The sequence below is a fragment of the Garra rufa genome, chromosome 19 (assembly GCF_049309525.1).
Source record: "Garra rufa chromosome 19, GarRuf1.0, whole genome shotgun sequence".
In the NCBI taxonomy this organism is placed as follows: Eukaryota; Metazoa; Chordata; class Actinopteri; order Cypriniformes; family Cyprinidae; genus Garra; species Garra rufa.
The window spans coordinates 19,983,588-20,050,929 of record NC_133379.1 but is presented as its reverse complement, the minus strand read 5'-3'; the positions used below and the strand labels follow the sequence as shown (position 1 = coordinate 20,050,929).

The 67,342-nt window shown below is 36.1% G+C and overlaps 3 protein-coding genes across 4 annotated transcripts; 2 read left to right on the top strand and 1 right to left on the bottom strand.

Annotated features, from left to right (window-relative positions):
* The first annotated feature begins 13,312 nt into the window (after positions 1-13,312).
* On the top strand, positions 13,313-18,699 carry kcnk4b (potassium channel, subfamily K, member 4b). The gene is made up of 6 exons (XM_073824096.1): positions 13,313-13,559; positions 15,696-15,810; positions 15,959-16,119; positions 16,257-16,443; positions 17,601-17,743; positions 18,076-18,699. The coding sequence occupies exons 1-6, from the start codon at positions 13,371-13,373 to the stop codon at positions 18,697-18,699; spliced, it is 1,419 nt and encodes a 472-aa protein (XP_073680197.1). The 5' UTR covers positions 13,313-13,370.
* Positions 18,700-20,842: 2,143 nt separating this feature from the next.
* LOC141292147 (hatching enzyme 1.2-like) lies at positions 20,843-27,440 on the bottom strand. The gene is made up of 9 exons (XM_073824097.1): positions 27,372-27,440; positions 27,272-27,290; positions 26,914-26,976; positions 26,226-26,366; positions 25,116-25,233; positions 22,968-23,146; positions 21,264-21,345; positions 21,059-21,186; positions 20,843-20,978 (listed from the first exon to the last, which is right to left on the bottom strand). Exons 1-9 carry the CDS (start codon positions 27,438-27,440, stop codon positions 20,971-20,973), a joined length of 807 nt encoding a protein of 268 aa, XP_073680198.1. The 3' UTR covers positions 20,843-20,970.
* An 11,628-nt stretch (positions 27,441-39,068) lies between these two features.
* esrra (estrogen-related receptor alpha) lies at positions 39,069-60,794 on the top strand. 2 transcript variants are annotated; one of them, XM_073824171.1, is made up of 7 exons: positions 39,069-39,074; positions 47,877-48,266; positions 50,383-50,499; positions 50,619-50,732; positions 50,847-51,014; positions 54,140-54,409; positions 57,867-60,794. In XM_073824171.1, the coding sequence occupies exons 2-7, from the start codon at positions 47,882-47,884 to the stop codon at positions 58,118-58,120; spliced, it is 1,308 nt and encodes a 435-aa protein (XP_073680272.1). In that variant the 5' UTR covers positions 39,069-39,074; positions 47,877-47,881; the 3' UTR covers positions 58,121-60,794. The 2 variants fall into 2 exon arrangements, with proteins under 2 accessions (XP_073680272.1, XP_073680271.1); XM_073824170.1 differs by lacking the exon at positions 39,069-39,074 and adding an exon at positions 40,202-40,337.
* The last annotated feature ends 6,548 nt before the right edge of the window (positions 60,795-67,342 follow it).

The window sequence follows — 67,342 nt, the reverse complement described above, 5'->3', positions numbered from 1 at the left end:
AGAGCCTTGGGTTCCACCTTGGCCCTCCGGATCCTCGGTGTCGCCCATGACCATCGGCTTTCCATCTCCGCCTCGGGCTCTATCACCACCTGCTCCGCCTCCGTCGGTCGGCCCCCTGGAGTCGTCAGCCTTCCATCCACCATGGCTCCTCCCTCCATCGGCTCCACCGTGGCATTCCATCATGGCTGTGTTCTGGGTCCCACCTGGCTCCTCCTGCTCCAGCCCCTTCCTGTCACCTCCTTGGCTCCTCCCGCCGTCATCACCTCCATGGAAGCCCCCTCTTAAGACTTTGATCAGTTTCCTGTTTGTCGGCGCAAGGACGCGCCTTCCGGGAGGGGAAGGTAATGTCACACCCCTGGACTTTCATGTTGGTTTCTCCCACCATTTCCCCCCGCAGATCTGTGTGTTTTGGTTTCTCCCTCATTGTTTTCACCTGGATGTGTTAATCAGTCTGTGTATTTACAGTGTGTGTGTTTTCCCCTCAATGCTTGTTGGTCTTTAATGTTACTTCCCCGTGCTCCTGTGTTTCCTGTTGTTCTCCTGGATTTTTATTAAACTGTTCATTATTCTACGTCGTTGTTCGTCTGTTCCTGTCTGAATCGTGACAGCCATGTTAGCTATTGCATTAATTTTAGTTATTAATTTAATAAAAACTGAATTTAACCTATAAACTTATTGTAAAATGTTACCAAATAATTTTAGCAGAGTTTATGCATTTGTCCCATCAACAGCATTTCTGAGCTAAACATAAACCTTCCTCTCAAACGTCATCATCCCAACTGGAATAACTCAGGGAAAATAATGATCCAAAGGGAAAGACTGTAAAAATGACTACATGTAAAAATACTACAGCAAAAACCTATTACGTGCTTAAAGATAAGTTCACCTATACTGAAAACAGTGAAAAACTGTATTAGACATTACAAGGTAATTTTACGGTAGTATACTGTTTTGGAAGTGAAAAAGAAAGTACAATTTACAGTGAATGACATTTCACATTTGATGTTTTTGCCTTAAATTTCACATTAGAGTTGTATGTTACATCTAATGTTGTTAAATGAATGTTTATTGCATTATTTCAGTTTCATGTATATTACCATGATGGTGTTTAGTGATTGTGTGAATGGCACTGTGCACCTTCTATATATGTTCATATTTAAAAGCCGTCTGTGATGGGCTTTGGTTCATCATGTGACTTTCTCATCACTACCTGCTTTTGGTGGTTATCAGTATTACAAAGGTACAAAACAGATTACTTCCATAGGTTAGTATATTAAAATTTGATCAGCTATCAGAAATAACGGAATTTAAATGTAAATTTAAGATAAATCCGTGAAACTTTTTACGGTAAAATTCAGGCAACCACAGCTGCCAGTTTTTTACCGTAAATTTCACGGATTTGTTTTTACAGTCCAATTATCTGATCAAGCTCAGAATGTCTGCATCGACCCCACCCTTTTCCTTTTTTTTGCTTCATTTCCTCTCTCTCTTTCACCATCCTTTACTGTAGTAGCCCTTCCCTGCTCCACTGATCCCACCCTCTCCCACATACACACACAAACACACTCACAAAGCCCACAAACATGCTGGCAGTCTCGCGTTCACTCACTCTCTCAGCTCTGCCTCTGTCTGATTGAGTACCATTTCATTCTTGGGCACTCAGCAACAGTCTCTGACCATCCCTCTCTCGCACACACACACACACACATATACACACTCACTCACACACCCTCTGGAAGGAATCCTGCAGTTTGCGGCTGCAGCGCTCTGGATATGCCGGACCTTCTGCTCTGAGGTGGGAGATTAGATTGGTTTGAGAGCTTGTGTGTAAGAATCTGTATTCTTGATTCCTGGTTAATTCTGTAATTCTAATGCTAGTGTGAGCAAATGTTGGTCCTGCATGGAAGTTCATTACATCCTGTGATGTGTTTGGAAGTTTCAGACTAAGTGATTTACTAATGCTGGGTGTATTGTTGAGTTACTGTGCATGGGAATTCAGATTTTAAGTTATACGTTTAGCATGCTGACTCTACCTACAAGTAAAAGAAGCTGTGAATAATACTTGTTATACACTACAAATGCACTTGAAGTTGGACATTCAAGCTGTGAAATATTCTTAGATTTATGTGGCCTGGCATTCGATGTGTATTTTGGGGAGATTGGCTTTGGCTTGATTAATTAGATCTAATTCCCTGAATGTCTTTGTATTTGCTGGTTCACCAAACCACTTTTTATAGTGAGCTTGCAACTATGCAGTCAGCAGATCCTCCAGCGCTCCGAATCAAACTCTAAACCCAATAACTGCCACAGACATTTCAGTCTCCTGGCATCTGAAGCGTCTCAGATCTCACACACACTCACACGCACAGGAGGAGTTAGTCATACACTCGTAAATATACAAATAGTGTCCTCGATATAACTCATGGCGTATATCATTACAAATATCTCTTGATACTATAAAATAAAGATATGAGAGCTGCATTTAATTTGGTCGCACAGCATGTGATGTTGTCACAAGGACTATAAGGAATGTGTTTTCTCTGGCAGTGGTTAGCAAAACTATCTTATATGACAATACTGTTTTGTAATTTCTGTCCTCCAAATTAAAATTGAAATCTCAGTATCAACAGATTTGAATTAACTGAACAGTTTAAGTGTATTTTTCATAAATCCCAGGTTGGAAAAGACTGTTTTTAAATGTTATAAATATATAGAATTTACTAATAATTAACAATTCATATTTAATGTCTGAATTTTTTATTATAATTTGATAATATATATATATATATATATATATATATATATATATATATATATATATATTTTTTTTTTTTTTTTTTTTTTTTTAAGAACAATTATGTGATTTTTAATATAAGTGATTTATATGCAATGCGTTTTTATAAATGCACTGAACTTAATTGATCATTTTAATTCAAAAACATTTATTGTTTTATTATCTAAAAGAATTACATAAAAACAAATAAAAAACATTTTTTAACATAAGTGATTTATATGCAGTGTGTGTGTTTATATAAATTCATAAGTTATTTTATGTTAGTTTGATGTAATTTTTTAGTTTTATTCCTTTAATTGTAATATATATATATTTATATATATATATATATATATATACTTATTTATTATTTATTTATATTTATATTTATATTACAATGAAAGGAATAAAACTAAAAGATTTACATCAAAACAAATTAAAAAAATTATCTGAACATAAAGCAATTATGAAACACACATTAAATTTATAACTATTTTTTTTTTTTTACAATTTAACAGCAATTTATTAAATTTTAACAAAAATTACATTTTTTTTATTCAAGATAATACACAAGCATCTCAAGGCACAATTGTCAATCAAATTATTACAGAACAAAGAAAATGGGGGAAAGAATTAAATAAATAAAACATGCACAAATAAGTGGGTATATTAAATGCTCACATTCCTATGAACATATGATCACAATAATATAAACATACAAATAATCATCTAAACAAACAGGGGAAAAAAAGACGAGGACCAACAGACAAAGAAAGAAAGAAAGAAAAAAAACATTTTATCCAAAACCTGCATTCTCAAAGTATTCCAGAAATGGGCTCCAAGATTTTATAAAAAGATCTGGTTTCATTCGAACTCCAAATTTAATCTGTTCAAGTTTAAGGGCAAAAAGTAGGTCAAAGACCCATTGACGATAAGATGGAGGAGATGGTTGCTTCCAATTAATTAATATAAGACGCCTAGCCAACAGTGGGCAAAATGCAATATTATCCTTTTCTAAAGCTGTCAGTTTCACATTTTCCAGAAGAACCCCAAATAGAGCAGTCAAAGGATTGGGGTCTATTGCCGTATTAAAAATTTCAGAAAAACACTTGAAAATTCTTCCCCAAAACCTCAACTTAGAGCAAGCCCAAAAAGAATGAAACAGAGAGGCTGGCTCCACAACACAACGTGGACAAGTGGGGTCTAGATCAGGAAATATCCTGTTAAGTTGTACCCTAGACCAGTGAATACGATGCACCACCTTAAATTGAATAAGCCTACGTCTAGAGCTAACTGAAGAAGAATGTGTCCTTTTTAAGACAGCATCCCAGATTTCATTTTCTAAGATGGTATTTAAATCCTCCTCCCAAAGAGATTTTAAAGACATGCTCGATGGGGTTTGTTTGTTATTTATTAAACTACAAATCTTTGATATGGCACCTCTAATACATCTATGCTGATATAAAATATTCTCCAACATACCACTAGGAGGAGCCGAGGGGAAATCCGAAAAGTGTTTGCGAGCAAAGCTCCGAGCTTGAAAATACCTAAATAAATGTGAATTAGGCAGACCACATTTTTCTTTAAGTTGGTCAAATGAAGCAAAGGTATTATCTATAAATAGCTGGTCAATTGTAACTAAACCTTGCAATTTCCAAATACTGAAGGCCTTATCAAGAAGAGAAGGTGGAAAAGAAAAATTACTCGCAATGGGTGCAGCTGAAGAAAGACCCTTAAGTTGTAGAGCGGGACTGAGTCCAAATCCTCAGAGAATGTTTAACAACTGGATTCTTAATCAAGATACTATGAGTGGAGGGGATAGAAGAACAGAGCAAAGATGTTAGTGTAACTGGGGAACAACATTTAGCCTCTATGCACCCAAAGAGGTTCGCACAATTGCAAATCATGTTGCACCCAGTATAATAAGTTTCTAAAGTTGGCTGCCCAGTAGTAAGTTTGAAAGTGAGGCAAAGCCAAACCTCCCAGCTCCTTTGGCTTAACCAAATGCTTTAGACCTATTCGTCTAGGCTTATTATTCCAGATAAAAGAAGAGATTATTTTTTCCAAACCTGAAACAAACGACTTGGGAATAAATATGTGCAAGCACTGAAATAAATATAAAAATTTGGGAAGAATGTTCATTTTAACTGCATTTACCTTTCCTATTAGTGAGAGAGGAAGAGGTTTCCATGACACAAACAGAGACTTTGTAACTTCTAATAAAGGGCTGAGATTGGCTTTAAACAAGTCAGCATGTCTACGTGTTACTTGGACACCCAAATACCGAAACTGGTTCTTAACAACTCTAAACTGGAAATTTGAATATGAGATACTTGACGCAGCTGAATTCACTGGAAATAGTTCACTTTTAGAAAAATTCAATTTATAACCCGAAAAAATACTAAATGAGTCCAGTATTAAAAGTGCTCGAGGAATTGACATAGGGGGTTGGGTATAAATAAAATAAGATCGTCAGCATATAATGAAACCTTCTGTTCTAGACCATCCCGAAAAATTCCCTGCACCTCTGGATCAGTACGTTTGTGCAATTGCCAGGGGTTCAATAGCAATAGCAAATAAGAGCGGGGAAAGGGGACACCTCTGCCTTGTGCCCCGACACAGTAAAAAAGGATCTGAAATAATATTATTTGAGCGTACAGATGCTTTGGGAGTGGCATAAAGGAGCTTTATCCAAGAGATAAATTTTAAACCAAATCCAAACCTCTCCAAGACCTTTATGAGATAGTCCCACTCAATGCGGTCAAATGCTTTTTCAGCATCTAGAGAGACCACAACTTCGGGATTGTTGGAGTGAGCTGAATACATAACATTAAAAAGACGCCTAATATTAAAGAAAGAATGCCTGTCTCGAACAAAACCAGTTTGATCAGGTGAGATTACTTTGTGCAATGTTTTTTCAAGCCGAACAGATAGTATTTTAGCCAGTATCTTGTAGTCACAATTTAAAAGTGAAATGGGACGATAAGAACTACAATCAAGGGGGGGGGGGGTATCTTTCTTAAGAATTAGTGAGATAATAGCTTGATAAAAGGTTGGGGGTAACTCTGAATTTTGAAGACTCTCTAAAAAAACTGAAAGCAACGCTGGACATAGTAATTTAGAAAATGCTTTATAAAAAGTCAGACGGGAAACCGTCAGGGCCTGGGGCCTTGCCTATTTCGTCGATTTTAATATCCTCATCCAAAAAATCACACAGAGCCTTCTCTAAGTGGAAAAATCCAATTTATCTAAAAAAAATATTCATTAATGATGTATCTTGAGGAGATTCAGAGGCGTACAAATTTACATAATATTGTTTAAACTGGGAGTTTATTTCTTTATAATCAGTAGTAGTAATTCCTGAAGGTAAATTAAGTTGGGGTATCAAGCGTGACGTCTGTGTTTTACGAATAAGATGAGCTAACAATTTACCAGTTTTATCACCAAATTCATAGATCCTATGTTGAGGACGTAAAAACAAATTCTCAGCCTCTTCAGTGGATAGCAGATCATATTTTGTCTGCAAAATCTGCCGTTCTTTATAAAGATTAGGAGAGGGATTCAATGAGTTCTCGGTATCAATTGCTGCTATAGAACTAGATAGCTCTCCTAGCTGCTTCTTTCGCTCTTTATGAAATGATTAAACCACGCAGATAACATTTTAAAGTCTCCCAGATGGAGGAATAGGCCATACCCTGAGTGCTATTAATTTCAAGAAAAGAAGATATATTTAAGGAGATACTGTAAATTTAACAAATTCTTTATCCTTTAATAGACCAGTGTTAAAGGACCACTGATAATTCTTTGGAGGTGCTTTTGGAAAGTTAAGTCCCAAAACAACTGGTGCATGATCAGATATTACTATGCTTTCATATGAACAATCCTGAAGATAAGGAAGAAGTTTGTTATCTAGAAAAATATAATCTATTTGCGAGTAGGACTGGTGTACTTGAGAAAAAAAAAAGAAAATTTCTTTGTCAGAGGATTTCAAAAGCGAAATGCATCACTAATACCATAATTATGCAGGAAAGACCGAATAATCTTTGCCCATTTTGAAAGAGATACAACTTTTTGCAAGAATTAAGGGGATAGAAAACAAAGTTTCTATTACAATTACATCTACATTATATCTGCCCTTATAATCTGCAATAACTTTTGATATTTATAACAATTATTTGATCACCTTTAATATAAGTTATTTATATATAGATTGTATATATATTTATAACTGTATTTGATCATTTTTAGATATTATGTTACATATAGATATATATATAGATATAGATATAAATAAAAAATGTGATTTAAACAAAGCAATTATGAAAAACACACATATACAGTTTAATGAATGTTAGTTTAAATTTTTTTATTTGTTGTAATTGAAAAATATGTGTGTGTGTGTGTGTGTGTGTGTGTGTGTGTGTGTGTGTGTGTGTGTGTGTGTGTGTGTGTGTAAAAAGAACTGTAAAGGCCTATGTTCCCATACAGAAAATGAGCTGAAGTAAACCTTTAAAAACAATGTGTCAACTATACTGGTCTAATTTCTCACACAAGTTCTCCTTGACCAATAAAAACCTGATCAACTCTTTGTAATAATCAATAAATGCTAAGCTGTAATTTTATTCACAATACTATTCCTTCGCATAATTTATTCACATCTGACACGGCCTTCGCTGACTCTAAAGTGCTTCTTACTCTCACTTTCTGTAATTTGATTCACATTTTGTTGAGCTCATCTTCTGTATTGGCTAGAATCATATTCAGAGTCCTTCTGTACTCATGTCCCAAATTCACCTCTTTGTGCTGTTTATTAGGTTTTGTTTGTCTAACAGCTGGTAAATGTTTAATGTTGCTACTCGGGAGATGACAGAAGACAGATGAGTTTTGTTTCGTGACACGAGTGTTAAAGGTGCAACCTTCGTGACATGACGGGAGCCACCTGGCCCTCAGTGTGACTCCTGTCAGTACAACTGTCCACCAAAAGCCAAAAATACATTTGTTTAAAGTTCGGAAAGCATTCAGAGCAGCTTTGTACTTGGGTACAAGGGCTTTATGTGTTTTATGTCTTGACAGTGTGTTGTCAAAGTCTTTTAAATCATCAAAAGGACTTCTATACAAAAATAAACTTCTATAATTCATGGGTAGTTTATAAAATATTGAAAACAACAACACTACTGTTTAAAAGACTTAGGCCAGTTATTTATTTGTTTTAATAAATTAATACTTTTATTCTGCAAGATACTATTTATTTGTTAAGAAATGACAGTAAAGATATTTATAATGTTTATTAAGAATTCTGTTTTAAATAAATGCTTTTCTTTTGAACTTTCTATTAGGACAAAATAATGTGAACACTCATTATTATAGAGATTGCCTTTATTTATTTTCATTTTCTATACTCTAGTTTGTTTAAAGCTGCATTCTGTAACTTTTTTTTGTGTTAAAAAGGATCCAAAATCAATTATTTGTTAATTTGTCATTAACAAAATAGTTAATAGTTGGTCTTAAACAGTGCATGATGGTAATGAAACACGTGTAAGTGACTGCAATTAGATTATATTTCAGTTTTTTTCTACGTGCATTTGATTACAGATATGTGGGATTACACCGTAAACGATATGTATTTTCAAGAGAACTATTCTAAGGAACATTACATTGCTTTTTGAGGTTAAAAGAGCAATTTCTTTTGATGACATTTGAATAGTATGATAAGTAGAGAGTAGATTGTACAGAAATTCAAATCCACAGATAACATTAATACACACCAAATAGACGTATTCAGGAAATGTTGATGTTGTTTACATTGAGAACAAAGTATAATAGTAACAAAGTCCCATTAAGACGAGTCACTTCACTTGGCAGCCATCTTTGAAACGCCTCTCGGACAAGTGTAGCTCCTATCTCTTTAAAAGGGAAAACATCAAATTCTCCAAAACTGTTCACTAAGCTTCCGATTAAATTTTATATTTGAAAACACCAATGAAACCTGACATCTACAGTCTCATAATGCTTGTTTCTTATGTTCAAAAATCATTAAAAAAGGCTTGTTTTTGATGCTAGACCAGCCAATGCTTCTAACAGCAGATGCAGTGACGCAATGACTTCACTAATCAGCGATTAGCTCATTCATTTAGAAGTTGCACTTTCTCTCATTCATAAGTAATAGGAGTGCACAGTCTTCTGATATATAAAGTCTATGACACAAATTTGAATGGTTTGACATTATCTGGGCTTACTTAAATTGTAAAAATAGTGATTTATTGTGAAACTTTTTCAGTTGGTCAAAACAAAACTGGCAGACATTTTCCGGTCAAACGTCTTATTTTGGACATACTTCCAAGACGTAATATCTGTAATACCTAAGTAAAGTCTATGACACAAATTGGGGCAGCCGTGGCCTAATGGTTAGAGATTCGGACTTGTAACCCAAAGGTTGCAGGTTCGAGTCTCAGGTCCGGCAGGGATTGTAGGTGGGGGGAGTGAATGTACAGCACTCTCTCCACCCTCAATACCACGACTGAGGTGAGTCCCTTGAGCAAGGCACCGATCCCCCAACTGCTCCCCGGGCGCCGCAGCAATGGCTGCCCACTGCTCCGGGTGTGTGTGTTCACTACTGTGTGTGTGCACTTGGATGGGTTAAATGCAGAGCACAAATTCCTTGTATGGGTCACCATACTTGGCCTCACTCACCCCCTTTCCTTTCCTAAAGTGAAAATCCACAATGTTGCGTTGACTGAAAGCCAGTGTCGGGCATGTTACTTTAAAATAAAAAGAAATTGGTTATAGTTACTGGTTACTTCTCACAAATAACTGAGTTACATCATTATAAAAGTAACTAATAACCAGGGAAAGTCCAGGGAAAGTAACTTTTGAATTAAGTTTTAAAAAATGTTCAAATATGTCAAATAACTTGGATGCCCCCAATATTAAATATGGTAAATGAATAAAACACTGTACACTAATCTACACTATTTTAATGTTGCTGTGGGACAATGTGATAGGTGCCTTCCAGCGATTAAATATCACGTTACTGGTGACGCTTCAATCAAAAATCCCCTGCTGATTTTGTACGTGTGCCCACTGACAAAGAAACGATCCGTCTATAATTTCAATGGAAGGTTTATTTGAACAATGAGAGACCGAATAACAAAAAAAAAAAACGCATTTCAAAAAAGTTATAAATTGATTTGTTTTTTAATGAGTGAAATAAGTATTTGACCCCTTGGCAAAACATATCTTGGTACTTGGTGGCAAAACTCTTGTTGGCAATCACAGAGACCTAGATGTTTCTTGTAGTTGGCCACCAGGTTTGCAGACATCTCAGGAGGGATTTTGTCCCACTTTATCTTTGCAGATCCTCTCCAAGTTATTAAGGTTTCAAGGCTGACGTTTGGCAACTTGAACCTTCAGCTCCCTCTACAGATTTTCTATGAGAGTAAGGTCTGGAGACTGGCTAGGCCTCTCAAGACCTTAATGTGCTTCTTCTTAAGCCACTCCTTTGATGCCTAGGCCGTGTGTTTTGGGTCATTGTCATGCTGGAATACCCATTTTCAATGCCCTGGCTGAGGGAAGAAGGTTTTCACCCAAGATTTGATGGTACATGGCCTCGTCCATCATTCCTCCTCCTCCAAACACGGCGAGTTGAGTTGATGCCAAAGAGCTTGATTTGGGTCTCATCTGACCACAACACTTTCACACAGTTCTCCTCTGAATCATTCAGATGTTCATTGGCAAACTTCAGACGGGTCTGTACATATGCTTTCTTGAGCAGGGGGACCTTGTGGGTGCTGCAGGATTTCAGTCTTTGATGGCGTAGTGTGTTAACAATTTTTTTCTTTGTGACTATGGTCCCAGCTGTCTTGAGATCATTCACAAGATCCTCGCTTGTAGTTCTGGGCTGATTCCTCACCGTTCTCCTGATCATTGAAACTCTACGAGGTGAGATCTTGCAGGGAGCCCCAGACCGAGGGAGATTGACAGTTATTTTGTGTTTCTTCCATTTGCGAATAATCGCACCAACTGTTGTCACCTTCTCACTAAGATGCTTGGTGATGGTCTTGTAGCCCATTCTAGCCCTGTGTAGGTCTACAGTCCTGTCCCTGACATCCTTGGACAGCTCTTTGGTCTTGGCCATGGTAGAGAGTTTGGAATCTGATTGAATGATTGCTTCTGTGAAAAGGTATCTTTTATACAGGTAACAAACTGAGATTAGGAGCATTCCCTTTAAGATAGTGCTTCTAATCTCAGTTTGTTACCTGTATAAAAGACACCTAGGAGCCAGAAATCTTGCTAATTGATATTATACACTTATTTTACTCATTAAAATGCTAATTAATGTATAACTTTTTTGAAATGCATTTTTCTGTTTTTTTTTTTTTTTTTTTTTGTTATTCTGTCTCTCACTGTTAAAATAAACCTACCATTAAAATTATAGACTAATCATTTCTTTGTCAGTGGGACAACTTACAAAATCAGCAGGGGATCATATAATTTTTTCCCCTCACTGTATTTGCTATAAAATGGGTATAGGTTTAGGTTTAAGAGTAGGTTTAGGAGTCTAAAAATCTAAATCTTGTCGATAAGATGATAAAAATACATTGACACAAATATCTTATTGATAGAAAAGATGCGTAAAACACATAGTGATTTGTACGTTTTAAACATTGAAATACGTCTAAATTGTACGTTTGCACTCATAAAATTACTGGTTTGCGCCATTAACACCCCAAAAAATAATGTCTTAAATCAGGCAGTAATTTGTGTTGCTCCTGGTAGACTACGCTTGTCATTATGAAAATTATCTGGCTGCGTCTGTTTTCTTAAATGTGCGCATTGTTCGTTTTTTTCCCTTGCCCATTGGCGCTTTAATGGAATTGCGCTCCAATGCTAATTTGCCCTGTTTTGTAAATATGCCCTTAAGTGTTCAGCAGTCTTTAGTACAAGCTGTGAGTGAAATGTGCGAGTTGTCAGACTTCCAAAAAGGGCAAATCATTGGAGCCCATTTAGCATCAGCGTCTGTAACCTTAACAGCCCAATTGTTGGTGTTTTAAAAACAACAGCATGGCACGACTTTATCAGCGAAGATGAATTGTGGGCAAAAACCGAAGTGAATGACAGAGACCAGTGATCACTAAAAAGGATTGTGTCTGCTGCAACCAAGTGACAGCAAATCTCAAAATTCACCTTGAAAACCATCTTTCCTCAAAAACTGACCACAGAGATCTTTACAACGCCAACATCCATGAATGAGCAGCAACTGCTAAAACTTCACTCACAAACACAAATATGTGAAAAAATGGTGCCATGATCATTAAACCTAGACAGCTGGAGAAGATAACTTCAACATCTGCTCTGGTTAAATCAATCTCAAAAACATTTGGCAGATTTTCTGATAGACAACATTTAGTTAGAGATGTATGAATCTATTCTAAGAAGATTGGAATCTGTATTAAAGGATTAGCTCACTTCCAGTCTAAAAATTTCCTGATAATTTACTTACTCCCATGTCATCTGAGATGTTCATGTCTTTTTTTGTTCAATCATAAAGAAATTAATGTTTTTGATGAAAACATTCCAGGATTTTTCTCCATATAGTGGACTTCAATGGTGGCCAACGGGTGAAAGGTACAAATTGCAGTTTAAATGCAGCTTCAAAGGATACTACATGATACCAGCCAAAGAATAAGGGTCCTATCTAGCAAAACAACTGTTATTTTTCTAAAAAAAAAAAAAAATGCTTTTTAACCACATATGCTCATCTTGTACTAGCTCTGCACATTACATAGTCACATTGGAAAAGTTATGCGCTGTTAGTTCAAAGATTGGACATACATTTTACATATACATGTATATAAATTCTTTTCATTAGATGAGACCCTTTTTTCTCAGCTGGGATCGTGTAGACTTTTATGAATCTGCATTGAAACTGCAATTTGGACCTTCAACCCATTGGCCACCATTGAAGTCCACTATATGGAAAAAAAATCCTGAAATGTTTTCCTCAAAAACTTAATTTCTTTGCGACTAAAGACAGTGAGACATAAACATCTTGGAGCACATAGGGGTGAGTAAATGATCAGAAAAATTTTATTCTGGAAGTGAACTTCAACTTTAATAAAGAAACATTGGCTATATTTTCCAGGTGTTCACATTATTATGTCCAACCCCTATATATATTTATGTATGTATAAGTTGTTGGGATATTTTTGTACAGGTTTTCATTTGTATTTAAATCTAAACACTTGTCTCCCTCAGTGTCCTCTCAATCAGATCACAAAGACGAGGGGTTTCCATGTGAATACAAATCCAAAGACTCTAGCAACTGTCACAGACAGAGCTGGATAAGCCGGAAACGCGAGGAGGAAAAAGAGAGGTTTGTGGCTTAATGTTGAAATTCTGTAGTAGACACTGATATTTCAGCATTAATGGGTTAGACCTAAATCGTCTACCAAGTTGTTTTGTGGTCACACTTCAGCTTTCACAAGTGCTTGCAACTCTCTTTAATGGCTTTGGCTGGTTTTGCAGCCTCGTCCCCAAGAGGACCGACACCAGCCGTGGAAAGGACAAGAATCAGGCAGGCTCCAGCAGACGTTCAGCCATGCATGGTGCCACCCTTATATTGATCCTCATTGGGGTGCTCCTGTACTTGATGATGGGGGCTTTGGTGTTCAATGCCCTGGAGGCTCCAAATGAGGAAAGCCATCATGACGACCTACAAGTCACCCGTCAGGAGTTCTTGGGCAACTACACGTGTGTAGACCCTGAGCATCTGTCAAAGCTGATAGATGTAAGTATTGCTGCAAGTTATGATTATTTTTATAACTGATTAACCTGGTAAATCAATTAATAAGATTTTTAATAACCAAATTTTAATTTTGGATAGAGTTGAGGTCAGAAGTTTACACCCCCCTTTCAGAATCTGCAAAATGTTAATTATTTTAGCAAAATAAGAGGGATCATACAAAATGCATGTTATTGTTTATTTAGTACTGACCTGCGTAAGATATTTTACATAAAATATGTTTACATATAAAAATGAATAGTTTTTTGAATAGTAGAATTTATAAAAATGACCCAGTTCAAAAGTTTACATTTGTTTGTTTAGTGATAGTTTAGTCCCCTGTTTGTCCTGAACAGTTAAACTGCCTGCTGTTCTTCAGAAAAATCCTTCAGGTCCCACAAATTCTTTGGATTTCCAGCATTTTTGTGTATTTGAACCCTTTCCAACAATGACTGTATGATTTTGAGATTCATCTTTTCACACTGAGAACAACTTAGAGACTCATATCTATTACAGAAGGTTCAAACGGCAGAAAAAAAACTGATGTTTTAAGAGCAAGGGCAGTACTAAATGAAAAAAAAAATGATATTTAGGCAAATTAAGAAAAATTTACACATCTCCATTCATCTCCACCCTCCAGCCTCTTAATGCATGTTTTTTTCTTTCTGGAGCATCAGTGAATCTTTGAATCTTCTGTAATAGTTGCATATGAGCCTGTCAGTTGTCCTCAGTGTGAAAAGTTGAATCTCAAAATTATACAGTCATTGTTGGAAAGGGTTCAAATACACAGAAATGCTTGAAAACCAAAGAATTTTTGGGACCTGAAGGATTTTTCTTAAATACAGCAGGCAGTTTAACTGTTCAGGACAAATAAGGGACTCATGAACAACTATCACTAAACAAACAGCTGTGGATCATTTAGGGAAACACAGTTTTAAGAATCAAAGGAATGTAAACTTTAAAAAAAAAAAAAAATCAACTATTATTTTCTCTTGTGGACTATATGTAAACATCTTTCATGTGAAATATCTTATTCAAGTCAGTACTAAATAAACAACATAACATGCACTTTATAATATTCCTCTTATTTTGGTAAAATAGTTAACATTTTGCAGATTCTGAAAGGGGGATGTAAACTTTTGACCTTAACTATATATAGAAAAGAACATGTTATTCCGCATCTTGACCAGTGGTACAAATTCTGCAAGGTCTATTAAAACCAATACAGATGTTATGAATGCATGTATGCTATAGATTGCATGCACAGAAATTTTAAAATATAATTTAAAATAGAAACATTACATTCTAAACAGCTGTATGTTCACAGCAGGTTGCCAGTTGGTTAAAACACAGCGTGAACTGGAGCCATGGAACCCAGCAAATGAACTGGGTCAGAGATCGCAGATTCTACCCTACCCTAAAAAGCATCAACATTCATTTTTAAATCTCTATGACCATTGGCATATTAAAATGTGGATAAATCAACTCATCAACTAACAGTGCAAGACTTGTTGCCTTCCACTGTCAATTTCCCCTTTGCCAGGAGTTTGACTGACAGGCGATCTGACCAATCATAACGGAATATCTGCAATTTTGTCTAACAAACAAACCAGACAGGACAGTAGATTAACCTCAGTGGACTTGAACTTGAAAATGTTCTGTATTGATGTCTTTCCGCAGTTTAAAAGATAGGCCTACATCATGCTATAACTAGCAAAAAGAAAGAAATGATCGTTCAAATGCCACTTGAACTCAGGCGCTACATTGATCTGTCACGACACTTTAAAGAGCCACAAAATGGTATTTATTGTTTGAATTTCTTTTAAATTACAAAATTTGAAAGCTAAGACTGTCTTGTCTGACGGCGCATTGTCAGATTCCTCTTTACTCCGCAATGCATTTTTGACTGCATGAGAACATGATGTGTGGTGTTAGAACACCATGGCTTGTCGGATGTAGCAACAGTTCCTAAGAAGGATGGGTCTTTGTTGTGTGTCCTCAATCTGGCAACCCAGATGAGCATCGAGTCTGAAAAGGAGGGGCAGGAGAAACTACCCTCTTCAATATTTTGAACCCTAACTCTCAACCTCTGTTTAATACAGTATCTCATCTTTCTCCCTATACTCCATTGTCTCTATACAGAAGGTGGCAGAGGCTATCAGTGTTGGAGTTGACCCCAACAGTAATTCCACATTCAGCACCAGTTGGGACCTGGCCAGCGCTTTCTTCTTCTGTGGCACCATTGTCACCACCATCGGTATGGGACTGCCATGTCACTGGCTGAACACACCTGCATGTTAAAGCCAGAGCCTGGCCTGGCCTCTGCATTCTGGGGATCATTGGCACTGTGAGATGTCTAAAAATATCTGCCATCAGATCACAGCAAGTGTTTGTCTGTGGTCCAGGTTATGGAAACATCTCTCCAAAGACAGAGTGGGGTCAGTTCTTCTGTATCTGCTTTACACTGGTGGGCATCCCCTTGTTTGGATTTCTGCTGGGTGCCGCAGGAGACCATCTGGGGACGTCACTGAGGAACGCCATTGCTAAAGTTGAAGCTCTTTTATGGGTAAATGGTGATGATGACAAACATAACCTCACAAGACAATCACTGTCTTATACATCAAGGGGCTGTAAACTTTTGTCGCAATGATTTTAAGCTTCTCTTAACATTTTTCTTCAATCTTCTTTATCTTCTTCATTCAGAAGTGGAAGGTGAGCCCAACCATCGTGCGTGTCATCACCGCTCTGCTGTCCATCCTGCTGGGCTGCGTGCTCTTCATCTTTTTGCCAATTTTAGTCTTCCAAAGGGTTGAAAATTGGAGTTTGCTGGAATCCGCCTACTTTGTGGTCATCACGCTCACTACAGTGGGCTTTGGAGACTATGTTGCAGGTACCACTGGGTGAAATCCACCCTTATTTAGTTTAGTCTTCGAATGTTTAGTCTGTTACTCCATAACGACTTGCAATGCTAAACACCTTATCGCTATTTTCCAAGAAACCCACAAATGAAAAATCTGTCATTGCTCATTAACCCTCATGTTGTTCTGACCTATGCAAAACACAAAATAAGATATTTTTTGAAGATTTTGAATGTTTTAGCTTTCTTCTCTGAGGAGGCAAGGGAGGCAGTGCCTCCTTTAAAATATTGAATGAGATAACAAATTGTAGTAGAAAACAATGGCAGTATTACAAAATTTACCATTAAAAATCACACATTTTTCTAAAGAAACATTATCCAGCAGCGACATCAGTAGGTCCCCTGATCCAATTGACTTTTAACAGACCCCCTAAAGCATGCAGTGAGTTTGGTGGGGGGTAATTGAGAAAGAATAGGCAAAAGTCACGTGAGAGGCAATGCAATATGATTGGATATGATTATTTTTGGCTGTGATTGGTTCATAAGCTATGCGATTGGTTCATTTGTGCGATTTCCGCATTCGTGAATCAGTCTGAATAAACAATATTATGGCGTTAATGGGAAGACTAATTTAAAAAAGCAAGTAAACAACTCAAACACTTAGATATAACCACGTTGTTACATCAAAATGAGACTTAAATGGCCTGAAAACATTATCTGGGGGAGTTTTTTTAGTGAGTGATCAGCTTGATGATATTTAGAGGAAATCTCCATGTCTGTGACCAGTATTTACTGTGCTTTGGTGACTGATGATCCAAAAAATTCAAAAACAGTTAAAATTGTTGTTTTAATTGTTATGGCCTCGAGTTATTATTTTGGAATAAATGTAAAATGCTTAAAACACTAAACTGATTCAATTCATACAGTACTTGGTTTAATAAACAGAATACTGATTAATTTTATTTTATTTTTCTCATAGTGTAAATAATGTTTGTTCAACCAAGAAAATGTGACTAGGACATGAATTTACATTTGATTTAAAAACAATTATTGGCACATATTTCGCTACGTTTTCGCCATGAGATTATGTAGCCATAGAATAACTAGGCAAAGTCAAACAGGTTTGGAATCACATGAGGGTGAATAATTGATGACAGAAATTTCGTTTTCATTTTCTTATTGTCCATCAGGTGATGGCGGTGATGCAGGTCATGATCATTGGTACAAGCCTCTGGTGTGGTTCTGGGTTTTGTTTGGATTGGCCTACTTTGTGTCCATTCTCTCCATGATTGGGAACTGGATCCTGGTTGTTTTGAGAAAAACCCGAGCTGAGGTAGGCCAATGCTTAAATCATGATGACTAATTAATTTTTCATAATCAAATGTCTTGTGGAGTTTATGAATAAGGTCAGTGCCTGGTCAGACTCCCTGGTCAAACTCAACACTGCAACTCAAATGGAATTTTTCAACTTCTCTCTCAATTCCCGCTCCTTCTATCTTCATAATAACCTTCCTTCCATTTTCCCTCATACCTGTAATTCATCTCCACAACTCCTATTAACCTAAAATCTGTATCAAATGTCAATCATTCTGTTCCTGGTGACATACAAATCTCTCCATAACTCTCAAGCCTTTCCATTTCTCCTGCCCTACTTTCTGCTCTCAGATGGAGGAGTTGAGAGCACACGCTACAGACTGGACTCAAAACATCCAGAACATGTCTGTGGACTTCCGCATTGCAGGAAAATTCGATGATCCTTTCAAGCGCACCAGGCGAAAGCGCCGTCACAGGCGCCACAAACACGACGGCAGTCAGGGTAGAACCGGAGAGGAAGGAAAAGAGGAGAACGAGTCCGAATCTGACTCCTACACAGGTTCGTCGGACGAGTCAGAAAGCAGCTCCAAGTCCGAATCGGAGGTGACCCAAACAGAACAGGTCCCAGAGGGAGGGGGTGGCAACAAGGCCAAAGATTTAGAGAAAGAGGAAAAACTCCACGCCATGCCTAAAGATCCCATCCTCTCTCAGCCCCTGGATTACTTTGGGGAAAATCTCGCATACATCGACGAGTCTTCAGATGCGGTGAGTGGGAAGATTCACCTGGACCCCCTGCTGGATGTTCCAGAATCGAACCTAACTTCTACAGACAGGCCCAAAAGGAGACGTCAAAGGAGACACTTGAGAAGGGATCAACAGAAACCCAAGAGCCCTAAAACCAGTCCAAACGAACCAGAGAATAAAGCGCCAAATGGAGACATCAGGCAGAAAGATCCATCCACGCCAAAGCTGTGAGCGTCAAGATGTTAATGGGAAAATCAGCTTTGGAATGAAGTTTTGCAAATTAACTAGCTTTAGGATAACTGGAAAGGCACTTGGCGTTATTCTCAGATTTTACTGGGACGAAATAAGAAACTATCCATGTGCCTAAAATTCAGAAGGAGGCGATAGAAAAATCAGGTGTGGTTAAATCTTGGACCGCTCAGCATGAGTGAGAACTTTTATTGAGTAATCAGATAGCAGCCTCATATGCAGAAAGGCTCTTAGTGCCATCTACTGGAGATTCGCTGCACATGACTGGCTCTTTTGTTTATGGATGCACTGACCGCCAGTGAATGTTTTATTCGGTGTGCCTTTCGCTTCTTTCCTAACATCAGAATAATAAAGGAATGGCACCTTGATACTACTAATATTACTAATCCAACTCAACTGACTCTGACCACTCGAATTCAAAAAACTTCAATCTTTTTGTATTACTGACAAATAACAATATGCTATGGAAACCTGTTTTTGCTTCAAGTGAAAAAAATTTGTAATGTTTTTTTAAAGTCTCTTCTGCTCACCAAGCCTGCATTTATTTGATCCAAAGTACAGCAAAAACAGTAAAACTTTGAAATATTTTTTACATTTTAAATAACTTTTCTATATGAATATATTTTAAAATCGAACCTGAATTTTCAGCATCATTACTTCAGTCTTCAGTGTCACATAATCCTTCAGAAATAATTCTAATATGCTGATTTGCTGTTCAAGAAATATTTATTATTAGTATTATACATTTTTAAAACAGCTAAGTACATTTTTTCAGGATTCTTTGATGAATAGCAAGATCCAAAGATCAGCATTTATCTGAAATAAAAAGCTTTTGTAACATTGTACACTATACCATTCAAAAGTTTAATTTATTATAGAAATTTTGGACATTTAGAAATTATAGAAATTAATACTTTTATTTAGCAAGGAAGCTTTAAATTGAACAAAAGTGATGATCAAGACATTTATAATGATCAGATAAATGCTATTCTTCTGAACTTTCTACTCATTAAAGAAACCTGAAAACATTCTACTCAGCTGTTTTCAACATAATATTAGTAACAAATGTTTTTGAGCAGCAAATCAGAAGTTTAGAATGATTTCTGAAGCATGTGATTGAGGCTAAAAAATCAGCTTCACAGGAATAAATGATATTTTAAAATATATTCAAACAGAAAACAGTTATTTAAAATTGTAAAAATATTTCAAAGTTGAGACCTTTTTAAAAAAAAAACACTTTTTTTGGCCTATAAAAAATGATCTATCACAATATGAGTATTTCTCATAATTATGACATTTAATCTTGCAGTTGCCACTTTTTCTTGGAACTGTGACATTATTTCCCATTATTTCCTTTATATCTCACAATAGTCATATCCTATAATTCTGAAATCCCTTTTGTGAAATCCCACAGTTACTACTTTGTCTTGTAACTGGGACTCCGTTTTTGTTCAGAGCTGCAATTTTATTTCTTAAAATTGTGATTTATCCCCATAATTTGTAATAATTGCAGCTTAATTGCAACTTTTTGTCTGACAATGTAACTATTTTTAATTTATTTTAAATATTTTAATCTCACAAATGCTACCTTATGTCTTACAATAACTTTATTTATCATGATTTTAACTTTTTCTCAGTTTTTTTTATTCTTGCAACTTTATATATTACAAATGGCACTTATGCCACAATATAACTATTTCTCATAATTGTGAATTTACGTTTGTTATTGCAACTAATTTTCATAAATCCACTTTTATTTCTCATAGTTTGGACTTTTAGTTGCAACTCCAGTCTCAGTCAACTGCAATCTCAGTTGCAACTATATTTCTCATAACTGCAACCTTTATTTCTGATAATTGCAACTTTTAATATCATACATTTTGCCATGCATCACGTAATTGTGATTTCTCCATTTTGTGTTTTTGTGTTTTTACTCTGAAGCAGAAACAGGCGTCCATATTGTGTAGATATATCTCTAACAGGAAATCTGCGTTCAGACGGCTCGTGAGTGTGGCGTGTGTATTTCCCTTAACTTATTAAGTAACTCGAGAAGTTCAACCCTGCTAGGAACTAACACGAAACCACATCAGGAGTCACCCGTAACAAGGTTTATTGCGATTCAACACTGCAGTCAGTCCATTACATTTACGTGGTCAAGTTACAGACAAAGGAGGAAGGAAAAGATGTACTTTGGTTACACAGTACCGTAATCCTTTCATTTGGTCACAATCTGTAATTCACGGGGCTTTGATCTTAAAGAGCTGCAGGTAAAAAAAAAAAAACAGTCATTACCATCCAAAACGCTATTTAAAACAAGACTACATGTGTGTAATGTGCTCACCACACTCATAGAGCTTGTTGATCTTCTGAATGTCAATGTTAGACATTTCCAGTCTCTGTCCGATCTGCACTGAAGAGTTAGGAATTGGAGTGATGGTTTCCTTGCCATACTGTATGGCGAATGCGGTCCTGCAGATGGAGGGTGAGGGTGTACTTTATATATCTGTACTGCAGCATGATTTCAAGTAATATGGGTGAAGCTTTACCTTCCATAATGCATGATGGAGTTGTAGTCATAAGGGGTATTCAGATTATTTGTGTCCTTCTTCTGAAAGTTGTATGCAGATGCTGTGCAAGGGCAAACAAGTGTTTATTGGTACTGAGGTTTTCATTACAATAAAATAAAGCGATTGTTTCTTAAAACGCCTTGAGAATTTGACACTTTCTATCCACTTTTCTTAAACCTACCCAATTTTTCAATCAAAAAACAGTTTAGTATGTTTTTTTAATCCATTTAATTTACAGGGACGTGGGTAGTGTCCTTATAAACCATGTTTACATTGTAATACCCATGTCATTATGCACATTTGTGACCCTGGACCACAAATCCAGTCAGTTTTTTGAAACTGAGATTTATTCATCATGTGAAACTTTGGCCAAGATACAGCTATTTGAAAATCTGGAATCTGAGGGTGCAAAAAAAAAAAAAAAAAAAAAATCACCTTTAAAGTTGTCCAAATGAAGTACTTAGCAATGCATATAACTAATCAAAAATTAAGTTTTGATATATATATATATACAGCAGGAAATGCTCAAAATATCTTCATGAAACATGATATTTACTTAAAAGAAAAATTGATCATTTTGACCCATACAGTGTATTTTATTGCTACAAATTTACATGTGCAACTTAAAGGGATAGTTCACCCAAAAATGAAAGTTTGATGTTTATCTGCTTTCCTCCAGGGCATCCAAGATGTAGGTGACTTTGTTTCTTCAGTAACACAAACGAAGATTTTTAACTCAAACTGTTGCAGTCTGTTAGTCATATAACGGCAGGGAATGGGCACTAAATCTTTGAAAGTAAAAAAAAAACATGCACAGACAAATCCAAATTACACCCTGCGGCTCGTGACGATACATTGATGTCCTAAGACACGAACCGATCGTTTTTTGCGAGAAACTGAACAGTATTTATATCATTATTTACCTCTGATAAACAACAATGGCCAACTGTCCTTACCATGTGCGCAGCATCCGGTTTGTTACCTTTGTACGAGCTCTGGCGTGGTACACACAAACGCTGGATGGGGAAAAATTATCGCTGAAGAAGTTTATGGGTGTGTTGATATCCAGCCGATGATCAAGCAACCATAACTTCAAGCATTCAGGTTCAGAAGTTAGAAATCGGTGAAAAGTCAACAGTCCCAGATGAGTTCACGCAAGCAAACGTAATCTTTTAGCTTTAAATCGGTTTGAACAATCAGGATAAGCGCAAGTAATTACCATTTTGAATAGCCACTTTACCCACAATCTCTGTGCACTCTGTAAACAATGAGTATCGTACACAAACAAACAGATCGCTTCTGGGCATTTGCGTATACTACGCCAGAGTGTGTACACAGGTAACGCACCGGATGCTGAGCACGCGTTTAGGACAGTTGGACATTGCTGTGTATCCAAGGTAAAAAATGATATAAATACTGATCGTTTCATGTCTTAGGACATCAATGTATCGTCACTGCCATTATATGACTGACAGACTGCAGCGGTTTGAGATAAAAATCTTTGTTTGTGTTCTACTGAAGAAACAAAATAACCTACATCTTGAATGTCCTGCAGGGGGTAAGAAGATAAACATCAAATTTTCATTTTTGGGTAAACTATCCCTTTAAGACTAGTTTTGTGATCCAGGGTTACATTTGTGTCCACACACACACACACACACACACACACACACATCCTCTGACCTTGAGGAATATTCTCCCAGTTGATCCGGACGTACTGGTCTCTATCGCTCCTGGTGTGTTCGTGGTGGAAGCCCAGAGAATGGATGAGCTCGTGTTCAATGATTCCGTGAGATACACAGCCGTTCACAGACAGAGACACCTGCTGTTTACCTCCAGATCTCCCTACCGTAGATGAGCAGCTGTAAGGAAAGATATATGTTCAAAACACTGAAAAAGTTACATTAAAAACCAGCTTTTTTCATTATAGTGTGACAGTAAATTTAAATTTAAACTAATGTGTAAACTCAAATGTACATTAGCATTCAAAAGCAATATTGCAAAATATTATTACAATTTAAAATAACTGTTTTGTATTTTAATATATTTTAGGATGTAATTTATTTCTGTGATGACAAAGCTGAATTTTCAGCATCATTACTCCATTCTTCAGTGTCACATGATCCTATAGAAAGCATTCTAATATGCTGATTTGGTGTTCAAGAAAACTGTAGTGCTGCTTAATATTTTTGTGAAAACGGTGATACACTTTTTCATAATTATTTGATGAACAGAAATCATATTTATTTAGAATTAAAATCATTATAACATCATACATATCTTTAATGTCACTTTTGATCAATTTAATGCATCCTTGATGAATAAAAGTATTATTAACAGCAACAAAAATCTTACTGACTCTACACTTTTGAATGGTATTCAGATATACTGGTATATACTGAGTACACTACCAGTCAAAACTTTTTGAACAGTATGATTTTTTTAAAGGAACACTCCACTTTTTTTGGAAATAGGCTCATTCTCCAACTCCCCCCGAGTTAATAAGTTGAGTTTTACCGTTTTGAAATCCATTCAGCCGTTCTCCTGTTCTGGCGATATCACTTTTAGCATAGCTTAGCATAGATCATTGAATCCTATGAGACCAATAGCATCGCGTTCAAAAATGACCAACGAGTTTCCATATTTGTTGTATTTAAAACTTGACTCTTCTGTAGTTATATCGTGTACTAAGACCGGTGGAAATGCAAAGCTGCGAGTTTCTAGGCTGATAAGATTAGGAACTACACTCCCATTCCGGCGTAATAGTCAAGGAAGTTTGCTGCCGTAATATGGCCGAAGCAGGAGCAGTAATACCACGCAGCACATGTGCAAATGCTGAACTAGCTGGGAACTCATTTCTGATAATACTCCGCCTGCTTCGGAATGGAAGTGTAGTTCCTAATCTTATCAGCCTAGAAACTCGCAGCTTTGCATTTCCACCAGTCTTAGTACACGATATAACTACAGAAGAGTCAAGTTTTAAATACAACAAATATGGAAACTCGTTGGTCAATTTTGAACGTGATGCTATTGGTCTAATAGGATTCAATGATCTATGCTAAGCTATGCCAAAGACTATAGAATACCCAAGACATGTCACTCGTGTAGTTTTGAATGGGGAAAAATGCAACGCTCATTATGGCCGCGAAGCCCCGCCTTCTTAGCGAAAGAGCCAATCGTTGATTAGAAAAGTCAGCGCGTCACTGCAGCTGCAGTTAGAAGTCCTGGTTGCTATAGAAACAATCGGCGCTCTAAGACGTGCACTCAGTACTGCGCATGCGCACTGGCTCATCTAGCCGGAAAAATAAGCGTTTTTTCACGCTATTGGAGCACAAGGAACCATATTTATGAGGCAGTTCTTGTTGGATTTCTTTGGAGATTTAAAATATGAAATTTAATCGTAAGCTTGGTGAACAGTTTTGGAGAATTTGATGTTTCCCCATTCAAACAGATAGGAGCTGCACTTGTATGCCCGAGAGGCGTTTCAAAGATGGCCGCCGAGTGACATGACTTGCCTTAAAGGGACTTTGGCTATGCTAAAAGTGATATCGCCAGAACAGGAGAACGGCTGAATGGATTTCAAAACGGTAAAACTCAAATTATTAACTCCGGGAGTTGGAGAATGAGCCTATTTCCAAAAAAAGTGGAGTGTTCCTTTAAAGCCTGATGCTAAAATTCAGCTTTGAAATCACAATAAATAAAATTTTTAAATGCACTCAAATGGAAAACAGTCAATTTAAATAGTAAAATAATTCAGATTTTACTGTTTTACTGTAATTTGCATCAAATAAATGCAGGCTTGGTGAGCGGAAGAAATGTGGTCAGGCTCACCCTATTAGATTCTCAATGCTGATGTAGTCCACTTGATTGGTTCGTGGAACAAAACGGACACAGGTTTTTGCAGCGATGCTTTTCATTGCATTTTCAATCACTGTCTTCTCATCGTCATCTAACATTCACACAAACAATGATGTATGTTATTGGATTAAAAGTTTAATTAAAAGTTTGGGATCAGTAAGACTTGTAATGTTTTTGAAAGAAGTCTTTTACGCTAATCAAGCCTGCATTTATTTGATCAGAAACACAAGTAATACTGCAAAATGTTATTACAATATAAAATAATGGTTTCTATTTTAATATACATTATAATATTTTTTTTTTCTTGCGATGCAAAGCTGTATTTTCTTCAGCTGTTACTCCTTCAATCTTCAGTGTCACATGATCCTTCAGAAAGCTTTCTAATATACTGATTTATTATGGATGTTGGAAACAGTTGTGCTACCAAATATTTTTTGGAACCTGTGATACTTTTTTTCAGAATTCTTTAATGAATAAAAAGTAAAGAAAAAAACTGCATTTATTCAATATATAAATCTTTTCTAACAATATCAGTCTTTGCTATTACTTTTGATCAATTTAACACATTCTTGCTGAATAAAAGTAATCATTTCTTTAAAAAAAAGAAAGAATACAAGTTTACTGACCCCAAACTTTTGAACAGTAGTGTATATTGTCCAAAATATATATTTTTTTTTAAAATGCTGTTCTTTTTAACTTTTTATTCATCAAATAATTCTGAAAAAAAAGGAACACAGGTTCCAACTAAATATTAAGCAACACAACTGTTTCCAGAATTGATAATAAATCAGCATATTAGACTGATTTCTGAAGGATCATGTGATGCTGAAGACTGGAGTAATGATGTTGAAAAATTCAGCTTTGATCACAGAAATAAATTCGATTTTGAATGTATATTAAAACAGAAGAACATTATTTTATACTGTGATAATATTTCACAATATTTAATTTGTTTCTGTATTTTGGATCGAAGAAACACAGCCTCGATGAGCATTAGAAATGTATTAAAAATACATAAAAAATCTTACTTAATCCAAACGTTTGACCAGCAGTGTACATAAAAGTGTATTTCTCGTTACTCACAGAAGTCTTTAGCAATGGTATATGGCACCTCAACCCGTCCAGACGAGGATTTTGGCCATTTGCAGTAGTCATTCAAGCATTTCATGGCATTTTTTGTTTTGGGTAAGACCATATCTCCCTCCAGAAGCATGTCACTGATCTCTGAATCATCAAAACAAAAAGAGTTGGAATCATTTCACTCATTTAATTTAAAATTATTGTTAAATTAATTACCCTCATGTCGTTCCAAACCAGTAAGACCTTTGTTCATCTTCAGAACACAAATGAAGATATTCTTGATGAAATCCGGTAGTAAGGACATGGTTAAAATAGTCCATGTGACATCAGTGGTTCAACCGTAATATCACGGAATAGAAGAAATTGTTGAATAAAGTCGTTCTTTTTGTTTTCTTTGCGCACAAAACATATTTTTGTAGCTTCGTAACATTACGGTTGAACCACTGATGTCACATGGACTATTTTAATAATGTCCTTACTACCTTTCCGGGCTTTGAATGTGTCAGTTGCGTCGCTGTCTATGCAGGGTTTCTATGTAGAAAGCTCTTAGATTTCATCAAAAATATCTGGATGTATGTCTTACGGGTTTGAAACGCCATGAAGATGAGTAACTAATAAGAAAATTTCATTTTCGGGTGAACTAACCCTTTAAAAAAGCCTAACATTGTCATAGTCAAGTAGTAACTGTTACCTTTGTTTGCTTCCAGAATTCTTGAGAAAATATCTGTATCATCATGCTTCTCAGACTGGACATCTGAACAAAGAACAACAATATCAAACCTCATTTCCGATATTTTATCGGTCTAAATTAGTGGTTAATCCTGGTACTGGGCACCCCAATATTGCATAAGCTAGTCACGGTCATTCATGAACAATTTCTTCATTGCTTCTTTCATGTGACAACTAAACGAAAGACTTGGGAGGTGAAGAAATCATTTATTTTCCTCAAAAATTAACTTTGAATGCATTATAATGCCTTTTAACGTCACTCGAATTAAATGACTTCCAAAAAGATTGAATGAACAAATGAAGGTTGAATAGAAACTTACCTTGATCAGTGGGCAGCACCTGTGGAAAGAGCAGATATAGAGTGAATGAGCAAAAGTGAATGAATGAAGGATGCTCGACCCTTAGAGCTTCTGCTCTTACCGTAGCAGGAAAAGCTTGAGAGAGATTTAGCAGCACAGCCCAGATGGCAAAAAGCAATATGCAGTCCATTTCCCCTCAGTGTGTCTGAAAAAAGATTTCTACCTGAGTGTGGAACTGTGAAAGAGCTGAGCAGAAGCCTTTCTTATATAGAAGACATCTTGGAGTGTCCAGCATTGGGTTTAGGGTTAAAATCAACACAGACCACTTGAAAAGACCTCAATCTAAGCTTTTACATCAGCCTCACCCATTATAAATAAAACTGAATTTGTATGTTTGTTTCACAATTAGACTAAAACAGCAACATTTAGTATGACAACGAAATGGCCATGTTGCTCAAACAGTCTAAATAAATGGTAAGAGTTCTTTTTATACACTATATTAAAAAGTATGGGGTCAGTGAGATTTGTTTTAAAAGAAATAAATACTTTTATTCAGCAAGGACGCATTAATTAAAAATTGATCAAAAATCACCCTGAATTATCTAATTATCAAAGAATCCTGAAAAAAAAGTATCTTGGTTTGCACAAGAATCCTAAGAAGCATAACTATTTTCCACATTTATAATAATAAAAAAATGTTTCTTGAGCATCAAGTCAGCATATTAGAATTATGTCCAGATTAATCATGCTACACTGCTTTATTATCACATAAATTACATTATTGTAATTATTTAAATTTTTCAAATGTTCACTGTATTTTTAAATAAATAAATGCAGCACACTTGTAAACCACTTTGTTCAAGAACATGAAAAACATGATAGCGTAATAATATAAAATGTTTATCAGAAGTCAGCTAATACTCATCAGAGTCACTGACGATTTTTACAAACTTCATTTATATAGACAGAATGCTCACATTTGCATAGAAATGCTAATTAGTCTACACAGAATGTTTCAAAAAAGCATATGCAGAATATATACTGCTAAAATCATGCAGCCAGATTTAGTGTGCTATTCACTGTGTGTATTAACCATTAGTTAATACTGCTGCATGAAAGACTTAGAAAGAGCATGTTGATAAACTGGTTTCTGGTCCTTGAATCTGATTGGCTGAGAGGAGTGTGATTTCTCTACTTCACATAATATACAGCTTTGAATACTGTAATACAATAAGCTTTTAATAAAGCAATTCAATGTTACTTTGTTGCTAAAAGTGACGTTTTCAAATTAGTAATGGAGGCCTTTGTTCGGCTGTTAAACTGCCAACCTGAGATTTGAATCTGTGGCGGGATAAAGGTAGTTTACACAAAAGAGGGTTTTTAAAGACACTCCATTTTTGTTTCTTCTTATGTTTTTACACACTTGTGTTGTCAAACTGTTGTATAAATGCAATATCATACAATATGGCTGTATATTGGTACAGGTGCGATTTGGACTTAGCCGTACCAATATGGGTCATTCAACAGAACTAGTGCAAGCTGCTGTCCCACAACCAAAAAACACTTTTACATTTATGTATTCAAATCTTAGATGTTTACTAAAATCCTTTTATTATCTATTAAAACCCACTATAATATTAAAATAAAAATACTAAATACTAAGTACTAAAATATCAGTAAGCAATAATATATATAAAACCATAATTTAGTGGGTACTTGTAATTGGGAGGTGGCTGTCCCAAACCCTAACACCTAAATTTTAGCTTATGAAAATTATATTGAACATGTTTTTGCATTTTATTCCATTGTTGTTTTTAAAAATGTCTTTTTGATTTTTTTTTAAAGTTAGGTTATAAATATATATAAATATATATATTTATTTATTTTAGATTTTCTTTGACTTTCATGTCACTACCAAAACAGTGTATGTCTTAGTTCATTGGTTGAGACTGATTATTACTACACCCCTTACATTTATTATGATCAGGAAATATTTATGTGTCACTCTCTCTCTCATGGCTACATGGTGAGTAGATAGGCCTTATCATTTTGAGGTAAATATCTTCAAAAATCTGTGTGTAACTTTAAGGAAAATCACTACCGAACACCATTTTTCTATAATTAAACACATTTTTTGGGGAGTTATTCCATAACATTTAGTTTTTATATGTGTACAACTGTTCAGAACTGTGCTAGGTAACCATGTGGTGATTAGCATCTTTGAGCAAGGTTCAAAAGTTTCTAAAATTGTCACTACCAAAACAGCCATGACTGAAACATTTGATGAAGCTTCTGTGGTGACTTTTTTGGTGATTTTTTGGGGGGCGTTATCCCATTAAATTGTCACTACTGAAACAGTCACAAATGAAACATGCCATATTTGTTTCAGTAGTGACAAAAGGGAACACATAATCCTTTTTAGGGGGAATATAAACACATTTTTAGCACAGTTATGGCATTTTTTTAGTATTTTAGCATGTTTAATGTGATGTGGTGGCTACAAAAACATTACTGTCACTACCGAAAATGTGCAATCACAAGTCGACCTAAACATGGGATGTTTTGTCAAACATAAAGTATACTGAATTAGCAACTAAGATGTTATGACAGTTTTGTTCAATGTATTTTCAAACTTATGAATCCTTAACTGAAAACAGTATGATCAACCTTTTGCCTTTTACAAAGAAAAATTGGATTCAAAATATAACAAATCTCATAAATCACACTTGAAATATTGGTAAAATTGTAATTGTTATTGATTTACCTCTGAAAACTTTTTTAATAAAGAAAGAAACAATATATATTTACAAGGAAGATGTAAGCAAAATCTTAATAGGTCAATAAAGCCCTTCTTATTACATTTTAGATTACAGTGTTTCGATAGTGACAAATTTGAGGAGAAGACAAATATTTCAAAAGCTTCTGATAATACAGTATAAGAAATTAACTGCACAATTACAAATGTGTCCCTTGGCTATTATACGATTTGCATGCATTTAAAATTTGTGAAACATTGTTTTCAAGACTTTTCCAACTCTAACTTTGAACCAATTCAATAAAATGGTCCTTAGTGCACCACTGCCATACAAATACAAGGAAATATTCCAGGGCCCCCACGTGAGACTTTTTTTTTTTTTTTTTTACCTCAGAAAAGCATAAAAGTGATTCAAAACAGCGTTTTCCCATAGTAGTAAATTCCCATTTACAGCAAACATATGAGTGGAATAAAAATCTAAGCAGGAGAATTGGGTTCTTCTTATGGTTCTACATAGCAAAATTTGACAAAAGTGCTGTAACACCTTTAAAGACAGATGCAATATAGCATGTAAAGTGGTTCCCCTATGATTACAAGCTAATGAACCACTTTTAGTGCTAGAGTGTACATGAAACAGCTGAGCAATTCAAAACAAACAATCAAACAAAAAAACTTGCATTATGAATGCCAGCTGAAACATCTTGAAATACTGTGAAGGAAACAAATGTAATCTGACTCAGAAGGTGAGGCTGCCATAATCCTGTGCTGAAAGCTTACCTTAAAACCTTGTGAAGTGCTGAAATAACACTTCACTCCAAACGACAGATCTTTTCAGTTCATTCAGATATGATTCAAATGACTTTGTTGAAAATGGTAATCCCCATTCACTTCAATTACACACATTTTGCATTAATTAACTTATTTGTATTTTAATGAAAAACAATTATTCCAATTTGGCCAAAACCTAATGTTTTAACTTTGATGTGAAATTACAGTTAAGTGATTTTACTATTGTATGCATGTTGATCAACAGCAACAGAAACAGTTATACATAAGGCAATAAATCCAAAAATGAGCAAGAAAAAAAAAATTGGTGTGTTATAAAAATCTTATAAATCCAAAATTTAACTCAAACATGAATCATAAATGTTTCAATCACCTGATATTTCACCTTGCAAATGACAACATAATTCGACAACCTTGAGTACTAGTAATCATGTGTGATAAGGAAATAAAAATGCTTAATACCACGACTTTCTCACTCCTTATTGCGTTATTCTTTGCATTTTGTGTTTCTCACTGATTACCTTGGCATCGCTGCACACTGTTATCACATTGTTGCTTCACTACAGGAGCTTAAACTGGGCCACATGCTCGGATGTCTCAACTTTCGTGGACGGAAACATTTGACCTTGTGCTCGAGGACACTCTGTACAAAGACGTCACTAGTCGGCAGACTGGCACAATCCACTTAGCCGCTGCGTAATCACATCACCGCAAGATGGCGCTGCGGTGCGCCCACGATGATGCAATTACACCATTCGCTTTTTTTGAGTGTTTTATTATAGACCACTCAAATCTATACTAAACGAATATAAAGCATATTTGTGTTGCATTCAGAAAGAGGCGGGTTTGTAATCAAAAACAGATTACATTACAGTACACGCATGCTATCATCAAGTTATGTATTATATGACAGTCTTTTATGACTCACTTCATACAACCTCTGTTACCATAAATAGACTACGACTTCAAAAGGTTATTTATTAATTGCTTCACCCAAAAATTCCACTCATGTTTAAAATAACTGGTTTTATCAGTGTCTGAGGAAATTAAGCCAGTACATTCTTTGGCTGGAATTAATTATTTGTTATTTGGAGTTTGTGCGTTTCATTGTGAGTTTGTTCAAAAGAGATAGATTGTTTAACATGAGAATGATTCAGTGTCCTCTTACTGCATAGCCTTCACCTCCCAGCTGTTGTCTCTTTTTGAGGCTATTCGTGTTTGTGTCGTTGTTCCCACCTGTTTCTAGGGTCATGACCTCTATCAGCATTCCAGAGCACCGAGGTGTGACCTTTTGTGGTAGAGCCATAAACCAAATTTACACAAAAGCGTCCGTCGGAAAAGATCTCATGATCCTCTTTAAAAGTTGTAAAACATCTACACGGTGACAGGACCGTTCAAATGAGGGCATGTGAGGAAACGTGCTGTAAAGAAGCTGCGTGTGAAGAGCTTCAGACAGAATGCGCCAGCGTGCAGCTCTCGGCTGAAATGCAGCGTAGGCTGCGTCGGGGAATGACCTTGAATTCAAGGTCGTGTGTATATTCTCAATGACAACGAGAACACTCGCGCTTCCTGCTTCTTTTTTTATCCTTTTTCTTGCAGCACATCGTTGTGCGTCTACACAAACCCATGTGTTTTGTTTATATTAATAATGTTCCAATAAATGTCTAATTACTTTTATTGTAACAAAACGGACAGGTTTCAGTCACACTGTCTGATGCATTCCTAAAATAGACCACGACACTCTAGTAATTTCTTTAACACGTAACTCTTTTCCGTTACAGCATTGCGCGGCTTTGAGACGCAACGCTGTCTTTTCTCTGAGCCCTGTGCTGTGATCAGGTTACGCTGATTGTAGTCTCTCTCCTTCTTTCTCTCCTTTCCTCTCTCCGCAGTCACTGTGAACTCTGCGCCGCTGGCTCGCCGCCCAAAACTGTTGTATGAACCAGCTGACTATGGGAGGCCTAGAGCAGCGAGTTGGGTCAGTGTCACAAGACCGAGCAGTCTGACATTTTCCATGCCATCTAAAGCGATGCTTGATTTACAGGTCTGCCGTTTAAGCTTCTCTGGAACAAACGCATTCTGTCGCGTTATTACAGAACGGGACCACACAGGCGTAATTTTAGCTTAGCCTGTATCATCAGCTGATATAATAAAACTCACACACTTCTAACAAGTAGTAAAACAAAAGGCCAGATTTTCTGTAAACAATGATGAGCATCTCAAAGGTTTACAAAACACTTCCAGGTAACATACGTGGAACTAAAATGCTGTAAACATGAAATAAAATGTAACATTAAGAAGCCTGCTTTACATAACAGATAAAAAAATTCTGGGAACGTCAGTTTACGGTTCTTCACTATAAATTTTAACGTGACTCCTTTTTTACAGCATTTTTTACAGTTTACTATAAAAATACATGTATTGTCTCATTAAACATAATTCACCTCCATATATGGTAACGTTTACCAATTGTAGAATCATTTTAACATGAATTATTTTTCCTTAAACCCTTACGAAAATTAACAATGATTTTACTACAAATAAAATACTATAGGCAAACCATGGTAATTAACCATGGTTGTACAAATGGTAATCAATACGCTAAAAAACATTGTTACTACAGTTTTACTGTAGTAAAAGCATGGTAAATGTGCGTGTGCACGTAAATGATTTCAGTTGAATGTATGGTTTGGTTTATTAGGATAGAACAATATTTGGCCGAGATACAACTATTTGAAAACCTGCAATCTGAGGGTGCAAAAAAAAAAAATTACAATATTGAGAAAATCACCTTCAAATGAAGTCCCTAGCAATATTACTCTCAAAATGAAGTATATATTTTCGGTTGTAAATTTACAAAATATTAATGGAACATGGTCTTTTTTTAATATCCTAATGATTTTTGGCATAAAAGAAAAATCAATAAGGCTATGGCTACTGCTAAATATAGGCTACCTGTGCTGCCTAAGACAGTTTTGTGGTCCAGGGTCACAAACAATAGTAGGCTACATAACATCAATTAGACTAGTTGTTAAGCTTTATAGTTCCCGACGAGATGCTACAGTTTTGAAAAGGCCGAATTATTTACCGTAGTCACGAATCTTGGCAATTATTAAATGGCCTCAGTTTACATCACGCACTTTGCGGTCCCCCAAAAATAGCACTGGATGTATGAAATCTGAATAAAGGCTTTGGATAATGGATCAAAAGTGTGTAAACTCGTGAGTCAGGCATACAGTAGGTCAATTTCTCTTTATTGTTTAAAGCACTGCTGCTGCTTGTGACGGAGGCGCGGAAACGCGTGATTGGAAGCGGGAGCGGACGTAACGGAGAAACAGCAGACGCAAGAGCGGAGAGGGAGGAGAAAGAACGAGGATATACGTAACCGGGATCTCAGCTGTATTAGCGGAAGACAGGATTCAGGCTTCCAGTGACAACCGAAACAGCAATATGGGGAACTAGTCCAGGGAAGAGCGAATCAGACATGGATTAAACATACGCGTTTGCTCAGCTGACTGCACTCGCGTCGCCATTCATTCAAAATATCGAGTAGCTGCATTGATTTTGTGTCACATATAACGTTAGCTTATCGTACTTAATACAGCACCAGAATTGCTAAGGTAGCTCACTTCAGCAAATAGCCAGAGCATCTGCTCTTTAAATCGGCGTGTACGACAAGACACAGTCTTGTAGTATATGTGACAGTGTATATGTAATAAATATCGGATTGACTCTTTCGCTCAAGAGTTTCTTTGGTTGGCTTCGAGGCGCCAGCAATGCTCTCTGAAATACTGGTAAGTATTCATCCAACCGGCACTCATTATTTTGTGCGTTTAATGTTAATACGCCTGTTTGATAATCACGACTCTGATGTCATACAAACCCCATCACTGGCAAATGTCTGCTGTCGCCGCTAATATTTCCATGTTAGGCTCAGCAGTAAAAACTTTAGACTGTAAATAGGTCAGTGTGTTCTGATAGTTTGCTTGTAGGACTACTAACACCTCCTGGCAGATTTGATGTAGTGCCTAACATTTAAATCCACAGATTCTAGCTTCTTCGTTGCATATAAATGACTATTATGCGCTTTAATTGCGGTAAAAAGGGGGAAAAGTCCGCAGTAACACTTTGCAGCACGCTGACCTTGATCGAGTTGTCCCCTAGCTCATACATTGTGTCAGCGCATGAGATTTTACCTCGGACTCTACTACTCGAGTCATGTCGCATTTCCAGTACAACCCTTCAGTCTGGGAACAAACTAACCTCAGGCGCGACAGATCTACTTTGCATTCGTATTTGAGACATTTCACGTCGTCACTGACGTAATGCAGTTGGTACAAGAAGGTAGTAATTTAATTTGGCTTGTTGTAAGTCTGTGTGCACACTTTGAAGTAGACTTAGTGACAGTGGTTATGTTGCCAAATGTAATCAAAAGCCGTGCTTAACGCTTTACGTACTTAATCGTTTACCTCATTCAAGTTTAAGGTAAAAAAAAAAGTTTAAAATGATGTACTCTGGCAAGAGATAGACTCCAGTCATGTCAATAAAAGCTGATTATTCATTTCTTCTAACTGAAATCTGTGTGATTCTGCATCCTGCCACTAGGCTTTAGTATATAAAACATATCTGTGCGAACTTTTTCGCAAGATACGAAATATGAACCAATAAGTACATTACACTGCAGTTTCCAACGGAAATTAACACTAGACGGATTACACTTATGTTATGCCATATGTTTCGCTTTTTGGATGTAACAAACTTGCTCGGTAGCTCAGCCGGCACATTTAGATTTAAGATGTGGAATCCTTGGGTACGAATCCCGTGAAAAACATGACTCACAACGAAAGAGCTGAAAGATGAGAAATCAAAAAACAAGCTAAAACAAACTTGCGATTGGTTTTTCGTTAGGAGTAGTCCAAATGGTACGTTATTTTAAAATGTCACAGAGTGTTGTAGCGCCACTCGACGGGCATTTCAATTCAAAACTGCGGTGACACGAACAAAACCAACAGCACATAAAATGTACGTTCATCTGTTCTGGAAAAAACAAACGCTCTTTTAGCGCCACTTAGTGGACATTTCACATCGAATATGTCAGGAAACATACTTCGCGTCTTGTGAAAAAGTACCCATAGGTATGTTTTCGTCATGAGATCAGGTTGGTTGTATGTGTACAAGTATACAGTCGAAAGTATACTGCAAATTACAAACATAATCGGCAGACATGTGTGCTAAGAAGTTAAATCTTCAGCCAGTTTTTGCACTTGTGTGGTTAGAAAAAAAAACGGGCTTGTGCTGATGACGAAACTAGAGCTGCAAAACGATTAGTCGCGATTAATCGATTCAAAATAAAAGTTTATGTTTACATTATATATGTGTGTGTACTATGTATATTTATATAAAAACACACACACACACACATATGTTTATATATATTAAAACATTTATATGTATTGTATGTAAAAACTTGTATATATCATTAATAAATATATAAATATAAACATTTTCATAAAAATCTAAAATTTTTCCTTAATATATAATATACATGTATGTGTGTGTATTTATATATACATGCCTACTTACTATATGTGTGTGTGTACTGTGTATATTTATTATGTACATACACTTATTTTGAATCGATTAATCGCGACTAATCGTTTTTCAGCTCTAGTAAAAACTTCGGAAATATGGGGTAGAATGCGGGTACTGCGCTGATAACAAAATTTACACCGTGCATACACTAACATGTGGGTATAGAAAAACGGAGAAAAAAAAACGAATCAGTGAGTCTCTACAGTTTTTTCTTCAGACAGTTTTTGTAAATGTCTTGATAAATGAGTAGTAATATTCTAGCAAAAAAACTGAGATATACATATTGGTTAGCTTTTATTTTTTAATCAGCATTGATAATGAAAAGACAAAGTTAGTTTTTTTGTCACGTTTAAAACTTAGTCATAACTGGTTTCACCGGAGTTCACACAAAGTGTGTCAAGTAGGTTACATTTGTAATAAAAAATGACTGTGTAAATAAATAATTTCTAGAAAGTGTCTTCTGACCACTAGGCCTCTATTGGACGTGATTGGGAATCTCTGTTCTTAAGACGCTGTAATCCAGTTTAGCAATTAACCTTTCAATTGTCAAGGCTCGCTGAGCAAGGTCACCTTTTGAGTTCTGCTCTGACAGTCTTTGCTCTACAGTTGTAATGCATGCATACTGTAGTCGAAGTTCAAAGGCTAAGACGCGCTACTTATCTCGGATTCCTCTGCCGTGAACAAAAATCACAAATATTTAAAAAGTCTATATATTTATTATTTTTTGTTTCAGTCTTATTTTAGTACATCAAGTTAAGCTAAATAAAATCAGAAGTGTAGCCTTAGTTTCTATTGCTATTTTAAATTAATTTTATTTTCCATTTCATTTTAATTTTAGTTAAAGTTTTAGTAATTTATTGCTGTGTTTGTGTCAGTTTTATTATATATATATATTTCTCTAAATATGTCTATTTAATTATTAATTTTTGTTTAGTACATCAAGTTAAACTAAATGAAATGAGAAATGTAGCCTTAGTTTTTATTTTTATATTATTTTTAATGTTGGTCAACGTTTTAGTAATTTATTGCTGTGTTTTTGTCAGTTATCACAATGTTTAAAAAAAAAAAAAATATTAATTTGTTTTAATGTTTTAATTTTTGTTTTAGTTATTTTAGTACATAAAAATAATCTAAATTTAATAAGAAATGCAGCCTTAGTTTGTATTACTATTTTCAATTAGTTTTAGTTTTATATGTTCAATTTCATTTTAATTTAGTTTTATTAATTTTGCTGTGTGTTTTCGTTACTTTTATTGTTATTTATTTAAAGGTGTATATATTGATTAATTGGTTCAATTTTAGTTTTAGTTATTTTAGTATATCAAGTGTTGCCTTGACAGCTAAAATAAAATACAAAAAAAAAAAAATCAGTTAACGTTTATTTAATTTCAGGTACGGAATTCGCTATTGCTCATTTCTTTTTTATTCTCACTTTGAACTTGCTAAATTGTCCCTGAGCTCTGAAACATATTGTTCTTCACATGTATTTGCTGTCACACCGAGATCTTTCTCAGAGTTCCTGTGCCTGTCCTTCAAACCCCTCCAGTGACTTTGACCTTTGGAATGTGTCAGAGAGTGGAGGGGGGAGGGGAATGTTGTGCTCAGAAATCATATGAGAGTGTCCCAGTGTCCGAATGCGTGTGAAGATTGACTGAATGACAGTGAGCAAGACCAGAGAATGGGAGCATGGGAGAACGACAAAGAAATGGTTTCTCCCTCAGTCAGCAGTTTGTGCTAATGGTGTCGGCGGTGAGGTGTAAAACATGGATACGGTGTAATAAACGCACTGATTATTACGGGCTACAAATCAGCCCTACAAGAGGCTTATTGACTTATTTTTTTTTTTTAATAAAACAAAATAGAAATAAATCACAATGTAATACCTAATGCTTTGCAGCTAATGTTGTCTCTGATTAAATCTGCCGTATTTGTTAGATATCTGCAATGCTTTTATGGGAGGTTTAATTTAGTTTTAGTTTCGAGATGAAGATGTGGTTCAGACTAGGGGCGGGTTTCGATATTATTTATCATTTAGCCACTTAATGGTATTATGTGTCTCTGCTGATGCAACCCATTCTATAAGGTCTTGTTTTGTGTATATGTGACCCTGGACCACAAAACCAGTCATAAGGTAAAATTTTACTAAACTGAGATATATACATCATATGAAAGCTCAATAAATAAGCTTTCTATTGATATATGGTTTGTTAGGATAGGACAATATTTGGCCGAGATACATCTATTGGAAAATCTGGAATCTAAGGGTGCAAAAAAAATCTAAATACTGAGAAAATCACCTTTAAAGTTGTCCAAATTAAGTTCTTAACAATGCATATTACTAATCAAAAATTACATTTTGATAGGTTTACAGTAGGAATTTTACAAAAAATCTTCATGGAACATGATCTTTACTTAATATCCTAATGATTTTTGACATAAAAGAAAAATCAATAATTTTGACCCATACAATGTATTTTTGGCTATTGCTACAAGTATACCCCAGCGACTTAAGACTGGTTTTGTGGTCCAGGGTCACATATAGAATTATTTTGATGACTGGCTGATTTTCTCTTTTCTTTCCAGGGTTCCTGATACCCAGTTTGAACTGACCTGTAGTCTTCAGACACCAAAAGAAAGTGAGAGGATTTTCAGTATACACAAGACTAAACACCTTTGGCTTTTGAGCAAAAGGTAAGCTAATAGTTATGTATTTTTTTTGTCAGAGTATTTTCACAACGCGTCATCAGTCGGCCATATTGGCAGTACAAAACGTAAACAATGCCACTGAACTGAATGAAACTTGGATATTTTGCTGATGAAAATGGTCAGTTATTGTCATGTTTTGGGCTGTACTAATCGGTCAGACCGGGAAAAAGTTATACTATAGTATTATAGACGGACAAAAGTTATAAAAAAAAAAAAAAATCAAGGAGAACGGTGCAAAAAACTGTCTGAGGAACACTTGGACACTAAACCAAGATTTCCAGGGCAAGAATCTTGACAACATTCATGTTTGTTCTAATAATTTCCAGTCAGGTAGGTGAAATATGAGGCTAATATCTTAATTAACACTGCTTGTACGTATCTTTACCACCTATTAACTTTAGTTTGTCAAAATATTGCAACCTTTCCAGCTAACAAAGTCCCTCCCCATATGATTTATCAGCTTCCACATGTTTTTTCCATGGTTTAGACAGCATAAATTAGCAGAACAACATATTTAGTACATTAACCATGCAATCCATGATGTTGTTTACATCCAAGTATCTCCAATATGACCAAGCATCTGGGTAACTTACCAAACTGTGATGTAAATGCAAACCCTCTTTATACTCATGTACCACTGTTTACAATATAAATTAAAGAGTTGTATTTTAAGCAATTAAAAGCTAAGGACCTACAGTAGCAGCATTATACATCGGTGTATACAATCTTAGACGTGTTTGTTTGTGTTCATACCTGTATTTTGAGTCGCTGATTTTTTTTTCTCTTGCCCTTTCCTGTCTCGCATTACATCAAACGTATTAACATAACTGCCTTGAGGAAAAACAAACGACTTGCCTCAGTGCCTCATTCTTTCCCCTTCGCTTTTATTATATTACGAAATAATCAGTCACTAACGCTAACGATTTTTCTTTTTATCAATCATTATTGCGTGATTACATTGAATATGTTTTGTAAAAAAAAAAAAACGCGTGGCTGCCTCAGAGCAACTCTCCTCCCTCCTGAAGGCAGCCAATGACTCATGACACGTTTGTCAGCGGGGAAAGTGAAGTTCAAAGATGCACACTGCTAACTAAACCAAGCTCATTCAGGCATGTTTATGAGAACATAGACAGACAGCTTACTTTGTGTTTGAAAGCCAGTGAGTCAATGAACAGCTATTTTGGGGTGCATGTGCTCCGGTAGACGCTTGAAGGAGGTGGGACGTAACGTTATCTTGAATGAGTAAAGGTAAGTTAGCGAAAGCTAAGCTAGTTTGGCTTGTTCTTATGAGTGTGGAGCAACAAAAATGACGTTTAAAACGTATTAAATATTATAGAGAGGGAAACAAGAATTCAAACTTACAAGTTCAAACTGGCATCAATCCGGATGTAAGTTTAGGTCGTGTGAGCTTCACAGAGTAACGTTAGTACAGGAAATGCTTGATTTGCTTGATAAAGTTTTAAAATATTACACTGAATATAGCCGCTTTTACATTCACATCTTGAACGAATTGTTATTTTTGAGTCGTCTTTTTAGTGAACCGGACTGACCTGGTTCGAGCGGTTCTCGAGTGAACAGATCCGACTCCTTGAACCGAGAACCGTCATGTCCGATTCGTAATGAGCAGAGAACCGAGTGATTTGATAACGAGTAAAAATTATTTTTTATAACAGAAATATTCCAAATAAAACGTACTGTAAATATATTCACGATTTGATTGTATAACAGCGATTTGGTGTCGACTTTGTCGAATCACAGCTGCATAAACTGAACTGAATTGCATACGTTCTCTTATTAATTAAACCTAATAAATAGCAATATGTGACCCTGAGTTACTACTTTAAAGCAGTCAGTTTGACAAGATTTATACATTAGCTGAAAGCTGAATAAATAAGCTTTCCATTGATATTCCATATGGTTTTAGACGGCTGTAATACAGCTAATTAAAACCTGGAATCTGAGGGTGCAAACAAATCCAAATACTGAGAAAATCGCATTTAAGGTTGTCCAAATGAAGTTCTCAGCAATGCATATTACTATTCAAAAATTAGGTTTTGATATCTTTTCAGTAGAAAATGTACAAAATAACTTAATGGAAATGGAACATGATCTTAATATCCTAATGATTTTTGGCATGAAAGAAAAAACTATGTATTTTTGGCTATTGCTACTTAGGACTGGTTTTGTGGTCCAGGTACTTCTATACTCTTTGGTCCAGGGTCACAAATGTGCCTGCGTATCGCTTTAGACTAGAGCATATGACAGGGACCACGTGATTACGTAATAACGCGATGACGCAAAAGGGCCTAAATCGTTTTGAACCGGTTCTTTGGAACGAACTGTTCAAAAGAACCGACTCTCGCAAATGTGTTGGACTTCCATCACCACGTCAAATTTTAAACAAGCTCAGCGTTTAAAGACTTCACTTGTATGTTATTTACCGAATCGGATGTCGCACATCGTTGAGGTTCACGCAAACCCCTGCGGGAGACACGCACGTGTGTGATGACGGTCGTTGGCACCACATGATCACTTTACGCCTTTTCCTTTGTAGGTCTGTCATTTACATGTGTTTGAACAGGAACGTTCCTCCATCATCCGGTTCGTTCAGTTTGATGAGGGATTTAGAGATTTTACCATTGAATCATTTGCCTCCTGTGAACCGGTACAGCGGCGTGTGTCTCCTCACTGCAGCCACGTGGTCATTATTAGGTTCATTAGAGTACTCAAAGCATTGTAAAACACTTTCTGAACAGGTCAAAACTGAGAAGTGAGATAAAGTGACACAGTTGTAAACTCCACAGTTGTTACATGTTGGTTTGTTTCAACTTTAAAACAGTTCTCTCAAATGTATTATATTAGCAGCACTGTATATTCTGTTGGTATGGGGAGTATAGGTTAAATTCAAAGTTCGTGTGATATGTAAGTGTGGCAGAATGTACAAGTTTGGCAGAAAGTACAGTGGACTCTGAGGCATTGGGGCACAGTTACATTCTGCACACTTGCCAAAGTTGCAACACATCACACACAACCAGGTGAAAGGGGAATAGTGTGTGTGTGATGTCAAAAGGACAGATGAAGGTGGAAATGTAGTTTCTGACCATAATCTGAGTGGCAGACAATGTGTAATCATCTATATGGGTCAATCTACAGAACTGGTGCAAACTGCTGTCCCACAACCAAAAAACACATTTAAAAAGCATTTATGTATTCAAATCTTAAATGTTTACTAAGCTCCTTCTGTTATCTATTGAAGCCCACGATAATATTTAAGATATTAGTAAGCTTAATATATATAAAATCATTCTTTATTTAATTTCAATTGTAAAGTGGCTGTCCTGAACCCTAACCCCATTTCATCTTATGAAAATGATATTGAAATAATGTATTTTATTTTTCCATTGTTGTTTTAAAAGTATCTGATTCCTTTAAAAAATGATTTATTTATGATTTTACTGATTTGAACTACACCCCCACATTTATGATCAAGAACTATTCATTTGATGTTTATCTGCTTACCCCCAGGGCATCCAAGATGAAGGTGACTTTGTTTCTTCAGTAACACAAACGAAGATTTTTAACAAAAACCGGTGCAGTCTGCCAGCCTTATAATGGAAGTGGATGGGCACCAAACCTTTAAAAGTAAAAAAAAACATGCACAGACAAATCCAAATTACACCCTGCGACTCGTGACGATACATTGATGTCCTAAGACACGAAACGATCGTTTTTTGCAAGAAATTGAATAGTATTTATATCATGTTTTACCTTGGATACACAGCCACGTCCAGATGTCCTGAGCCCAAGCTTTTCATCCGGCTCGTTACATGTGAACGCGCTCTGGCGTAATATACGCAAACGTCGTAAGGGGAGATCGGTGAAAAGTCCCGGATGAGTTTGCGCAAGCAAACGTAATCTTTTAGCTTTAAATCGGTTTGAACAATCAGGATAACCGCAAGTAATTACAATTTTGAATAGCCGCTATACCCACAATCTCTGTGCACTGTGTAAACAATGAGTGTTGTATACATGCGACAGATCGCTTCCTAATTTTTTTGGGAAAAAGACTACGCCAGAGGGCATACACGTAACGAGCCTGAAGCTAAACTCGTGCTCATGACAGTTGGACGTGGCTGTGTATCAAAGGTAAAAAAAAAAGATATAAATACTGTTCAGTTTTTCGTTAAAAATCTTCGTTTGTGTTCTACTGAAGAAACAAAGTCACCTACATCTTGGATGCCCTAGGGGTAAGCAGATAAACATCAAATTTTCATTTTTGGGTGAACTATCCCTTTAACTTTGAAATCAGTACGATCAACCTTTTGCCTTTTACAAAGAAAAACTGGATTCAAAAGACAACAAATCTCATGAATTACACTTGAAATTAAAAAAAAAAAATGATTGATTTACATCTGAAATTCTTTTAATAAAACAGCAAAACATGTATGTACAATATAGATGTAAGCAAAATCTTAATAGGTCGATATAACCCTTCTTATCAAATTATTATTACTGTGTTTCGGTAGTGACAAATTTGGGGAGAGGACAAATATTCCAGAACTTTATGAAAATACAATATGAGAATTAATTGCACAATTACTAGAAATGTGTACCTTGGATATTGTACAATTTGCATACATACAATTTTTTTTTGGAAAAATACATTTTTTTTCAAGAAGTTTCCAACTCTGACTTTGGACCAATTCTGTAGAATAGCCCATATATACAGTATTTTATAGATCGCATGACTAGTGTCAATCAGGAAGTCTACAGACTGCATCATGTATCATGAGGAGCAGATGTCATTGCTGGTTGTGTTCCCTACTTGGCAGTCGTTCTGCAACTTGGGTAATTTTTTTTTGTGTTACTGTGATTGAACATCTCGTGAAATGCTTAAAATGGCAAGATCAGCAAATTTCAGAAATGGCATGATAGGTCAGTTTGTCCCTGAGGGGGGTTTGTGAACTGCGGGTCTGTAGGGCGTCACTTGTGGAGGTATAATTAGAGGATTGATTCTCTCTCCTGGATTAATGACCCTAATCTGGTGTGGGCGGAGGCCATGCCACAGGATTATGGACAGATTTGTGCAGAATTGTGTCATGTGCATATGTGTGTTCTGCTATCGAGGAGAAACCTTGTAATATGTCTTCAATTCAGATTGCTTTATAGAAGAGTTTACACTTGGTTCACAATTTGGTCATATGCAGGTAACAACAGCATGAATTGCATGGTTAATGTACTACTGAATATATTGTTCTGCTAATTTATGATGTGTAAACTACAGAAAAAAACGTGTGGAAGCTCCAAAATAATGTGCAGAAAGACTTAAGCAGGAAAGAGCACAATATTTTCACAAACTTAAATTAATAGGTGGTAAAGATACATACAAGCTGTATTAATTAAGATATTAGCCTAATATTTCACCTACCTGACTGAAAAAAGATTCTTGCCCTGGAAATCCTGGTTCAGTTTTGCCAACCACAAATGCCTTTTGTTCCTTAGACAGTTTTTTGCACTCTTCTCCTTGATTTGTTATAACTTTTGCCCGTCTATAGTACTCTGAATGTTTTTCCTGGTCTGACCGATTAGTAAAACATGACAATAATTGACCATTTCCAGTTGATTAATTGTAGTGAATTGGTTTGTTCGAAGATTTCAATGGAGAAAACAAAGGAAATAGTTCACAGATTTGCCAATATAACACTGCTCGAGAGTGAGGACATATAGGTGCTTGCTCATTGAATGCTGTCTGCTTGCTCAGCATGCACCTGTGTGTTAACTGAGTGGAAGGAAGAACAAGGATAGCTGAAAAATAAACCATAGTTCTATCATTACAGGAAGAAATACATTTGTGTCATTTATTGCTTTTTAAAACGTCTTGTTTAAAGGAGATTTATAAAAAAAATATTGTTTTCCTTTTTAAGGGACCATATTTAAACTTAAAACTGATTTCCAAGGACAGTTTTACCTTGGATATAAGGCCACGTTTCTCTAAGCTTATTAAATGGATGTGTTATGTTTTGTCAGATTCATAAATGTAATTAATGCAACTATTTGTTAAAAAAACAGACAATATTGTGTCTAAAATGTAACTCCCTAATAATAATAATAATAATAATAATAATTGAACTGTCCTATAAAATCAATATCACATTTGCTGAAATTTGGGGAAAACAGCACTGTTTCTTGTGTGATACTGCTTAACTTTATCATATTTTAATTACATTATTAAATACATTTTTGTCATTCTTATGGTAGCCCATTTATGCCACTGAATAAAAAAAAAAGTAATTGTGACTTTTTATTTCACAATTCTTTTTTTCTTGCAATTCAGTCTTTTTCCCTCAGAATTGGGTGATACAAACTCGAAAATCTATCTTTTTCTCAAAAATAAGTGATTCAAACTCGAAAATCTGTCTCTTTCTCTTAGAATTGCGTGATAAAGACTAGCAAATCTGACTTTTTTTCTCAGAATTGCATGATAGAAACTCACTAATCTGACTTTTTTTCTCAGAATTACGTGATATTAACTCGCAAATCTGACTTTCTCAAAATTGTGTGATACAAACTCGAAAATCAGATTTTTTTCCTCAGAATTGAGATATAAACTGACTTTTTTCCCTCGAAATTGCATTATACAAATTCACAATTGCAAGTTATTACAAGAGACAAACTTACAATTCTGAGAAATAGTCACAATTCTGACTTTTCTTTCTTTATATCTCAGAATTTACTCAGAATTGCAACTTTATTATAAAAAAAAAATTAGAAACTCGGGGTAAAAAATTGAAGAAAAAAAGTATTTAGTATTTAAGAATTTCAATTTTTTTTATCTTGCAATTCTGACTTCACAACATGCAATTGGGAGTTATGTCAGAATTGTGATATATAAACTCGCAATACCGAGAACATAATTTAATATGTCAGAATAATGTCTTTTTTTTCCACTCAAAATTGGATTTTATAACTCGCAATTGTGAGAAATTCCAAGATAAAATGCAATAACCTTTTTTTTATTTTTTTTTATTCAGTGGCGGTAACAGGCTTTTAAAAATTTTCCCCTCTTGGATTTGCCTTTTTAATAATTTTCATGCTGTTTTTGCCCTGAGCTCCTGTTAAATTCCGACCCTGGTTGTTCTGAGACATTAGATCAGTGGTTCTCAATCCTGGTCCTGGGGGACCCCTGCTCTGCACATTTGTCATGTCTCCCTTATTTAACATACCTGTTGAGATCATCAGCTCGTTAGGAGAGAGATACATAAACTGAACTAATGAGCTGATGATTTCAATCAGGTTTGTTAAAGGTCCCATATTGTCAAAATCGAAATTTCCTGGCTTTTTTCATGATAACTGAGGTCTAGGGGCTATGTAACTACCATATGAGTTTCAAAACAGTCAATTCACAGGAAACTGCACACAGCCTGCTTAAAGTAGCTGTTCATTTTCACGAGCCACTGTGACTTCCGTAACGATGTGACGTCCGATCTACTCAGTCACCGCCTTCAGTCACCACCCCAGCACCAACCACCGTCCCAACCTCCTTTTGTCAAACCCAGACAACATCGCGTCCATAACATTGTTGAGCAACAACAACACAAACTAATCTAGAAAACCCTGTTCAGTCGATAGATGTCGAAACTACATCTTTGCACAGGCTTCAGAACAACGTGAATATAAGAGACCAGAGGCACGTCAATTTCACCCTCTTTCACACAGCGATTGCGGTAAATACACGGATAATGTTTCCCATGATTTGTTCCGGAGTTGTTTGATTTGGTTCATTCACAGTTTTTTTCTGGAATCTGTGCGTGCTTTACACACAACCCATAAAGACATGTGACGTTTGGATGTGAGATGTAATGCGACGCGTACGTTTCACTAAACTGAAACTAACCTGAACAAACTGTGCTTCAGCGCTGATAGTGAGGAGCTGGCTCTGCCCGATCGCCGCTTTGCACGTATTTTTTCGTCGTGAAGAGTTGCATGATAACGTGCATCATCACTACAACACTGCCTTTATGGTTCTGGCTTTTGTTCACAGAGCGCTCGTTCCCGTAATTTTCCAGAATCAGCGCGCATTGTGAAAGGGGCTTTACTAAAGCAACAGTTATGTAGCTTACTGCATTCGATGTTTAAAAAAAGAAAAAACATTAATGATCGTTCTGAAATATCTTGTTGAGTATCAGCAGGCTAGACTCTCTCTATGGCTCTGGGTTCGGCTACAACGATACATGACCGTAGTTACCTGTGATTGGCCTGGCTGTGCGTCACTCAGAAAACAACAGGCCAATCAGAAGAGAGGCTCATGAATATTAATTAGATGGGCCAAAATCGACCTGTTTTTGACAGAGCTCCTAAAAAAAGAGCTGTAAAAATATATTGAGATGGATTTTGGCACTTATACCGCAAATATATATTCTTAAGGACGTCAACAACTAAAATAAACCTCCAGAAATGTGTACAATATGGGACCTTTAAATAAGGGAGACATGCAAAATGTGCAGAGCAGGGGTCCCCCAGGACCAGGGTTGAGAACCACTGCATTAGATGCATGACTTCACTTTCAATCTGCTGATTAACCTTCAGGATTCACACATAGTAAATCCCATGCATTCATTTTGATGTACGATAAATGGCTGGATACCAGATATGCATCTGATTTAAAATGAGATTTTAAAAGTGACCCAGATTAGATGTCAAAACATCCAGGCTTGACCTTCAAGATGATTATGATAAAGTTAAAAGAACCCTCTTTTTTTACTCAATGTCTCATATTTTTGTCCGCAGGTATCATGTCTTCCAGAGAGCGACGCTCCGACCTGTACATAAAGGCTGAACCCAGCAGCCCCGAGGGAGGAGGCGGCGGTGGCGGAAGGACCAGCCCGGGAGGAGCATCCTCAGACTCCTCTCAGAGTGGAGGAGGGGGATCCAGAGGAGAAGGCGCTGGCCGCTACTCCCCACCCCCATACACTCCTGCGTTACGTTGCCATTTTAAAGAGGAGGGTGCGGATGGAGCCGAGGAGGGCTCTACCGGTAGTGGAGGAGGACGCTGCAAGTATGCGCTAAGCACGCTTCCCAAACGGCTGTGCCTGGTGTGTGGAGACGTGGCGTCTGGCTACCACTACGGAGTGGCTTCCTGTGAAGCCTGTAAGGCTTTCTTCAAAAGAACCATACAAGGTGAGCATGTCATGCTGTGTAACAGATTCACTTGTCGTTACACATAACTTGTAAGCCAAGCCTGCTAGTTGAGTGAATCAGTGTTTCCTGGCCCCCCCTTGAGAGCCACCGCAGCGTCAGCCTCTCGGCAGAACAAATCGTATTTATCCAGAACTGAATGTGATGAGATTTAAACATTGCGTACCAAAGCATGTTTTTCTGTTGCATTGTTTTCATTGGATGCGCACACAAAAAACGTTTCAAAAAGGAATATCTCCTCTGAGCCGGTTCCTTTTAAGGAATTGCTCAAAAAGATTCAAAAGTTTAATCATTCTAAAGAATCCATGAAAAATTCTTTCAATTCTGAATTTATAACATGCAATTGGGAGTTATTAAGTCAGGATTCTAAGAAAGTATACATATTTTTTCCCCTCAAAAGTGGACTTTTGAAAGCTATATCTCACTATTTTGAGAGAAAAAAAAAAGTCAGAATTGCGAGAAGAAAAGAATTACGAGATAAAAGGTCGCAATAACCTTTTCTTATCTTTATTCAGTTTTGGAAACGGCCTTCCATATATTTTTTCCCCTCTTAAATTTCCCTTTCTATTTATTTTTCAAGTCTTAAAGCGATAGTTCATCCAAAAATGAAAATTACCCCATGATTTACTCACCCTCGAGCCATTTTAGGTTTATATGAATTTCTTTAAGACGAATACAATCTGAGTTATATTTAAAAAATGTCCTGACTCTTCGAAGCTCTTTCGCTGGAACACCACTCTTTCATGAACGTGTACAACAGGTAGCGGAAGCTAGAGATTACGGTTTATGAAGTTTTAAGTTGTGCTGATATTTGGGGAAAACATCAGTTTTTTGTGTGATGTTGCTCGTATGATATCATTTTAATCACATTTATTAAATACATTTTTATCATTTTTATGGAAGCCCGTTTCCACCACTGAATTAAAAAAAAATGCTACTTTTTATCTCACAATTCTGACTTTATTTCTCGCAATTGTGAGTTGAGTTTCCTCAGTGTTGCAACTTTATTATAAAAAAAATTCTTTGCAATTTTTTTTTCTTCTGATATAAATATGCAATTAAGTTATTGCCAGAGACAAACTTGCAATTCTGAGAAATATTCATAATGTATATCTCAGAATTTTCTAAAAGTTTCAACTTTATTATAAAAAATTATAAACTCGCAAACAGCAGAAATTCTTTTTTTTTCCTGCAGTTCTTTTTTCTGATATAAATATGCAATTTCAAGTTATTGCCAGAGACAAACTCGCAATTCTGAAAAGTAAAGTTGACATTTATTATCTTAGAATTTTCTCAGAGTTGCAACTTTATTATAAAAAATAAACTCGCAAACAGCAAAAAAATCTGATATAAATATGCAATTTTTACGTTACCAGAGACAAACTCACAATTGAGAAATAAAGTTGCAATATATCTCAGAATTTTCTCAGAGTTGCAACTTTATCATAAAAAATTATAAACTTGCAAACAAAAATTCTTTTTTTTTTCTCGCAATTCTTTTTTTCTGATGTAAATATGCAATTTCAAGTTATTCCCAGAGACAAACTCGCAATTCTGAGAAATAAAGTTGAAATTCATTATCTCAGAATTTTTTCAGAGTTGCAACCTTATTATAGAAGATTTTTAAACCCACAAACAGCAAAATTCTTTTTTTCTCAGCATTGCGACTTTATACTTTTTTTTTATTTCACAATTCTGACTTTATAACATGCAATTGGGAGTTACTAAGTCAGGATTCTGAGAAAATATCAGTCTTTTATCCCCCTCAAAATTGGACTTTTGAAAGCTATATCTCACAATTTTAGGAAAATAAAAGTCAGAATTGCGAGAAGAAAAGAATTACAAGATGAAAAGTCGAAATAACCTTTTCTTATCTTTATTCAGTGTTGGAAACAGCCTTCCATACATTTTTTCCCCTCTTGAATTTGGCTTTCTATTAATTTTTCATGCCGTTTTTGCCCCAAGCCCCTGTTAAAGTTTATCCAAAAATGAAAATTACCACTTGATTTTTTTTTCACCCTCAAGCCATCCTAGGTGGAAAGCAAAAAATATACTTCTGTAAGCAACACTGCTCTGAACCTTTTTATATCTTCAACAGGCAATATTGAGTACAGTTGTCCCGCCTCTAATGAATGTGAGATCACCAAACGCCGCAGGAAGGCCTGTCAGGCGTGTCGCTTCACCAAGTGCCTCAAAGTAGGCATGCTCAAAGAAGGTAAGGTGGCATCTGGCCAGTGCAACCAATCCTCTCTCTTACAATACCCAAGTACCTCAATGTACGGTGTGATCCACAGGCACTGCCAATATCCTAATCCTCTTTCTGTGTTTGGTTAGGTGTCCGTCTGGACCGAGTCAGAGGAGGACGGCAGAAGTACAAGAGACGCCCAGAAGTGGAGAATGCCACGTACCAGAGTGCGCCAATACCTTTAAGGAAAGAGGGGGAGAAGGGTAATTCATATTTATTTTTTAAAATAAAACAAACTAATTTCATGGCTGAAAATAAATGCTGTATAACCTTATCTTGATTATTCAGCTGAGTAATGTTAAGTTTGTTTCTCTCAGGCTCATCCAGCATCATTGTGTCTCATCTGCTGGTGGCAGAGCCAGAGAAGCTGTTTGCTATGCCAGACCCCCTACAGCCTGACACGGCCCAGCGCACGCTCACCACTCTCTGTGACCTGGCGGACCGGGAACTAGTTGTCATCATCGGCTGGGCCAAGCACATTCCTGGTAAGTGAGAGCAAGAAGAGGAACAGCAAGACGGTTGGCAAGGAGACCGTGTCAATGAAGCTATTCTGGTGTCGAGCTACTGGTTACTCACTCTCCTGTTACTTAAGTTAAGCTACCACATAGTTCTTCCTGTCTCAGCCTGATTCGCTGACTGATTCATATCGCACATAAAACTTAGAAAGTCATTTCTCAATCTGGTAAGCTCGTATTTGATTGGCTGACTAAGGGTACAAAGAAAACATAGTGTGCATCTCAATCAGCTCTAGTTCAGGGAACTGAACAGGGAGGCTGCCGCAATAGTGTAATGCATTTCTTTTAAAAGTAACTTTCCCCAACACTGGAAATTAATACTTTCTTTTTGTAAGGATGCTTTAAATTGATCAAAAGTGATGATAAAGACATGTTATAATGTTACAAAAGAGTTCTATTTTGAATAAATGCTGTTCTTCTGAACTTTCTATTCATTAAGAAACCTGAAGAAAATCTAATCAGTTGTTTTCAACATAATTATAATAGTATTTTTTTGGAGCAGCAAATCAGAAAATTAGAATGATTTCCGAAGGATCATGTGACTGGAGTAACTATTCTGAAAATTCAGCTTTGAAATCACAGGAATTAAATTACATTTTAAACATATTTAAATAGAAAATAGTTATTTTAAATAGTAAAAATATTCCAGATTTTTACCGTTTTTGATGTACTTTGGATCAAATAAATGCAGGCTTGGTGAGCAGAAGAGACTTACTGTCCAAAAACTTTTGACTGGTAGTGTAATTAGTTTCTTGTTTTTTTTTTTTTTTTTTAATCGTTGACTTTATTGTCTGCAGTGAGCTTGAGGGATTTAAATTTAGGCTAATATTTATTTTTCTGTGATACTGACACTTGTGACAAAATTTCTGTCATATCAATTTTTTTATATACTAAAGACCTTATTTAAAGCAGAAATGACTATATTGTGATATATCGTTACTGTGAAATAAATGTACTCATATTGTGATATAACAATTGCCTATATTGCCCACCCCTACTAATTAAATGTAGAGGTAAAGGTCCCTTGCAGTCTGTGCAAAAAGTAGCACACGTCTTCTTGAAATATCCTCTTTTTATTTGTGGTACAAGTTACTCATGTTTACTCATGCAATCTGTTGATCCTGAGTACTTACACTGACGCTTTTTACTGGGAAGTGTTACTTACTAGCCAAGTTCCACTAATATACTTGATGTTGGTTGGAAGGAAGGCAGATCATATGATAATGTGCCAATAACAGGCTACTATTCCAGGAGGCAATGAAAAAGCCAGCTAGAAAACAGTTAACAGCTTGTTATTCACTGATATTTGATGGTTTTCACATTTCTGCACTGCCTGAAAGCGCTGATCAATCACGCCTTTCTGTAGAGAACAGGTGCCTAAAGAAAGATTATAATTGAGGGGAACTGGAGCAGGTGAGTCAGAGCTATAGTCAGAACGTGGAAGACTTTTCTCCTAATTGCTGTCCGAGCTCAGTCTTGGAAGGAGCAATTTCAACTGCTTTTGTCAGTCGCAGGCTATTTTCAAGACCTCCAGATTTAGAGCACTATTGTGAGTGTCCACAGTGTCTCGGTACTCAACAACAACTCTTATCCTGCCTTTTCCACTCCACATAAAACTAGATCTGATGAGCGGGTCTTTTCAGTCTCTGTAGGAGGCGAGGATTGTGGGATTAACGGTGCTGACAGAGTCAAAAAGTTGAGAAATGCTCAACGTTATGCAAATGAGTGGCGGAAAACGCCAGTTTTTTTATATGAAGGTGGAGACAGCTGTCAAAAGCATAACATAAGCAGTTTCTCAGAATCTCAACACCGGTTTCAATAATAAAACAAAAAGTTAATGTTACAATATAACATACAAGTAGTGATTACCGGGCTTCAAGTGCTTCACAGCTTTTAAGAACATTTGAAAAAAGACATTATTTAGCAAGCCTGTAACCACCAAAGCAATGATTTAAAAAAGCATTTTTGGCAAATCCAGGTAATTTACCATAGAAATATGATGTTTTTTTAAACGTTTATGACTGTTTTATCGCCAGCTTTGGTCTGATCTCCTGAAGACTTTGCCTGCTTGTTTAGAACCCTCTGTCGCATGTGCTCAGCAGGTTTTGTGAAGTTTTGAGTTTTTCTTTAGGCTTTATAGCTTTTTTAGGCAGTGGTTCTAGAGTCAGAGTTGTCTGGAATGAGGAGTTCTATCATCTACGTATGAAAAAACGTGCAACGTACAATCATTTACTGCCTTGAGAAATGCAATATGCAAATGGTTGCATAGGTATAGCCATTTTTATGGTTTTTCACACCACCAAGTGGCCAAGATTGAGCTCTTACGCAAGTGTACGTAAGAGATCTCACTCTGTTCAGGAGTTATAGACATTTTACTAAAAGTGGCCCTAATTTGAAAGTTCAACTTTTTTTATATTTATTGATATTTACTCTACGGAGTGTCTTTCAGCACTGGTTTGGTTCCGACCAGGCGAAAAACCTAGGACTAGTTCGCAAAAGTAGGTTTTTCAAAAAATACTAAATATACACAAACATTTTGCCAGGCTCACAATCAAATCTTTTGATTGCTGTAGCGCCCCTGTCAGGCGGATTGGGGTGAGCCTTGGTGACATTGTTGGCGGTGTGAGTACTACCATCCCTCTAAGTTTCAAGTCTCTACGACTTACGGTTTGGTCCGCACAATCAGTTTTATGTGGAGATTGCTGATCCTTGGCCATTCTTACAGTTACAATAGGGTTTCATGCTTAAACCCCTAATTATAACAGTACTAATTAATGTCATGTAGCCTTTCTCAATTAAGCAAATATTGCTTCAGTTTTTCCAAAGTAATTATTATTCAGAAAACAGTGTTAAGTGGTTTTCTCTTTTTCAAGTCAATTTTAAAATGTTTTATTAATACTGTCATAACAGATCATGGCAGGTCTTTAAGCCTGCATTTATGCTAATATTTTAATATTTTGACACCCATCTGATTTTTGACAAACCTTCTGCATTAATTTAAGACAAGCCATCTGTGTTTGAGCATTCTGCACCGATGGATGTGTAGCATTAACCTCTCTCTCTCTCTCTCTCTCTCTCTTTTGTCCCTCAACCAGGCTTTCTCTCGCTGTCGTTGGCTGACCAGATGTCCGTGCTGCAGTCAGTATGGCTGGAGGTGTTGGTGTTGGGGGTGGCGTACCGTTCTCTCGGCTGTGAGGATGAGGTGGTGTTTGCTGAGGACTTCGTGCTGGATGAGGAGATGTCTCGTGTGGCTGGTTTGACTGAACTCAACGCCGCCATCAGCCAGCTCGCACGTCGTTTCAGGGCCCTCCAGCTGGACCGTGAGGAGTTCGTCATGCTCAAGGCCATCGCGCTGACCAACTCAGGTGTGCTTCCTGTCAAGATTTTCCTATTAATGACTCATTCATTCCACAGTCTATTTTTGTTCCCTGACCAACCGGTTACCTTCTGATCACGACCTGCGTGACCCGACTGAGTCAGCCAGTAATTAAGACCAGACCGTATTCTGTTTTGTGTTGTAAACGTACCTATCTTGTCACCGTGTGCTAATACAAATTCATCCCCCACCCGGAAGAGCCGATGAAATTTGATTACTGTAAATAATAAATTCAACCCCCGTATCTGCTTAACCCACAGACTCTGTATTTGTTATTCAAATACTGGGAGTCGCACGCTTTGAATCTTGAACACACCCAAGACCTCTTCCTTACACCTCGCATATCTATGTGTACATACTAAACATTAACCCCCACCAACAGAGCTATTCCCAGGGCCGTGACCTTTGGCACACGTGCAAAGAGTTAATTAGCAAAAAATGTAAGAAAGATACATTTAAATGTACTGGATGTGTTTAATTGTTGTTACACATTTGCACTCATAACTCAAAGTTGCAACCTCACTAATACTTTCATTCAGAAAGGACGCAGTAAATGAAAGAAATTCTGTAATTTATTTAGTAATTTATAGTAATTTATTTGTAATTGGGGGCCAAGCACCTTTTTTATCCGTTTGTTTCTTCTTCTTTTTCTTCCACTCTGTGAGTCTATGGAAGCCTATATAGAACCGCTTGGGGGAAGTTTTGACACCACGTCACCACCTGGTCAAAAAAATAAGTTGACATTTGTTTATAATCTCAAAAATGATAAGAGTGATCTTGTTCAATTCAGAGTGGCATATTAAGTCTATAACTTAAAACTCTCTAGCGCCACCAACAGGCCAAATTTGCACCAATGTTTCTGCTAATTAGATTACATGATTACTTTCGTCATACCAAGTCAAATGCATACCAAAAATTAAGTTTCTACAGTCAAGATTTTTTGTAATTTTGAAATCTCTGAAAAGTCTACTTTTGAACTCATTCAAGATGGTTTGTCCAATTTTCAGCAAAATTGGCTCAAATCATTTTCAGATCCTTCTGGTAAAAAGTTATCATTAGCTTTTGATACACCAAACCATTTTTGGAAAGCATGTTAACAAATTTGACAAAGTTTGTGCAAAAATAGACATGAGGCTATGTATCTGCAAGCTTTAGCGGATTCTGATGTGTGTTATACTTGGCATGTGATATAACATTCATGACCTGAGGGCACATGAATAGTTTCAGCGACCTATTGGTCAAACAATATAAAAATGGACATTTCTTCAGAAGTTATAAGACTGGTCTTGTTAGTTTTTGAATGGCGTACTGAATCAAACAATACCTAATTTTTTAATTTTTCATCATTAACCACATCAAACTGTCTAGCGCCACTAACAGGCCAAATTTGCAGATATGGTTCTCCTAAAAACTTTTGAACTGTAAGGTCTAAAAGCAAAATTACTTTTTCCCTCTGATAGAGTTGAATGCACACTAACCCATTTTTGTAAAGCATGTTAACAAATTTGACAAGGTTTGTCCAAAAATGGACATGAGGCTATATCTCCACAATGCTTAAGCAGATTCAAGTAAGGGCACTTGAATAGTTTTGGCACAGCGCCACCTACTGGTCAAAAGATACAAATACTGACATTTCTGCTTATCACTTCTGACCAGTGTGGCCAAAAATAATAAGATTGGTTTTCTTAGATTTTGAATGGCATACTAAACCAAACCAATACCTAATTTTTTAGACATTGGCCTGTATCAACAAACAGGGGTTACAGCTTAATACTTTTATGCACAGTTTTGAAAGAAGTGCAAAAAAGCTGGATAGAAATACTAAGGGTATGTTCACACTTGAAGTTTGGTTCACTTGGTCTGGACCAAAAAGGAAAATGATACATTTGGTCCTGGTCCGCTTAGAGTTCACACTGGCATTTTTGACAGCGAACCTAAAGATACCAAATCTAAAGGCATAGTGACACGTTCACAACCTGATTGGTCAGGTTGAATGATGTATATTTTGTGACGGAACTCAACGAACACTCCAAACAAAAGGAAAAGGTTTGAGTTAAAGTGGTTCTTCTTGCATTCATATTTAATTCGAATCGCACCAGAGTTCTTTTGAAAGCAGACTGAGACCTATTTTTTGTTTGGTGCGCACCAGAGTTCAGATGGAAGCGTTCACACTTACTCAAATAACCTGTACTAAAAGAACAATCGCACTAGAGTTTTAATTGAACCAAACATGACAAGTGTGAACACACCCTGAGATACAAAAAAGTCCTTAAAGGAACACTCCACTTTTTTTGGAAATAGGCTCATTCTCCAACTCCCCCCGAGTTAATAAGTTGAGTTTTACCTTTTTGAAATCCATTCAGCCGTTCTCCTGTTCTGGCGATATCACTTTTAGCATAGCTTAGCATATCATTGAATCCTATTAGACCAGTAGCATCGCGTTCAAAAATAACCAATGAGTTTCGATATTTGTCCTATTTAAAACTTGACCCTTCTGTAGTTATATCGTGTACTAAGACCGGCGGAAAATGTAAAGATGTGATTTTCTAGGAACTACACTCTCATTCTGGTGTAATAGTCAAGGAAGTTAGCTGCCGTAATAAGGCCGAAGCAGGCGCAGTAATATCACGCAGCACATGTGCAAATGCTAACCTAGCTGAGAAGTTATTTCAGAACTTATTGTGTGATATTACTGCGCCTGCTGCATCCATATTACGGCAGCAAACTTCCTTGACTATTACGACGGAACGGGAGTGTAGTTCCTAATCTTATCGGCCTAGAAAATCACAGCTTTGCATTTTCCACCGGTCTTAGTACACGATATAACTACAGAAGAGACCAGTTTTAAATAGAACAAATATGGAAACTCATTGGTCATTTTTGAACGTGATGCTATTGGTCTAATAGGATTCAATGATCTATGCTAAGCTATGCTAAAAGTGATATCGCCAGAACAGGAGAACGGCTGAATGGTTTTTAAAATGGTAAAACTCAAGGGAGTTGGAGAATGAGCCTATTTCCAAAAAAAGTGGAGTGTTCCTTTAAAGGTACATAAAAAGTATGTGCTCACTGGATGTGGATAAATGTTTTATTTCAGTCAGAATGTCTATGCATAAACAATTTATTAATAATAAATTAATCAAAAAGTCATATGACTGAATAATTGGCTTGGAGAAGAACAGTCTGACGCAGAACAGTCCGACGCTGTCATTCCAGACACAAAGTATTTGCAACCTGAGGTTCAACAGAGGTTTTTGTCTCCCTAAGCCACATGTAATTTATTACTTTTGATAAAAGTAGGTTTAGTTACTATTTCGTGCCAATTTTCTCAAAAGTGATGATTTTGTTTTGCGATCTTTCACATAAATGAACATCTTCACAAGAGTGATGCTGTGGTTTCATTTCGATATGTAGGTCTAATCACTTATCCTTTCTTCTCCCTTCAGATTCAGTGTACATTGAGGACATGGAGGCAGTGCAGAAGTTACGGGACCTGCTGCATCAGGCCCTGCTAGAGCTGGAGGTTCAGCGACGCCCTGACGACCCCCAGCGTGCGGGACGACTCCTCCTCACCCTGCCCCTCCTCAGGCAGACTGCCGGCCGGGCCCTAACCACCTTTTACAGCATCAAAACCCGCGGCGGCGTGCCTATGCACAAACTCTTCCTGGAGATGCTGGAGGCCATGATGGACTCACCCTAGAGAAGAGACGACGATGGATGAAGGATGAAGAAAAGGGGCAGAGGTTCGCCCACAATCTTTTTGTGTGCGCAAGGGCTACGAAAGCCAAAAGAGAACTTTTTTTTTTGAGGTTGAATATGAAGAAGACGCTTTGTGTAGCTGTCCGCCGGTACTGGTCTTTCACATCCGATCCTCCTCCTTCACTTGATTTCAATGGGTACCACGTCAATCAGTGTTAGAGAAACCACATTCTGTCACTTCACTTCTAGGAGCTAACCATTACTGTAAACTCAGAGAAATTCACGTGCCAAGGGCGCCTACTGAGACTGCAGCAATATAAACTTTTCTCTGAATCGCGCGATTCAGGGAAATCTCCTTGTTTAACAATGGTAGGCCATAGAGACGTCACTATCACTACAATTATAATCGAGTAAGCTTTCGTTTTCTCCTTAAATCGGTGCAAAAAGGCACTTGTGTAAAGTCTTTTATAATGCACTCGCCATACTACAAGTGCTATTTAACTTTGTCCCGCTAGCTTTGTGTGAAATATGCAACACATAGGTGAAGACAGCTCAGACAAACTTCAGTTTACTGGTATACACTGGTACTGCATCATCATGTTACAGAAAGCAATATGAAAGACTTCATAACTTGATAGCTGTTTTTTTTTTTAAATAAAAAACAGGCTGTCATGCCCACATCCTGCTTCGAAACGAAATTTAGCAGTGGTTTAGTCGCATAGCAAAGTCAGTTTTTTTGATCGATTGTAGAAAATTTTCATAAACAAGGCCGTCCTTTGTACATTAGCCAGGTGTTTAAAAATAACGTTGAGATATGGATTATGTGAATGGGAGATTATGGGTACTATAAATGCTTAACTGAACCAACGGTGTGTCTAAATCAGGGTAAACGGGGATTTTTTTCCTCCTGTAGGCCACTACTGTAGTTTGCCGTTTTGCTGTAATGATTTTTTTCAGACAACATGGGACCTTCCAATATCGTCCTCGATTCTTCAGATGACACTGGCTTGCTTGTGAACGATTGGTTTGGAACAGATCATATTTTCCGCACTGTAATCCTCCATTTGTACACGGACGCAGCCGGACAGTCTCCGTCTGAGTTTCATTCTGTGATATTCAAACTGAAAGCCTCTGTGGTGCAGAGCAACATTAAATGCAAATTGGAAAGCCTCACGAGACAGGCTCGTCGCTTCGAGACTCTTGGTTTGGTTGTGTTCGCGTGGTCTCCTCATAATTGTTTGTTTGGCAGACGCTCGTCTGGTATTATATGCAATCATACTCTGTTCAGAGTGCTACCTTTTATTTATTTTACACATGTGAAAATAGGAGGAAGAAAAGCCAGTTGCCATTTTGGCCTCTTTACCAATTCAACTGAAAACCACTGTCGTACAGAGTCGGACCTCGGAGGTGACGCCACATCTTCAGGGTGATTTTCACTGTCTACTGTTCGCAGCAATGATTGTATGAGATCCACGTCATAGACGCAGAGGGAACGAATCTTCCAAGGATGATATTTATGATATTTTCGGCTCAACGATTTTAATCTGGGGTCTGCAGATTTCTAGTTCAGGATGCTGAAGGGATGTGTTGTGATCATGTGAGTTTCTGTTGCTCATTTTGTGCTCATGGCATGACTTTAGGTTTTGGTTTTCCATATAGACTATGAAGCTTGGCCTCAGGTTTGGTATTGAAATAAAGCAATTCATTTGGGAGAATGTTATGAAATGTCTGTTTTGTATTGAATTGGTTTTTTAGATTTCTCTTTTTGTGATTTTAAAGTACTAACTTTAAGACATATGAAAGCCAGTGGACGTTATATTCCTGTGTTTATTTTCGTTTAATATAGTATTTCAGATTTCGGATCGGCAGTTTGGCTGTTAAGGGATTTTTGGGATAAACTCGGTTTGATTTTTAACTCAATCAATGCATTTTTTGTTTCATACACAGGAAGTTAATGTCTCTCCTAAGTGGTTATTGGGATGTCATGGACTGTGTACATAACCATGAATGAGTGGGTCCATTCAAAGACAGCTGTAAAATATGTCAATGTTTGTGTCAATAATAACTCTAATATAATGATGATATTACTGTAGTGTTTTCATAATGGTAAGCATTATATAAAGCCATTTTGTCTGTCAGATTAGAGCATAACATATGATTGAGAGATCAATTAAATTCATGGCTAGGTGTTTTTGTGTGTCTGTGTATATTTATGTAAATGAGCAATACCAGAATTTACCAAAATGTTTGTTTTGACATTTTTTCTGTATATTGATAAACTGTAAATCAAACCTCAACAGTAACACTAGTGATATCAGTCAATAGTAATAATAAGAACTACAGTAAAGAACAAATCGATATTTGTATTCCAAAATGTTGTATTTAAAAGATTAAAATCTATTTTTTACTCAATTTGCGGATGTTTATTAATATTATTGTTCTGGTATTTGTGTGGGTTGAAGTCAAATGATTGTAAATGTCTGTACTTTTTTGTTTTGTTTCCTTTTTGTAAAGCTCAGTGGTTCTGCAGTAGTAACTATTTCAACACTTGTTCATATTGAATCACTGTGAACAGAAAGCAAACACTAAAACACCACAGGAAAACTAGAGGTATTTTAAAATATTGTCAGTGTCAATGTGTTTTGTAATAAATTAACACGCCTCATCACTTGTCATTGGATTTCTATGTCGTTTTGTCATGATCCTGTCTGTTTCTTCATGTTCTTTAGGCTTATTGAACAGGAATAACAGCGAATGAACATTACATAAAGCGTCTGGTCCATTCCATTTTCGTGCTGTAGAAAAACCTGGATGTGGCCTTTCGCTCACTGTTTGTTTACAGGTATTTTTATGTACATTTATCGACTGTATAGTCTCATTTAATAATATTACACAGTAAAAACAATATCACTTATCTTTAAGCAAGTCGGACAGAGACGGAGAAGTAGTGCAAACTCATAATATAGTCGCCATCCGCTGTGAGGGAAAAATATCACTCATAATCATCGTGACACCTGCATTATATGTGTGCGCGTACTCGTACTGCTGTCCCCATGTGGTTATGTGTTGTATGAACGCGACCAGCGCTGATTAGAAGGGATTTAGCGCCACCGTGAGGACATTTCAGATTCAGAAATAGAAATATGTAACGCTGGCCCACAAAACCGGTCTTAAGTAGCACGGGTATTTTTGCAGTAATAGCCAAAAATACATTGTATGGGTCAAAATGATCGATTTTTCAAGGACATTAACCCTTGTGCGTTCAAAAAAAAAGTTACACATAGGTGCAAAATGGACAAAAATGTCCCCGTCATAAAAATATGATTTATTAATATTTTTTTTCCACTTTCACTAATGTCGATTTTTTTTTTTTAACCAGCATCTGTTCTATCCATAGATACCAAACATTCATTAATTTTCATAATTGTAATGCTGGTTTGTTTACATCATGCCACAGGTGTTTTTTATGAAAATTTTTAATCTCCATATACTAAATGCTAAGCAGAATTTGTTTCTTTGCTTATTAGATTCTTGGGTGTGTCTGTGAAGAACAACAACATTAATTCTGAGGCATTTGTATTTTTTATGTAGTGTTAGATTTTTTTTTTTTTAAATGTATATGCCAAATTTGAAAAAATGGCTCAATCTAGTAAAAAAAATGGCAAAAATGTAAAATTTGAAGCTTTGCTGATATACCTATTAGCAAATACTGCATCTTTTTATAGTCAAATAGCCCTGGGTTAAAAAATTACAGTTTTAATGGGTTTCAATGTGGACATTTTTTTGTCCTTAAGGTCCTGAGTGTCAGTATTTTTTTGTACGGAGGGTAAAACTGATTTATTGAAGGAAATGAGGGTGAAATATTAAAATTTCAATAAAAATAAACACCTGAGCCAAAATGTATGCAGTTGGCATTAACACAGGCACTTGCAAAAAACTGCACTGCAAAAAATGCTTTTCTAGTTTAGATTTTTTGTCTTGTTTCCAGCCAAAATATCTAAAAATTCTTAAATCAAGAAGGATTTTCCAGATGAGTAAAAATTGTCTTGTTGTCAAAAAAAAAAAAGTCAAAATTAAGTGCATTTTTGCTTGAAACAAGCACAATAATCTGCCAATGGGGTAAGCAAAATAATCTTGTTTTTGCTTACCTCATTGGCAGATTATTTTGCTTGTTCTAAGCAAAAACTCACTTAATTTTGACTTTTTTTTTCTGAAAACAAGAAAATAATTTTTACTTGTCTAGAGAATCCTTCTTGATTTAAGAATTTTCAGATATTTTGGCTGGAAACAAGACAAAAAAATCTAAGCTAGAAAAGCATTTTTTTTTGCAGTGGGAAATGGACAAAAATGTCCATAAGGTCGCACAAGGGTTAAGATCATGTTCCATGAAGATATTTTGTAAATTTCCTACTGTAAATATATCATATCTTAATTTTTGATTAGTAATATGCATTGCTAGGAACTTGATTTGAACAACTTTAATGGCGTTTTCCTCTGTATTATGATTTTTTTTTCCACCCTCAGAGTGCAGATTTCCAAATAGTTGTATCTCGGACAAATATTGTCCCATCCTAACAAACCGTACATCAATGGAAAGCTTATTTATTCAACTTTCAGATGATCAAAGTTGACCCTTATGACTGGTTTTGTGGTCCAGGGTCACATATAGGCTATTAAGTTTGAGGCCTATTTTTAGTTGACGCGTAAAAGAAACCAGTTTCGAACAATTTAACATTCATTTCAAAGGTTTAACTTTAATTTTCAAAGATTAATTATATATTATCCTTTATTGCGTATGAATCATCGCTGTAGATAAGAGTGATTCTGAGTTGATAAATAATCTTTTATCTTATCTTTTAATGCTGTTTAGCACTGACCAGTGTTGGGGAATAACTAGTTACTTGTAACAGAGTTACAGATTTAATTACAAAATAAATAAAACTAGTCTGTTACAATTACTGAGACAAAATGTATAATTAAATAACAGTTACTTATGAAAATGTTAACGGTTACACATGCAATTGCGTTGACTGCTCTAAAATACGAGACACCAGTGTTTCAGGAGTTTAGGACACATGCTTATTCAATAACTATTTTATTTTCTATTTGGGTTTATGTACAATTGAGGTCAAAAGTTTACATACACATTGGAGAATCAGCAAAATGTTAATGCTTTTACCAAAATAAGAGGAATCTTACAATGCACATTATTTTTTATTTAGTGCTGACCTGAATAAGATATTTCACATAACAGATGTTTACATATAGTCCACAAATTTTATAAAAATGACCCTGTTTAAGAATTTACATATGCTTGATTCTTAATACTGTGTTGTTAACTAATTGATCAACAGCTGTTTTTTTATGAGTTTAGTGATAGTTGTCCATGAGTCCCTTGTTTGTCCTGAACAGTTAAACTGCCCTCTGTTCTTAAGAAAAAAAATCCTTCAGGTCTCACCAATTCTTTGGTTTTTCATAATTTTTGTGTATTTGAACCCTTTCCAACAATGACTGTATGATTTTGAGATTCATCTTTTCACACTGAGGACAACTGAGGGACTCATATGCAACTATTACAGAAGGTTCAAACACTCTCTGATGCTACAGAAGGAAACATGACACATTAAGAGCTGGGGGTGAAAACTTTTTAAATTTGAAGATCAGGGTAAATGTAACTTATTTTGTCTTCTGGGAAACATGTAAGTATCTTCTATAGCCTCTAAAGGCCAGTACTAAATAATAATAAAAAAAAAGATATTTAGGCAAAAATGTACACATTTTCATTCTGTTCAAAAGTTTACACCCCCAGCTCTTAATGCATCGTGTTTCCTTCTGGAGCATCAGTGAGTGTTTGAACCTTCTGTAATAGTTGCATATGAGTCCCTCAGTTGTCCTCAGTGTGAAAAGATGGATCTCAAAATCATACAGTCATTGTTGGAAAGGGTTCAAATACACAAAAATGCTGAAAAACCAAAGAATTTGTGGGACCTGAAAGATTTTTTCTGAAGAACAGCAGGCAGTTTAACTGTTCAGGACAAACAAGGGACTCATGAACAACTATCACTAAAAAAACAAACAAACAAACAAAAACTGGATCAATCAGATAAAGTATTCAGACTTAGGTGTATGTAAACTTTTGAACAGGGTCATTTTTATAAATTCAACTAATATTTTCTCTTGTGAACTATATGTAAACATATTTTATGTGAAATATCTTATTCAGGTCAGTACTAAATAAAAAAATAACATGAATTTTCTAAAATCCCTCAGATTTTGGGAAAATAAGGAACATTTTGCAGATTCTGTTTTTTGTTTTTTTCCAAAAGTGTTTCCTGTTATAGCTATACAAAGATTTGATTTTAAATCAGTATTTTCCTCAGAATGACCTCAAAGCAAAAAATGTAGCTAAAATCTGGTTTTGCGGTGGCTATGCTTTAATTAAATGCAAATTAAATTATTATAATTTTAATTCAAGTGATTAAAGTTTTTTTTCAAAGTCTGCCAGTAATCAGTGATGCGTACTACTGGTTTGATTATTTGAAAATGATTAACAGTTGAAAACATTCATTAGAAATTTAGTAAGTAATCAAATGTAATCAGTTAAATTTTTAACAAGTAATTAAAATAGATAGATTACTTGTAATCTTTAACCTATTATATTTACAAAGTAATCTTCCCAACACTGGCACTGACATTGTTTTATATATTCAAATAATATAAATTGTTAATGCAAATAGACTTTAAACACATTTTCAATCACATTCTATCATTCAAGTGGTAATATAATATTTTAGAAGTGTAATGCTTTTCATTTTCATCTTGGTGTTCCTCTGACCTTGAAAGTTAAATACAGATGATATTTGAAAAGAAAATCTTTCAGGACAGGTAAATTGATAGATAAGTGTCTTATTATATTTAACAAACTGAGTGTTCTCTATGACACCAACAATAATTTTAGGAACAAGCCTGTTTAATTATTGTCACCATGAATAATAGAAATGTACATTGTGTTAAGATGTCAAAGATGTAGCGCAGTAATCTCTCTGGTTTAGAATAATATGTCATTTAATGAGTAATTAAAATATTACCATAAATATTCCTGGTGTACTGGTATTGTTGGGCCTTTATTATTGCATAACTCAAAACACAAAGAAAAAAAAACTGACGCAACCACACCATCATCCTTCCAGGAACAAAACGCTTAAAAGGACAAAATTAATGACTACTTCACTAGTATCGCATTGTCTTAAGTTTGTCAATTACTATGATTTTTTTAAAATGGCAAACAACATAATTGAAAATAATACTTTCATATTTGTATAAATATCAGCATTACCTCTTTTTAAAAAACTGGTATCTGCTATTATTCTAAAGGCGTAATTGGCCTAAATCGCCGTATATTTTAACTAACTGTCACATGCTAAAAAGCTTAGTGTAGCTTAATGTGACCCTGGAGGACCAAATTCAGTACACACCTTATTAATTAAGTAGCCTATGCTATTTACAGACTAGCTGAAAAGCTCAGAATATGAATGTAATGTGTTAAATTGCATATTAAGGGGTTTCTTTCTAACCATAAGTCTATGGGTTCATTAGTCTGTATGGAAAGTTTGCACTTATGTCACGATTTGGTCAGTTACCTGGACGCACTTCCATGATGGCGATACTCTGATGTAAACAACAACATGGATTTGCACAGTTAATGTACTACTGAATACGTTGTTCTGCTAATTTATGCTGTCTAAACCACAGGAAAAATGTGGAAGCTCCTAAATCATATAGAGAAGGACTTAGTAGGCAGGAAAGGGAGCACTACCCTGTTGAAAAAACCAGCATGGTTAGGTAGGTTTTGATGCTGGTTTGTGCTGGTCCTTATGCTGTTTTTTTCACCAGGGTATTTTCACAAACTAAAGTTATAGGTGGTAAAGATATTGGCCTAATATTTCACCTACCTGACTGGAAATGATAGGAACAAACACGAATGTTGTCAAGATTCTTGCTCTGGAAATCCTGGTTTAGTTTGTCCAACCACAAACGCCTTTTGTTCCTCAGACTCCAAAAGTGTTTCCCGGTCTGACCGATTAGTACAGCCCTAAAACATGACAATAATTGACCATTTTTAACAGCAATAATCAGCAAAATTTGCGAGTTTCCGTTCGGTTCAGTGTATTTGTTTACGTTTCAGCGCAACCAACACGACGCACTTGAGAAGAATAACACCCTGCAGTAAACAATAAAACTGTTTGGCCTACAGACCAGTGTGCTCAACTAAGATAATACATTAAAATAATATGGAAAGACACACAAATTTGCAATATCAAGCATCAAACCCAACTGTTTTGTACGGCTAAAAATAGCTGGACGCAGATGAGACCATAAGGCAGACCCATAAAATTTACAAATGGCAGCGCAGAAGAAGGGAAGAAAATGGTGGATAAAAGAGCCAAATTCGCTATACAGTTTTTAATTTTAAAATATACTACATACAGGAAAGCAGATAAGCCCAGAATATAAACGGAAACTGCTAAATTGCAGGTTCACAGAGTCCGAAATTTTCGTATTTTTCGGTTTTCTCATATTTGTCATCCTTTCATGCTTGTTACGGATACGAAAACACAGAAAATCGAACCTTATCCTAAAAGTTTTGGAGGCACTGTGTAAACTTGATTGACATAACGTGAGGTCGTATTTATTTTTTTAACGTGCGAAAATTTCGGATGAACGAGTGCAATGGCCTTTAAGCATTTTCTCTCGGCTTTAATGTGAGGAAGAACGCTTAGCGTGGCTTAATGAAGACGGTGAAATGCTATAAAATGATTACAAATATATACTGTGTACATGCAAACAAACTTAATATTAGAAGACTGTGATATAAAAAGCCCAAATTGTATACAAAATGTATTTAAAAAATATATAAAATATGTTTTGGCAAGTAGCGCCACATTGAGTTTTCTTTATGCTTTTATGTGAGAGAAAACACGTGAAACTTGGCTCATTCCGTTCATATTCTGGGCTCATATGTTTCCTGATTAGCCTAATATATTTTATCAATACATTGTATAAAAAAGTCTTTTTTATATCACCTCTGTCCATTAGCATACTTTAAGCGTTTTTTACAACGGAGGAGAAAATGCTTAACCTGCTTTAGCGTTCATATTTTGGGTTATGTTTGTTTGTGAATTGTATTTTATTAATAGTAAAATTATAAATAGTGTTATAAATG

Excerpts from the sequence above, each read along its gene's own strand:
- kcnk4b (XM_073824096.1), top strand. The coding sequence starts at position 13,371 with ATGCATGGTGCCACCCTTATATTGATCCTCATTGGGGTGCTCCTGTAC. Across the intron at positions 15,811-15,958 it reads CACCATTGTCACCACCATCG|GTTATGGAAACATCTCTCCA; the intron begins GTATGGGACTGC and ends TCTGTGGTCCAG. Across the intron at positions 16,120-16,256 it reads AAGTTGAAGCTCTTTTATGG|AAGTGGAAGGTGAGCCCAAC; the intron begins GTAAATGGTGAT and ends TTCTTCATTCAG.
- LOC141292147 (XM_073824097.1), bottom strand. The coding sequence starts at position 27,440 with ATGGACTGCATATTGCTTTTTGCCATCTGGGCTGTGCTGCTAAATCTC. Across the intron at positions 25,234-26,225 it reads TACCATTGCTAAAGACTTCT|ATGACGATGAGAAGACAGTG; the intron begins GTGAGTAACGAG and ends TGTGAATGTTAG. Across the intron at positions 21,187-21,263 it reads TCCATCATGCATTATGGAAG|GACCGCATTCGCCATACAGT; the intron begins GTAAAGCTTCAC and ends CTCCATCTGCAG.
- esrra (XM_073824170.1), top strand. Across the intron at positions 48,267-50,382 it reads CTTCAAAAGAACCATACAAG|GCAATATTGAGTACAGTTGT; the intron begins GTGAGCATGTCA and ends TATCTTCAACAG. Across the intron at positions 54,410-57,866 it reads CATCGCGCTGACCAACTCAG|ATTCAGTGTACATTGAGGAC; the intron begins GTGTGCTTCCTG and ends TTCTCCCTTCAG.